General features: G+C 38.1%; 1 long non-coding RNA gene across 1 annotated transcript; it reads right to left on the bottom strand.

Moving 5' to 3' along the window:
• Positions 1–19479: 19479 nt before the first annotated feature.
• On the bottom strand, positions 19480–59204 carry LOC136168926 (uncharacterized). The gene is made up of 3 exons (XR_010663359.1): positions 59125–59204; positions 31358–32207; positions 19480–20001 (listed from the first exon to the last, which is right to left on the bottom strand). It is a non-coding gene; the product is annotated as an uncharacterized lncRNA (long non-coding RNA).
• Positions 59205–72089: the final 12885 nt, after the last annotated feature.

Here is a 72089-nt window from a genome sequence, read left to right as displayed (position 1 = left end):
TTTTTCCATTCTGAGGTAAGGTTTTACCATGTAATCGTAGAATTAGAAAAAACAGCAGATTAATTTTGGTGAAGTTTTAATTCTTAATAATAAATGTAAAGTTTATACAAGAATCTTCTTCAGTGGCCTGTTAAACACAGAGACTCTGGGGAATGGGTTTTGAATTAAAGGGAAGTTGGCAAAAAATTATGGATCCCTATTATTTCCAAATACGGAGAAGCTCTATACAGTCAGCAAAAACAAGACCGGGAGCTGACTGTGGCTCAGATCATGAACTCCTTATTGCCAAATTCAGACTTTAACTGAAGAAAGTAGGGAAAACCAGTAGACCATTCAGGTACGACCTAAATCAAATCCCTTATGATTATACAGTGGAAATGAGAAATAGATTTAAGGGACTAGATCTGATAGACAGAGTGCCTGATGAACTATGGACGGAGGTTCGTGACATTGTATAGGAGACAGGGATCAAGACCATCCCCAAGAAAAAGAAATGCAAAAAAGCAAAATGGTTGTCTGAGGAGGCCTTACAAATAGCTGTGAAAAGAAGAGAAGCGAAAAACAAAGGAGAAAAGGAAAGATATTCCCATTTGAATGCAGAGTTCCAAAAAATAGCAAAGAGAAATAAGAAAGCCCTCCTCAGTGATCAATGCAAAGAAATAGAGGAAAACAACAGAATGGGAAAGGCAGATCTATTCAAGAAAATTAGAGCTACCAAGGGAACATTTCGTGTAAAGATGGGCTGAATAAAGGATAGAAATGGTAGGGACCTAACAGAAGCAGAAGATATTAAGAAGAGGTGGCAAGAATACACAGAAGAACTGTTCAAAAAAGATCTTCATGACCCATATAATCCCGATGGTGTGATCACTCACCTAGAGCCAGACATCCTGGAATGTGAAGTCAAGTGGGCCTTCGGAAGCATCACTGCGAACAAAGCTAGTGGAGGTGATGGAATTCCAGTTGAGCTATTTCAAATCCTAAAAGATGATGCTGTGAAAGTGCTACACTCAATATGCCAGCAAATTTGGAAAACTCAGCAGTGGCCACAGGACTGGAAAAGGTCAGTTTTCATCCTAATCCCAAAGAAAGGCAATGCCAAAGAATGCTCAAACTAACGCACAATTACACTCATCTCACACACTAGTAAAGTGATGCTCAAAATTCTCCAAGCCAGGCTTTAGCAATGCGTGAACTGAGAACTTCCAGATGTTCAAGCTGGTTTTAGAAAAGGCAGAGGAACCAGAGATCAAATTGCCAACATCCGCTAGATCATTGGAAAAGCAAGAGAGTTCCAGAAAAACATCTATTTCTGCTTTATTGACTATGCCAAAGCCTTTGACTGTGTGAATCACAATAAACTGTGGAAAATTCTGAAAGAGATGGGAATACCAGACCACCTGACCTGCCTCTTGAGAAACCTGTATACAGGTCAGGAAGCAACAGTTAGACCTGGACATGGAACAAGAGACTGGTTCCAAATAGGAAAAGGCATATGTCAAGGCTGTATATTGTCACCCTGCTTATTTAACTTATATGCAGAGTACATCATGAGAAACACTGGGCTGGATGAAGCACAAGCTGGAATCAAGATTGCTGGGAGAACTATCAATAACCTCAGGTATGCAGATGACACCACCCTTATGGCAGAAAGTGAAGAAGAAATAAAGAATCTCTTGATGAAAGTGAAAGAGGAGAATGAAAAAGTTGACTTAAAGCTTAACATTCAGAAAACTAAGATCATGGCATCCGGTCCCATCACTTCTGGCAAATAGATGGGGAAACAGTGGAAACAGTGTCAGACTTTATTTTTTTGGGCTCCAAAATCACTGCAGATGGTGACTGCAGCCATGAAATTAAAAGACGCTTACTCCTTGGAAGGAAAGTTATGACCAACCTAGACAGCATATTAAAAAGCAGAAACGTTACTTTGCCAACAAAGGTTCATCTAGTCAAGGCTATGGTTTTTCCAGTAGTCATGTATGGATGTGAGAGTCAGACTGTGAAGAAAGCTGAGTGCCAAAGAATTGATGCTTTTGAACTGTGGTGTTGGAGAAGACTCTTGAGAGTCTGCTGAACTGCAAGGAGATCCAACCAGTCCATCCTAAAGGAGATCAGTCCTGGGTGTTCATTGGAAGGACTGTTGCTGAAGCTGAAACTCCAATACTTTGGCCACATGATGCGAAGAGTTGACTCATTGGAAAAGCCCCTGATGATGGGAGGAATTGGGAGCAGGAGGAGAAGGGGACAACAGAGGATGAGATGGTTGGATGGCATCACCGACTCGATGGACATGGGTTTGGGTAATCTCCAGGAGTTGGTGATGGACAGGGAGGCCTGGTGTGCTGCAATTCATGGGGTTGCAAAGAGTCGAATACGACTGAGCAACTGAACTGATTATCTCCCAATGACAAAGTGAATCAGTAGGAATTGTACTGTGATGCCATTCTTGTGTTGAACCATATATTGTAAAATGATATTGCAATTTTTAGTAAAAAAGGAAAGAGTTAGTAAATTTTAACTAAGGAAGGAATAGATACTGTTCAATCACAACACCTGTTAACAGTGGCTATGATAGAGCTCTATTCAAAGTGGATTTAAGTAGTAAGGATAAAACCCAAATAAACATATTTTCTGAAATAGGATTTTAACCATAAGATGGCAGGATATGTTAGTAAGCAAGGTTCTCTCTGAAAATGTATTGTATGTTAAACTACAATATTCTTCTTCCCCCCAAACAACACTGACTTTGCACTTTACAATAAACTATATGAACTCATGTATACACACACACACACAAAGATTTTCTGCAGATGTTTAAAATTTTTCCTTACTACCTTGAGGAGTTCCACTCTAGTCAATTATCTTTATAAACTAGCACATTATGAGTAGGTAAGTTCTCATATTAAGAGTGATGAAACAGTTAATAATTTCATATTAGATGCTATTGCTCTTTCAGACACATGTATTTCATCACCAATAACACAAAATCAAGAAACACATCGACATCAAGAACACATTTTATTCATATCTTCTAGGAAAAGAGATATAATTTCTTTTCCTGGAATGAACTTCTTAACTCACAGCTATAGTAACTTCCATTTTTCTTTCTCCAAACCTAATACAAATTCCACATGTACTATGGATCAGAACATAAGCTTTTTGAAAAACCTATATAAACCAGCTGTTTGCAAGGTTCCTTTTTTGTTTTATTGGTTAGCAGCAAATGGATTTTTACATAGACCCAGACATTCAGAGAGAACTCTGTAGCAACATCCTACACATGGTGTGGTATGATACTGGAAGAAGACTACCTATTGTTTGCAAGACTAGATTCTTTAAAGCAAATATGCTATACAATAATCTGATAATAAATACCCAAACAGAACTGTATGTTATCCAATCTTTGAACACTTTCTGCATTATGCATATCATACAAGTACTGTGTGCATTTTGAGATTATCCTGACCAGTGGATAATGATGTCAGCAGCACCACAGTATTAAAAGTATGAAAAAATATTCCCATTGCATTTACTTTCTTTTTGGAGATGCACTGCTAGTATCAGCTTGCAAATGGACCAGAATATATTGCCATAAGCAACCACTGTTGCTTAAGACACTAAAATATCAGCATGTATGTGTGTATGTATGGGCATATATGTTATATAGAGTTACATGCTGTTTATATCCTAAGTTTAACTCATACTTAACTACTTTTGCAAAGGATTTTTGAATTATAATGACAATTTCTTAGATTACACGCATGGTGATTTTTTTCCTGAGCCTGTTCTCAATCTTTATATCCTTAATCATACAAGCAGAATTGCATGTGATGCACAATAAAATATTAGCCATAAAATCTGAAACAATTCTTACATCTTGATAATACTGTAGTTTAACCCATTTCCTGAAAACTACAAAACTCTATCAGCCCTCTCTGTACTCCTGGAGGAAACAAGGTTGGTGATTTTAAAGAAGTATTCCAAAGTTCTAATAACATAATTGGAGGGATTCTGTGTGGAAAACAGAGAGGAACTTAATTTCTACAAAGTAAGTCCCTTGAATAATCATTAAACCAAAACTTATATATATCTGAATATGAACAAATAAGTAAGTAACCATAGTATCCTTGTACTTTATAACTATTGACCTGGAGTCAGATCACCTGAATATGAGTTCTAGGTGGAGAAGAGGGGAAAAGCGAGCTTATGGATGTTGACTGTCTGTGCTCTGTTCTATCCTAGGTGTTTGTATGTCTCATCCCACATCTCTGTAAGGTAGACACTATGTATTCCACTTAACAACTGAGCAAACAGAGGCTCAGTGATCTGATGCACCTTGCTTCTCAGTTACAGTGCTAGGACGGGCACCTGAAACTGCAGGCAAGATCCATCCTTGGTCCTTTACAGTATACTTAAAATTGAACTTGCTGAATATTTAGTTTCCTCAGGTGTGAAAGGAGGACAGAAAAGCTGCATTACCTATCTCCTAAGATATTTTAAGGATCAAATGCAATATGCAACAATTTTCTAAATTGTGGAACCTACAGAAATAAGAATGAGCAGAATAAACAGCAAGGTTTTATTAGCAATAAAGTCACAATCCATATTCCACAGCATTTCCTTCTCCCTCCCTCTTTCCATTTTTCCTTTTGACATCTCTCCTCTGATTCACCTCTTCCCTCCATGGTGAAAAAGTCTTTTTGGCAACTTAAAGTTGTTGTTGTTGTTCAGTCACTCAGTTGTGTTTGGCTCTTTGAGATCCCATGGACTGCAGCACACCAGGCCTCCCTGTCCTGCAACTTAAAGTTGCCCAGTAGGAATATTGAGTTTGGGCCCTAGAATGTACCCTTTTTCTCTCCTCTTGTTTAGTCTTCACCTCACTGTAATAGGATTTTGCCTCCTCCACTCCACTGAAACCACCAGTTTTTTCACAAGCACATATAGTGCCTTTGTCTCAATTAGGAAAAAAGGCATCTGCTCCTCTTTGGGATGATTTCATGAGCAGAATGAAGGCTGACATTCTGGTTCAGTCAACAACTTGTACAACTGTCTTTAGCCGATGAAGATTACTTTGGAAAGGTCATCAATGACCTCTTACTGGCAAAATCCAGTGGACTTGTTTCAAACTTCATCTTACTTAAGTTCTCTGTGATATTTAACACTGTGAATTCCCTCCAAGAACCAACCTCCTTCCAAGAGAATCTGATCCCAGTGTTTCCTGATTTTCCTCCTAAAGTTCTAGCAGTTTTAGTCTCCTTTTTTTCTTTTTAAATTAATTTTTATTGGAGTATAGTTGCTTTCTATCGTTGTGTTAGTTTCTAACTGTACAGCAAAATGAATCATCATACATATACATATATCCCCTTTCTTTTGGACTTCCTCCCCATTCAAGTCACCACAGTGCATTAGGTAGATTTCCCTGTGCTATACAGTACCTTCTCATTAATTATCTATATTGTATATATATTACTATATATATGTCAAACTTGATCTCCCAATTCCTCTGTCCCCACTTGGTATCCTTATATTTGTTCTCTAATTTTTGGAATACTACTCAGCCATAGAAAAAAATGAAATTGAGTCATAGAGATGTAAATGAACCTTGAGAGTATTATACAGAGTGAAGTTAAGTCAGAAAGAGAAAAATATCATATATTAGCACATGTATGTGAAACCTAGAAAATGGTAAAGATGATCTTAGCCTTCTGCATGGGCTTTTTTTTCTCTAGCTGCTTCTAGGTTCTGTCTTGAACCTCTTGTTTCTTATGCCACACCAAATAATGAGCTACCAAATGCAGTATAAGGTTTGGGCTAAGTTCTGCAGCAAGCAATGATCTTTGAATGTGAGGAATCATCTAACCCAGCCCTTGTTGGAAGAATCAGTGTGCTTTGAACAAGACATTAGGGTGGCCCCCATTTACATGGGTTCACCCCACCTTCCATGTATTACTCTGCCTACTACGTTCCTAGAGGATGTCCTATGGCCATAGTTTGGGGAGAACTGGTGGTGATGAGGGGCATCCCATTCATCTCCATAACTAGTACTTGTCACAAGGCCTGATACACAGTTTCGTTGACCTGAATGAATGATTCTAGCCATACCACTGGGAGGTGCTGAGTGACCTAGGAAAGGCCACTCCAAACACTCTGGACTTCAGATTCCTCATGTGTAAGATGGAGAAAATAGTAATGACAAGGCTTTCCTGGGGTCTGTGATTTTGAGAATGAACAAATATTTTGAACTTTGAAGTACTATGCAAATGGAAAGATTAGAAGATTAGAGAATTGCCTCTGTGTTGTTTGTTAGCAAATGTGCCTAGAGTGTAATCATTTAATGACTAAAAGAAATGGTTCAATTTTCTCATTGGCAATTTTTTGTTCAGTAAAGTGGATAGTCTAAATGATAGGAATTCATATTATTTTCTATGGAATTCGATTAAGTTACCTTCATTTTGAATCAAACAATGATAACCTTTTAACAGTTCTGTTTCCTGAATTCATCCTGAGGTTGAAAATGTGCCCACCTTTGCTCCATCATTTACCCAGGTGGCACGTGAATTGTGGCTTCTGCTTTCATCTCCATGCTGCTGACTGTAATTATTGCCATCTGGCTTTTGTTCCCACAAATTCTCAAAATTATTCTCATCAAGGTGACCCAAACTTCCGTTCTGCCAAATCCAGCGGACACCTTTAGGCAGCCCCTCCCTTGACCAGCTTAGCAACCTCTGACACAGTGGAACAGCCGTCTTCACTTAACCTTTGCTTAGCTTGGCACCTGTGACATTGCACCTCCTGATTTTCCTTCACATCTAAACAATCTTCCCCATTTCCTCTTCTCCATTAATTTTCTCTTGTGGTTATATCCTGGGTCTGTTTGTTTTTTTGTGATCACTCTACATTCACTACCCGTGCAGTCTCATGCATTTTTAAACTTTTACTCATGATCTACATTGGCTGTTCTCAAATTTCTTCTCCAGTCCAGGCCAGTCTTCAGGTTCACTGCCAAATAACTATCTTCTTGACCAAACGAGTTGTCCACAGACAGTTTAAAGTCAACATGTTCAAAATCGAACTGTGGATTTTTGATGTAATGAATGAGTCTGTGCAAAAGCTCATGTTCCTTGCAGGGAGACATTACCAGCCTATGTCTTCCCAGCAGAAGGGACAAAATTCAGAGTGTCTGCGCATGCTATTCCTTCCACCATGAATCCTTCTTCCATGCCCCATGCCCTGGCACCCTACCATCTGTGTTTTTTTCACTCCTGCTAATCCTAAAATTTCTAATTTCAATGAATCCTAGTCCTGAAAACATCCCTGATGCTCACAATCTGAGTATGACCTTTCCTGTGTGTTTTGTCAGAAATCAGTCATTGATATTTTTCTGCCGTAGGGGTTTGTGACATTTTATTATAATTATAAGCACACACGTCTCCCTCATTAGTTTTAAGCTCCATAAAGGCTGGGACCACATGAACTTCCCTGGTGGCTCAGTGCTAAGGAATCTGCCTGCCAATGCAGGAGATGCAAGTTTGATCCCTGGGTCTGGGAGATGGCCTGGAAAAGGACATGGCAATTATTCCAGTGTTCTTGCCTGGGGAATCCCAAGGACAGAGGAGCCTGTCGGGCTATAGTCCACACAAAAGGGTCTATAGGGTCACAAAAGACTTGGACGTGACTGAGTGACTAAACAACAACAAGAGGCTGGGACCTTACCTGTTATGCTTGTCTTTACAGCCACAGCTCCTAACACAATGCCTGATGTGGATAGTTCTCAGGAAAGGGGCATGGGCTAAACATTCACGCCAAAAGGCATCTTCTACACACCCTGAATCTACCCAAGCCACCATCATGTAGCTTAAAGCACTGTTTTGCACTTATTTTTTATGTATCTTTCTAACAGACTATATGTAGTTTGAGGGCAGAAAGACTATTCAATTTAGTTCAGTCACTCAGTTGTGTTCGACTCTGTGACCCCATGGACTGCAGCAGGCCAGGCCTCCGTGTCCATCACCAACTCCCGGAGCTTGCTCAAACTCATGTCCGTTGAGTCGGTGATGCCATCCAACCATCTCATCCTCTATTGTCCCCTTCTCCTCCTGCCGTCAATCTTTCCCAGCATCAGGGTCTTTTCCAATGAGTCCATTCTTTGCATCAGGTGGCCAAAGTATTGGAGTTTTAGCTTCAGCATCAGTCCCTCCGATTAATATTCAGAGAGACTATGACTGCTTCATATTTTTATGTCCCAGGGCCTAGGACAGCACCTCAGACAAATGAGTGCTCAGTAAATGTTCATTTAATGCATAAATAAAATGATAGAAAGGGGAAGAACTAGAGTAATCATCTAACCTATTGTTTCCTTATGTGTGTTCTAAGGATCACTAATCCTGTAGGTCATTTTGTATTAAAGCTTGGCAATTTTTTTCTGTAAAGAACCAAATAATAAATATTCCAGGCCTTGTAGGCCCTCTGTTGTTGATGTTTTTTCAACTCCCTAAGTTTGTAGAGGAAACCAGACCCAAGGAAAAAAATAATTTTCCCATCATCACAAAACTGTGCATTTCAGAAGGAGCACAGAATCTCCCAAATTCTGGACTCTCTCTGCAGTGTCTGTCCATATAAAAGCTTTCACCTTCATTATAGATGTCTCGCTTGCCCTTCAATGGCCAACATCAACACCTCCTTCTATGCGCATATGTCCAGGCCCTATCTATGCCCAGCAGACTGCCGTCTGGGTTTTATTCCCAGTTGCACTACTGCACTTCTCTCTAGCTAGAGGATGTTAAAGTAACTACTTGACTGTTGAAATGATTATTTATTTGTTGTTGTTGTTGAGTCACTAAAATGTGTCCTACTCTTTGTGACCCCATGGACTACAGCACACCAGGCTTCCCTGTCCCTCACCATCTCCCGGAGTTCACCCAAGTTCATGTCCATTGAATTGATGATGCCATCCAACCATTTATTTGCTCACTCATTAATTTTTCCTTTTAACAAAGGTATTTAGCTAGCACTAACAAACCAAATTTCCACCTCATATTTGTGAAATGTTCATTAAATCTTCGCATGTTACTATGTCTTTTCTTTTGAAAGAAATGTTAGAAATCTTTGATAGCAATATTGTCATCTTGCTGTAGACAAGCATCTGTTACTGTTTTAAATCCTGACAACCTGGGCCAAGGTGACCGTGTTCAGTTCCTAGTGGGGACATGTATCTTTTTCCTGGCAAGGATGTAAGAATGCACAATGGAGAAGGATTTCTAATTTCTCAGGCTGAGAACAACTTACTCTCCTAGCTACTCGTGACTTGCTCGAGCGTTGTCTGTGCTTTGATTCTGTTCCCAGCTATTGGCAATGGATTAAAGGAAGGCAGTAACACATTAGGATTAAGTGGCTTTTCACTGAGTTAAATTCTATGTAAAACATTACACCTACAAATTTCACTTTATACATGTTGTCAATATTTTTTTGCAAGGACAGAAGGAAATACGTGCCTCATGGTATTTTTCTAGCTTCCTAAACTTTGCTACTCACGTTGCCAACCTAAGTGTATCCTCCCCTTGGTTCCTTCTCCACATAACAAACCCAGAACCCCAAAGCCTGCTTTGCACACTCTCCAGTGATGGTTGAGGGCTGTTTCAGGGTAGGTTCTGTGGGGACCAGGTGGTCCTGCAGTGAAGGGAGAAGGAAGGGTCGCTCTCTTCAACCTCTCCAACAAATCGCTGTGTTTTCCACACCCAAGCCAGAACGCACTGTCAGAGTGCATTAATTTCTTTCCTTGTCTACCCAGAGCTACTGCCTCAGCTCCAAAAAGTTTTCTTTTTTTGAAATGGAGATGAATTATGCAAGTTACTGCTGACCTCTGAAGCTTTGCTTTTCCCATTACTACTAAAATTTTTAGAAATAAGATAGATGTAGTATTATTTCCATCTGCTTTTAATTTTAGTAGAGGTAAATTGTGTGTCCATCTATCTATCCATCTGTCTTCTCATGGTTAACAAGAGATAAGATTCAGAGTCAAACTTCTTAAGTTTAAATTCTTATCCCAGTAACTTCTGGGATTTTAAATTGGTTGTTCAACTTCTGTATTTCTCAGTTATCTCATCCTTAAAATGGAAATAATGTTAATGCTTTATATCTAGAGTTGTTATAGGATTAAATAAGATAACACACACAGAAAATTTGGACCAGTGTGTAATTTGTAGTAGCACTCAATAAGTGTTATTTATTTATATTATTGTTGTTATTTTGATTAGTGGTACTTTGTTATTATTCAAGAAGTAAGTTCTATATCTATTGTGAAAAAAAGAAGGAGATAAACTCTAGCAGAGGCAAAGGAAACAGTAGTAGGAAGAAAAAAGTAGGTCTATCTAAGTCACTAGGAAGCAAAACAAAAGGAAAAAGCTATAGACCACTTTTTTCCCTTCAATCAAACTGCAAGAGTCTGTAGCACATCCTTCAACCAAGGCCCATCTTTAGGTTTTCCCACACAAGGAAATTAGATTCTGTAGCTGGAGAAAACTCACTTGAAGAATCTTGCAGTTAAGAAGGCTTCTGAGGACTAATTTAATTGACTCACTCTTATGTTTAACATTATTTCTGTGGGGAAATGAATTCCACGCTATAAACAAAGCAACTAGAAAAAAACTTTTGAAGTGAGACAATCAGTAAACTAGGACAGCCAACAAACTATATTTCTGGTTGAGAAGTAGAAAGAAATGTTGGTGCCGTTTAGATGGTTGTTATGGTCTTGTCATTGTCATGCTAATGTTTTGGGGATTTTTTTGCTTTTTTTATAAAGAGGAAATCAACATGCATTTTAAATGTCAATTAAATTTCATACAAGAGTAGCAGTAATGTTTTTACGAAAAATTACTGTTATATTTGTCTTTCTGACAAAAATACTCTATTTGTCTTTCTAATGGAGTAATAAAAACTTTAAACTTTTATTTGGGTAAAATTTCTTAAAGTATATAGTGAATTTGGCATTATAATGAAAATCAAGAAATATTTCCAACTTTAAAGACATAAGGAAAGGAGCAAAATCAAAATGATGATTTTCAATCTGCAGAGTAATCTGAGGAAATAATTATTCCAAAAGTGTACAGTTGCAGCTGTGAATGCTGTACAATGTAATTGTTCCTCTTATTTTTTTCAAATTTTACTTTTAGAAAAGTTATAATTTAACTTTTCTTAGTTAATATATCTTGATATTTATATGATAGAAAAACAATATACTTAAGGAAAGATTTAGTTGAGATTTCAAAAGTTCAGTCTTTTCAATTATTTTCAATTTTATGCAGATAATAATATAATACTATGAAATATTGGGTAGACTGTTTAAGCTGACAGTAGCTCGTGAGGTATCTCAATCAGTCAATTTTTTAAATATATTTTTGAAATTTGTTTATTCAGTATGTTCCATTGGTTAGATGCAAATGGGATGATATAGACTGTGTTTCTAGAACAGGAACACTATCTCTACAAACAGCAAGGCCATTATAGCAGAATCACCTTTGGAGATACAATCCCAAGGTTACACCTTGCCAAGAGCTCTTCCACTGAGGTCCTCAGCCCCCAACATGGCCTTCAATGCCCCTTGTGTCCTGGTATTTACACCCTCATGTTAATTCCTCACATAATGAGTAGAGTTAACTTGTGTAGCAAATGGGATACAGGCAAACCTCAGATATATTGCAGGTTTGGTTCCAGGTCACAGTAATAAAGCAAATATATCAATAAAGTGAGTCACACAAATTTTTTGGTTTGTTCAGAACCACTTCTGAATGCCTGCTAAGTTTGAGGAAATCTGTACGTAGCAAGAGGTAATTAACATTCTCCATCTTCAGAACACCTGAGGGAACTCCCTGGTAGTTCAGTGGTTAGATCCCCATGCTCTCTCTGCCAAGGATCCAGGTTTGATCCCTGATTGGGGAACTAGGATCCTGCATGTCATGCAGTATGGCCAAAATAGCAAACACAAAAAATCAGCAAACACCCAAACTGTGGTCTGTCTTTGGCCATAGTTTCTTCTAGCTACTATTCATGCAATTAACAACATCTTCCAGGTTGCAGTGAAGTTTGCTCTTCATCATATCAAACGTCTTTCACCAATCCCTGTATGTTGACTTTTAGCCTCTATTTTCTCCATTTCCTTGAAGGTTTACATTTTAACATCTAGCCTGAAAGGGAGTTTCGGTAAAACCTCCTGATTAACCATTTGCAACATTTGATTTGTTATAATTAGTCAAAATTCTTCACCAGAAATAAATCAAAGGCAGAGCTAAAAACAACACAGGGACGTGCCGTTAAAGAAAACACAGAATGGCATGTGAATATTCACTGGCTGAAGTGTTAAAACAGACTCATCATGTGTATTGGCTGACTGGAAGTGAGAAAACACTGTATTTTTCTATATTTATATTTGTATCAGTCAGAATAGGTTAGATTTTTCTGTAATATAAGTAAAATCTAGAGATTTTATAAAACAAAGATTATTTCTTGCTCTATATTTCCATGGGTTGACTTGGAATTTTGCTCTATATCATCCTCACTTCAATTGAACAAAAAAGTAGGGGGAACATTTCTGTCACCATGGCAGAAGGAAAAAGCTATAACAATTTATATTCACTTATACTCAAATTCCATTGACCAAGTAGTTACATGGTCATGCCTAATTTCAAAGAAGAGGACATACAATCCTATTGTATCCACAAGGAGAATATTTTGTCAACAGCACATTTGCCACAGTATGTATAAATTAATATCAAATATTTCTGAGGTCACTATACTATAAAAGCAGTGCTACATGAGACATACTTATATTGTGACTTTTTTCAAGCAGAGGGAAGAAGGAGTGAAGTGGAGATAAAATGCAGTAGAGAGAGTACAAAAGAAACAAAAAAGGGTACAAAGACAGTTAACTGAATTTGTTATTTTGTGTTAAAGACCAAATGCCTTAGGGCAGAGGGAAAAGGAAAGGATGATAGTGACTAGATATTTAAACAATCACTGAATGAATGAATGAATGAATGAAGCCCTAGAATCTTGAATATTTTATTAACGGTCTCAGGTGGCTCCATAACCCTAGAGTTGACCCAGTGGCTCTAATGGTCTCTTTCACTGACTGGCCACCCTCTCTGGAGCACTCAGTACTAGCAGTGACTTCAGTCAGTCTGGAATCCTTGAACCCATGGAAAACTGTGTTTATTCAAGTTTGGATCATACTAACGTTGGTGAGTTTGGCCGTTTCTCAACTCTCTGAAGACCATCCCCTATGAGTTGTGGCATTTTCTTCCACTGCAAAATTCATGACAGCCATAACATAAGCCACATGGAATATCTACTCTTCACAGTTATGAAAGGAATATATTTTCTTTGTGTAGTCATTATATTGAGATAGATGGTAATTCTTTTCTCCTATCTTTTCTCACTTTGTTTCCAATTCTTTGACTTGTTCTGCTTTCTGAAACATATTCTTAATTTTATCTTTTTACTTTTCTTTTGAATTTTTAATTGACTATAAATATATTTTTCCTATTCAGAAGTTTTTATTGTTCCTTTTCCACAGCATTCTATTCTTGCTTTATGGACACAATTTTTTCTCATATATCTGAAGATACTGACTATAATAAGTTTGAATTTTTTTCTCTTTTCTTTGGGTCACTATCTTTCCCTCTGTCTTTAGAGTTTATTTCTAAATTTCACTTGGAAGACTTTACTTATCTGTCTGGTGATCCTTAATTGCCCAATTATATCTTTAAAATAGAATATTATAAAGCTGTGCAAAAGCTCTACATGTACAGTAAGAGCTTACTAATGACTAGACTTCACTGTGGGGGTAAACCAGCATTTTCTGAGGTGAACCCAAATTTCAGTTTGTATAGGTCTTTTCTTGGGGACCATTCACTTTCTCCAGAGAGCTCTCTTGAAGTCTCCTACCTAGGAAAGCATGTACCTGGCTACAAGTGATTTAAGAGCAGAGCTAGAGAAGGGGATAGAGTGTTATAATTTAGTATTAAACTTTGGTTTATTTCAGTCCTGCGTGTTAGCCTCAGCCTCTGCTATGCCAGGATCCTTGGAACGAGACCCAGTATAGTTCATTTTCTTTGGAGACTAACCCCTTCTCTCCTGCTGGAGAGAGAGTGAAGGGTAGTGTGTGTGTGTGTGTGTGTGTGTGTGTGTGTGTGTGTGTATGTGTGTTGAGTGTGAAGGGAGGGAGGAGATCTGGTGTTCTCTCTGCCTGTATTCAAGCTTTCCACCCCTCCTTTAGTATTTAGCCCTACACTCCACCCTCCTTTCTGCATTCAGGCTCTCAGGACTTTTTGACACACTCCTGGCTCTGTTCCTCTGATCTTCATGTACTTGTCTATCTGCTTTTCTTCTAAATAGTTACTGAAATCCCATGTTCACTATTTTTTTCTTTCTCATTTTCTTTTCTTAGAGGCAAATACCTTTGTTATTTTTTGCTATCATTTTGGTAGAGGTTGTGGAAGAAGAGATAAGTGCGTGTAGTTAATTCACCATTTTTAACCAAGAGCCCCTTAGGTTTTTTCTCTACAAGCATCGAGACAATCAGAACTTTTCACAAGAGCCCTTGATCCTTAAATTCTTTTCCCAACCATTTTGCAAAGTAGGAAAACAAATTTACTCTTTGACCTAGTAACATGGATGAAAAATCTAAATAAATAATTGTCCATGATGAAGGGCTTTTCTCTTCAACTATTTAATAGTACACCCTATGTACACCTACCACAATATTATTTTATGATTATACAGTTTAAGATTTTTGAAAGAAGCATAAAACATTGTCAAATAGGCTAAAATGCTATTAGCCTCTGAATAAATGTTATACTGTTTTGAACTTTTTCTTAATGGACCACCAAAAGATAAAAATAGAAGAGACTTCTGTAAGTCATTTAATTTTTTCCCCCAATCTTTTCCAATCTCTTTGGAATCATTTAAAACAATTAGTATTTCAAGATCTCAAATTTCAGTATTATATATATATATATATATATATATATATATACTTTTCCTTTAATAACTGCTCTAAGTTATTTGCTTTGCTTTGTTATTTTGCTTTATACCCAAGGTTAAAGCACTGCATGTATGTAAATATTGATTGCTCTATTGCTTGTTTTGTTATAGAAAGGAATTTCAGTAGAATGTTTAGGAATATTCCTGATGTGTATATAAATTGAGGCTATTTTCTGATCACAACTGCCAGACTGACATCCTTTCAAAGTCAGTAACTTATCTCTAAATACAAATTTCCCAATAGACACAGTCTCACAGTGTTCAGTGATTTATTGTTATTAATATCATTGCAAAATATTTATAGAACATATTCTAGAGCATAAGCAAGTTTTCATCTTAGGGAAATTATAGTTTGAAGTATGATCAGACAAATAAACATAAAACAAAATAAAGAATTGTTAGGATCAGGAATAGTTATTCTCCAAAAACACAACTAAAAGTCACCAAGTGAAGATGTGAAAAGGGGTTGACCAAACTGGCTGGCATTCCTCTTATAGATGAGACCATCACTTGAGAAAACACCAAGGATGAAAAGCTGACTATCTCCCATTTCAATAGTTGATCATTTCCCCCACCCTCTGTGTGACCCAGAAAAGCAAACTAGAGCAAAGAGGAAATTAAAAGGTGTGGGTTCTAATAGTGAGCCAAATTTACCTGAGCAAAGCACCTAGGCAAATTATCACTCATTTTTTAAAATATCATTTACTTTATCGTTCTCAGCACACCAGTAACAGTGATTAGTGTTGCATGAGTCAGGTAAAAGAAAACCTTAGCCAAAACAAAATGAAAATATTTGGAGGTTTAAAAAAAAAAAGCTTTTCATTTCAAATAAACCGAAGTTACTACAAAAGGACCAGATAGTGTTATCAGCATCCAGTTACATCACCTGTTATTCTAGAGTCTGGATTGAGCAAATCCAGAAAGTCCAGAGGTTCTTAGTTCAAGTTGCTTTAAATTTAACAATAAATAAGAGCTTCAAATATCAAGATGCTAACTAAAGAAAGTGTGTGATGTCATGAATGGCTGATTATAAGATTGGGGAAAGGAAAAGTTTGTTCTGTTTAGTAACTATTTCCACTCTTTGGATTTAATTTTAATCATAAAATGCTGGTATTTTGTAATATTTTACTTGAAGTTTTGCTTCCAAAGTTGTGATCAAGACCAAGACCATAGAATCATATGAGAATATAAAAGGAAACAAACCAAAGGATAACAAAAAGTGAAAATACAGTCAGCCAGTGTGAAAAGCAGTGTCTCCTCTCTAAACTGGTAATGCCATGAGTTTAGGATGCTAGGGGCAAGATAAATATATTCTGAGACTCCATGTCAGAATATATTGACAGGTTACACTGAAGTACAGAATTGGAGTTCAGAGGTGGAGTCCTCAGTCCATTCTCACCACAGAATTAGGCAACTACCTGACCACAGATTCACTTGCCTGCCACACTCACAGAGACATACACAAAGGAACACTTGGAAAGAGAGCAAGGCTGCCTTCCTCCCATAAAGACGATGGCAGATTTCCCAAGAATGGCACTTAGGGTTAGAGAAAACCAAGGATGAAGAACGCTTTAAAAAGAAAATCCACAAAGAGATATCTGACCCTCACCTCGGCTATGGGTGCTAGAGAGAAGAGAAACAAAGATCTCGTTATTCAGACAACATTAAAACAAACACATGTACAACATTGATAAGCATTTTGCTTAAAGGGAGAAAAGAACAGGAAGGGCTGAAAGTCTCCACACAGGCCAATCTGTTTGATGAAAACATATTTCCTTTTTTCTTCTGGCCTCCTCTGTAAGACAGTGTACAAAGTGCTCATTTATATTTTCTTTGTTTTCATCCCAAAGCTAGAAGATCAAAGAGTTAATAAAACCTCCTTGCTATAGAAGGTCATTACAAAACTAAATGCAGCAATTCAAAGTGGAAAATAGAATGAATGCCAAGGAGATGTTTAACGAAGTAACATTCTAGATGTATTCTTTGAAGAACATTTGCAGACTCGTTTGATTGCTTTAGAGCGCGGGACACAATGCATCCTGTGCGGAGCTGGCATTGGCTGACGGTTGCGTGCTGCGGCGGCCCGGCCAGGCCTCTTGGAATCACAAGTGTGTTTGATAGAGAACTACCTAATATGGTAGAAACGTTCATGAGTATTTTACATAGCAAAATGGTATTAAAAACTTCCGTCTTTTTTCCCTTAAGCCTAATTAAATGTCCAAACGCAAGACATGAATCGAATCATTTGAAAAATATTTTGAAACACTGTTTTTCCAAGAACTAAATTGGATGCCAAGATAAAAGATTAGCTTGATCTTTTCGATTCACTACTGAGATCCTTCTTCTTTTTCTTTATTTCTCCTTTTTTGTCCTTCTTCAGTTCTGACATGCTTAGAATGGGAGCAAATACAGAATATAGAGAGGTAGGCAGGAAAACTGTCAGTATGGCCATACTGATTTATTCAAAAGAGACAGGCTGGTATATTGGCTTTGCATTTCAATGTGGCATGTCAGAATTTGCCATTCACTGTAGCCCTTGAATCTCAGCATTAAGGCTCATTAGGTTTCTTCCTTAAAAAGAGGAGCAGAAAAGTCTAGAACGTTAGAAATGACCACGCTGCTTGTGGAGTCATGGCTCCATGGCAACATGGAGGCTAATGATTGGGGCTGGAATCTCTGACTGATACATAATCAAAAAATTATCTTTTCACTATCTAAAAACTTGGTACATACAGGTTGTTTTCAGTTTGAGGAGGAGGAAGGTCTTTCCCAAGATAATTTGGGGGTGGTGGAATAGAAAACTGGCCAAGCTAGATGTTCAGATAATGCTTCGACACAGAGGAGTATAATCAGATGACAACATAGGAACGCAAAGAGATGAGATTAAGTTTAAGCGATAAAAGTTTTTAATTATTTGGGGCAAATAATTGACCTATTTCATCATAAAATGAAACTGTTTGGAAGTACGGTTGAATCTGTGCCGAGGCCAATAGTATTTTTTTTTTTCTTTTTGCATCAGTGATGCATGTCACCTTCCTGCAAGGCAACCAGTTTGCAGATCTGGCCAGAGGGAAAATTACTGGACAACAAAATGAAAAGGAGGCGTAAGTCAGCCCAGATCTCTGAACCCTAGGAAAGGCAACTTCCCTCCCGCTCATGAAAGAGGACGATTGTGCTCAGTACCACTTATCTGGTGCCAACAATCTGGTAAGCTCTCTATTCAGCCCTGCACCAAGGCTACAGCAAGGTGACCTGGAGTTTGGGGCCGAGGTCAGGGAAAGGTCACTGCCTGAAAAATGAAACTAGTCAAATGGAAAGAATCCCAGGAATGAGTGAGGTTAGTCACCCACAAAAGTAGCCCAATCCAAGAAATGGCATAGAAAACTATTTCTTATGACTCCAAGGTTCTGACTCTTTTTAAATAATCTTGCTGCCCCTTGCAAACTGGTGCTAGGATGCTCTGAAGCATGGTCATAGGAATCCGCATTTTGTCACTAAAATTGCTATAGACTTCTTCCATTCCTTCAACTCTTCAGGTTTCCCAGTTCCCTCCTCCCTTCCCTTATTTCCACCACAACCCACAACCTCAAAACTAAAGACCAGACACCATCATCCTGTTGTCTGAAACTCTCTCTGCAAGCTGGTCCTTTCCCTTCCCCAGCATCTTCCTGGTGCCTCCCTGCAAAGGCAGAATGTTAATACACAGATTTGTTCGTGATAATGTTAGGTGGTCCTAGTATGCCATGACTGCCCATTTTAAATAAGCCTTTTAAGGTTAAAGCAACCTTAGTGCTTAGAATATTCGTTTGCCCTTTCATAGCTTTTCTTATCTCATGTGATGCATATGAGTCCTTATAAGGTACCTGTTAGGCTCAGGATTACTTATTTTCAGCCTTCCCCCCCCAAAAAAAAAATGACATTTCTTCCCTTGGATAGCAAGATGAAAACATTTCATTATATCACTTTATATATGTGAAAAGACTAGATGTACTTTGAAAAGGACTTTTAAATAGATACCTGGAATTTATATGTACAACTGATATGTTTACTATTCATCTGATTTCTTTTTCTAAGAAACCCCAAAATCATAAAGTTAGAAAGTGTTCAATTACTTCTCTTCAGTGTGTAAAATGATGAAGAGGGAGAGTTCAAGTTCTTTTTGTTTTATATTTGGTGTCAAGAATTCATATAATAAAGTCAATTTTATACAAAATAATTTCACAAAATTATTTTTAAGAGAATCAGTTTCCATAGATCAATTTCAGTAGGTCATATAATTCTTTTAATATGAGCTCCTTACTTTTATTAGTGCATTATAAATTATTTATCTTGGAAAAATACATTAAAAACAGAATTAGAGTGTCTTTGGTTTATATAGCTCGCAGCATTAAGTTAAAATAGTATAATACATGTTATACAGAGTGAAATGTAAATGTGGCCTAAAAGAATATTTTGAGTCAATTTCACATTAAACATTGAATAGAAAAGTTGACTTAAAATAAAGCAAGTCACTATATCACTCCGCTACAAGCAAACGTTTCGTTTGTAAATAAGGATGAACTGACAGTGCTTGAAAGTGTAGTTCATCAAAATCACAACAAGAAACCAAATATTATGAACATGTAAAATTCCATGTTTATTTAATATCCATTACATAGTCAGTTCATTGAAACCAGACTTTGTAAAGACAAATAACATTTCTGATGAACATAAACAATATCATATAGTTGAAATTCCTCCTGTATTTTCACATGAATAAAGATGTCATGATGCAAGAGTTCCAACAATAAAGCCCTTGCCGTGCACTGGCATGGCATCACTCAGCGCTTCAAGGCGGCACCAGCCCCATCAGCTTGAGAGGAGAGCTTGGCCGCTGTGTGTCAAGGGGCGCAGCTACCAGCACGTCTGCACTCAGCGTGGTCTGTGTCATGAGGACACATCCAGAGCTCAGGAAGGGAATTCCTAGGACAAAAAAATAACAAAACAAAGCCAGAAACTAAAGGCAATATGCAGATAACATAAAAAAGCTCATTCTAATCAAGGAGAAGTATGCGTATTATACTATTCAACATCAATTGTGTGTTTTTATAGTTGCTCATATTCCTTAAAGTTTTCTTTGTGCCAGGTGTAATGTTAAGCACTTTTTCTCTTTACCGTCTTATACAATACTTTAAGCACTATAAGAATACTTTAAAATAAGCACTGTAATTGCCTGTTTTATAAATAGTCAGGTAAGTTTGACAGAGGTTAGGAAACTTGAATGTGATTCACAGTAAGTAGTAGAACTAGAAAGTTCTTTGTGGCAACAAACACAATCCAGGAAAGGCCAGTTATCTTCCTGTCCCCAACACTGCGGATGGGCTGATAGCTTCCTCAAAGCCATTCACAGCCCTGTTCTGCCTTGCTTTTCTCTACCATGGAGGCTGGTAAAGTAAAAGTCTTAATGTTCTAAAAAGACCTCTTTCTGTCTGTGTGATATTTTTCTTTTTCCTCCAGTTTTTACAACCCAAACCACAGCACAGATTTCCTTGCTCCCTAGAGTAACCATGTAATAGATTTTGACCAAGGAGAAGGTGAACTTGGGAGCTGGAGCTTCCCAGAATTTTAAGAACAGACTCAGTTGTACAGTCGATCTCTACTTATGAGGGTAGGTCTCCTGTTAAGTGTTCTAACAGGAAGGAAGGAATAAAAGGAGAGAGGGAGGTAGGGAGGAAGAAAAAAGAGAAAAACATAAGGAGACAGACTCCTGGATTATCCTGGATTATCCATTCTCAGATTTATTGGTACATAAGAAAAAGTCCTATCTGCTAAGCTGTGTTAATTTGGTCCTTGTGTTGACTACACTGGTTATCTAAAACTATTTTTAAAGATTTGTGACTTATTGAGGGGGTGGGAGCAATAATCACTAGTATTTGTTAAATAAAAGGACAAGTGACTGTCATATATCTTAATTGTGGTATATTCTATACCATATTTCTACAGTAAAATTAATGTTGAGTGACTTTCCTTTCATAAATGCAAAACACTAGCACATTTGAAATAGCTATCAGTTCTTCTTAATGTAAGTATGCAGGTTAAAGAAATAAGTTAAACCCTTTGGGTAATGTGCATGTAAAAGACGACTATAGTCCTGATCATAGGGGTTCCAAAATCCAGAATTGAACTTATCCCTGGACCCAATAGAAAAGGAAAGGAGAAGAATCCAAGAGGGAAAATAAGAAATTTTTGCAGAAGGGTAAATGCTCAGGTTAAATTGTTTTTCTATTAAATTGAACAAGACCCACTTTCTAATCCACTCCCTGTGTTAGTGATTAAAATCCCATTTCCAGTATTGTTGGCTATATGATCTTAGATAAGTTAGTTTCACTTCTCTAAGTTGCCAACTGTTTTCAACCATGAAGTCCACATTTTGCAACCCATCTCATAGGTTTGCTTTAGGGTTAGCTAAAACAATGAGGTGAATCGCCTAGTACTGTGCCTGACAATAAAGTACAGTTAACAGACTTTAATCCTCCCTGCCACAGCCCCAACCCAGTTCCCATCACTCATCCCCTTGACAGAAGTTTGACTTCAATCTCTGAAAACATTTTTCTTTTTCTTACTTCACAGCCCAATCACCATACAAAGACCATATTTGACTGGACACAGATTTTAGTGAAAGAAATACCTCCTACTGAGATGTAAGCTTGCTGAAGGCAGAACTGTGTCTGATCAATGTTTACATTCCTCAGAATCTTGAGTTTCTAAAGAATTTCCAGTTTGGATGTCTGAACAGGAAAGAATGTCTGAGCCCGCTGTATTAACATTTGATGATTTATCAACCCACGTGACATCTTTTTAAGGTACGATCTTGTCAACCCTTACTATTCATTGAGCACAGTGCCTGAGGACCTTAAAGTCATTGTGAACGAAAGCAGCGCTACAGTATGGATGATAATATGAAGGCATAGAGAGCAAAAAGGAAAATGTCCTATGACATAGTAGCTGTTTATGGGAGCTGTTCACCATGCTAGGCACTGTCATACATTATCACTAATCTTCTCCACAACTCTGCAACATGGGTGTCATAAGCCCTGCATCACAGAAAGAAAAGCCAAGGGTCAGAGACTTGACTGATAAGTGAATTCAAAGTGCCTTACTCAGTTTGTTTTCAGACGTTTCATCTCTTAATGTCTGAGCCCTTTACACTTCATATACTACATCCCAGAAGATGTGCTGATTATGAATATCTGGCACAAAAAAAGTCAAAGCAGTCCTTTGTCTAGTTTAGCTTGGGATCTTAATTATTTAGCTGTATAACATCAAGATGATTTATTGCTAGTAAAAAACAATAACAATGTCTAATATTACTGTTGCAACCTACAGAGGTCTCGTTTAATCTACACAACATTTCTGTGAGGTACATATCATTACCTTCTCTTGTAAACAGATGTTCAAATTCAGGTAGAGAAATGGGCTTTCCCAAGTATCAGACCTGAAACCCATACCACGACCCCATCACCTCGTCCAGAGTTCTTTTTGCCATGCTGCCATACTTTGCTCTCCATGCTACTTTGCCTGAACTTCAGTGAATAAAGGTCAAAGGAAGGGATGAGGATGTGGTGTTATTACCATCTTTGGTCCTTCTTCTTTCTATTATCTAAAATGCTTTCTGCTGAACAAGGACTTTAAAAAAAAAAAAAAAAAACTAGGTCTCTTCTAAAAAGGCATTCTGATAAAGTATGAATTCAATAAAGCAAGTCTTCCCACTGAGCATGGTTGAGTCAGTGTTAGAGTGATTTTCTAAAGGTCCTTAGTTCAAGCTTGGTTTTAGGTGTGTTCTTTTTCTCTTCCTTGGCGTCTGTTTTCAAACCAATAGTGAGTAATCACTTTATGAGCTAGAATAGCTCTGGGGAATTTAACGGTGCTGGAACTCATGTCTAGGTCACCAGTTCAGATTCTAAGATATATGGTTCTGTCGTCTTCTAACCTATGACTTCAAGCAGTAAGAGCAGACCAATATCTTTAAACTAGTATATTGTATCAGAAGACCATTCTTCCCTATTTTGATTTAGAGGTGCTGGTGAGGAATCAAGTGGGATTGTTACTTCTGAGAACTGGCAGGGCAGTAAGCATCATTCAGTCCACTGACATATTTAATAGCATGCCTTTTATGCTGTTAGAAGCACGAGAGCTAGATATAAGCAACCTGATGAAGTGGGATAGTGTATATTCCTTTAAAAAAATTCATCTGTAGTTTGGGAGAAGAGAAATTAGGTTGAGCGACAGAAAGAGCAGCAAGGAGGAGTTGACAAAGAAAGACAATGATGATCCAAATTTTAACTAATCAGAAAGAATGATAAACTGAGTCAATAGCTAAACCTGGGAAGGAGAGAGAATCAAATGCCAGCTTGTCAACTCTGAAGACTAGGGAACCCTGGACAATAAAGCAGAAGGTCAGTTAATTCAGTACTCAATTATTCTTAGCTTTTTGATGATCTCTAAGTATTTAAAAACTTTGTTTTCAAGTATTACTAAGAAAGTGTTAATCACTCAGTCATGTCCGACTCTCTGTGACCTCAGGACTATAGCTCACCAGGTTCCTCCATCCATGGAATTCTCCTGGCAAGAATACTGGAATGGGTAGCCTTTCCCTCCTCACAGGCTTCCCTGGTAGCTCAGCTGGTAAAGAATCTGCCCACGGGAGACCTGGATTTGGATCCCTGGGTTGGGAACATCCCCTGGAGAAGGGAGTGGCTACCCACTCCAGTATTCTGGCCTGGAGAATTCCATGGACTGTATAGTCCATGGGGTCGCAAAGAGTCAGACACAACTGAACGACTTTCACTTTCACTTTTCCCTTCTTCAGGGGAGAGGTCTAGGAAGCTAGACTCATGCATTGCAGGCATATTCTTTACCATCTGAGCCACCAGGGCATGGCATCCCACCCCAGTTTCCGGCTTAGAGAATCCCATGGACAGAGGAGCCTGGCAGGCTACAGTCCATGGGGTTGCAGAGTTTGACACTACTAAAGCAACTTAGCATGCATGCATGCATTACTGAGGAAAGGTACATGAATCAGGAAGACTGAGTAATACTTAACAGATAGTATCCTGGTTCTTAGAGTGGACCAAAGATGTAAAGGTGTCCTTCACAGCCTCCCGCTTACAAAGGCTTCTTTTTGTTTGTGCCGTACCTTATATATTTTTTATTTCTTCTTGAACCTTTGTTTATGATTGTGAAATGCCATACTAGCAGGAGTAAACACTTTTATTTCATTATTCTCTCTAACAAATATTTACTCTTTAATCTTTGCAACAAGCCTCTGAGATAGGATCCATTATTAACCCCATTTTACAGGTGAGGACGCTGGCATAGAGAGATCTGAAACTCTCCAAGTTCATGGAGATAATTCATTAGTGAAGCAAGAATTCAAACTCAGGCAGTTTTCTCCAAGTCCTTGTTCTTAACCACTATACTCACTATATTTAAAGCAATTAAAATATTTTATAGTTTTCTAAATACAAAACTTTAGCTACAAACACAGCTATAGATGTGTTTCCAAATATTTAGTGGTTCTATAACTTTCCTGAAAAATAAAAAAGTTTTCTATGCAGAAGCTATGATTTAATTCCTAATCTGTTTAGGTATGCAAATATTATATTTTTAAAAATAAAAATGATAACATTATTTTTGTCTATATACTTATAACAATTATTTAAGAAATATGAAAATTTCATGAAGAACCTAAAAATTAAAATATTTTAACTGGCTTTGTTCAAAAGCTAAGTCAGAGCTAACAGGGCACTGCTTTGAGGTATGTCTAGTTTATAAATAACAAAAGACTCCTATATTCCTACCATCATTTCTGGGCACTGTAAACATTGTTTGTATTAATGAAAATGCTAGTTCAGTTGGTGGCATTTCAAACAAGGAAGCAGAGGCTCTACTTTGAAGCTGAACATAAACATAATTGGAAAAGGTGATGATGAACTAAACCATATTTACACAAGCATTTGAAATAATGGCTCATGAGTCCTGTAGGATATTTTTCCCCTTTAAAGACAATCACACACAGTACTCTATTGGTTCATTTCTTGGCATCTTATTCATGCTATAAATCTCCCTGCTGGATAGGAAATCTAGTCATATCACCATCATTTTTCAAATTAAGCTCATTTCCCTTGCTGAGCGCTTAGATGAAGTAAAATCTAAGGATTTCTCAATTTACTTCATTATTTTTTTGAAATCAGAATTTCAACCAGTGGTAAGTAGAATGAAAAACTTGTAAACTTTATATTATGGTAGGGGAGGATGTGATGGGAGTATGTGTGTGTGTTTGTGTGGTTCATTCATGTTCCCAACCACAGACTGTTGCAATGATGACAAAAATTTGGGATTAGAAACTGGTGAATATGCATTCTCTGAGAAAAATGCAAATTTAAAATGAGGTGGACTTTACCTCAATTGCATATTTATTCACCAAAGTCATAGAAAACCCAACCTCATTTCAGGTTTCTTGAAAAGTAAACCAAAAAATGATTAAGCATCTCTGATAAAAGTGTGCAGATATGAATAAAATGCTGAATGTTACAGATGAAAAAAAAAAGAAACTTCCTACACTTAAAAAAAAAATCAAAACTTATTTTAACCAAAATCATTTCTAGGCAATCTAGTGAGTAAATTTTGAACATCTCAACCTGAAGCTTTTTTGAAGTTTTTCTGAAAGTTGCACACTTGGAGTTTCTATCTCCAGCCTTACAAGAAGCACGAACTTCCTATCTGTATATCCAAGACATACACTCTCCAAGAAGACACTAGCATAAGGTACACTAGCGTAGTGGTTCTCAAAATGTGATCTAAGAACTCCTAGCGTTCCATGGAAATACTATATGTAGCCTATGGTGTAGGCTAGTCAGTGGTGATGGCCATCCTCTTTGTTTTGGTATAAGCTAATAATTACTTATGATCTATAGTAAAATTAGATGTTAGCTCCTATTGCTTCATCAAAGACAGCACTAATTCTGATTAACTACGTTAAAGGGTATGACTGAAGTAGAAGTAGGCAATGGATTTTTGGATTTATCCAAGTGGCCTGAAGATTGGAGTATTTTTCCAGTCATGTTCTGTAGATTTCCAGACTGCTAAAGATTTCCAGACTATTGTAGATATCCAGACAACTGTAGATTTCCAGACTACTGTGTTCTATGAGAAAAAGTTGACCCATTCTAAAGGAGGTAGGTTTCAAATGACTATATGGAGTGTAATTTCCGTTGGAATGGTTTCTCTTAATCTTGATCTTCCACCATTCCCGTTGCTGTGGTACTGCCCAAGGGCTCATGGTTCCTACAGTCTTCAGACTGCCTTTCAGCACATTAACATATTCTTCCCAATCTCACAGTGGTTGCACCTTAAGGGAAGGAGTTACGGCCTTTTTTTCTTTCCTTTCATCTTTTGTTGTGTGCCTAGCACCTAAGAGTCTGCTCCATAGAATCATCTTAAATGAATGCAGGGAGATAATTAAAGTAGATGATTTGCTGTAGAGTAATACTTGATTACCTAAATGAAAAATTATTATCTTAAAGAAAGTAAAAACCATAATCCATTAGAAATGTCCAACCACCTCACGCCATGCCAAAATATTTTCTGATATAAAGGGCACTTTTGTGACAACCTCTCCCCGCCCCCCCACATAATCATTTGCATAAGAACACTGGCCTCCACTTTCACATCCTTGTCTCCCTGCCTCAGATACATGATGCTTCATGACTCTAAAAACCTCCTGTCAACCCCAAGCTTTAGACCCACTAAGCTCAGGTGTCATTACCAATTGTATACCATTTTATAATAGCATCGAGACCAGAGTACTTAAGCGTCTTACAACATGCTTTTTCATGAGCACTCATGTTTTGGAGAAGGTGACCAGTCCGTCACTTCCAGGATCCCAGTGTTAGCTTACTTCTCTGCTGGCACCTTTCTGACCCACCAGAGGCTGTGGAGGAGGGGTACTGTGGAAAGACTACATAAGTCTGATGGATGAAGCAATTAAACAATGTGTCAAGTTAAAATGATACCACTGTCTTAACAAACTAGACTTCATATAGGACTGAAGGAGATCACATTGAATATGGTCCCAGAAAACTGAGTTTGCTGTCTTAGAGGGGCAAGAAGAACATTCCAGGGACCTCCCTGGTAGTCCAGTGGTTAAGAATTCACCCTGCAATGCAGAGGACACTGGTTCAATCCCTGGCCTGGGAAGATTCCACATGTCATGGAGCAACTAAGCCTGTGCACCACAGCTACTGGGCCAGCTCTCTAGATCCCAGGAACTGCAACTGCCGAAGCCCACACACCTAGAGTCTACACCAAAAGAGAAGCCACTGCAATGAGCCCGAGCACCACAATGAAGAGCAGCCTCCGCTTGTCAAAACCGGAGAAAGCCCGTGTACATCAGTGAAGAACCATCACAGCCAAAATAAATTTTTTAAATAAAAGAACAAAAATAAATAAATAAATAAAAGAACATTTCACAAAGAGGGAATAATTATGCGGATATCAGAAAGATGCAAGTTGGAAATTTTGAGGAGGTAAATAGTTCATAAATTCAAATCTGAAGTCAAAGTTTATCAAAATTTTTTCTCCCCTTCAGTCCTTTCAGAAGGATAATAGAGAACAAGAAAATCCTGTAATTGGTTAAAGGGCAAAGGTGTGTGTGCTCTTGACAGGTGGCAGGGGGCGGGCAGTGGTGGAAAAAAATCCTGCTGACTTCAATTCAACTAAGTGACCCTTACTTGCTGAGTAGAAGACCCAAGCAGTAGGCCAGTTAAGGAGGACTGGCATGAAAGGTGGGTGACTGCTGAGTCAGAAACCCTGGAGACAAAAGTGATTTTTTTTTTAATCAGGTTGGTGGTTGCAGAGGGTTAGACAATGTTGAAGTTGGCCTGGTTGACTCACGCAGACAATTTCTCTGTAGCATAAAAGGTTGTTTGATAGCATTTTCTCCACAGCAGAACTTCTTTCAAAACTGGAGTCAATCCTCTCAAACCCTGTCGCTGCTTTGTCAACTAAATTTATGTAATATTCTAAGTCCTTTGTTGTCATTTCAATAATCTTCACAGCATCTTCACCAGAAGTAGACTTTATCTACTTTCTTTGCTCATCCATAAGTAGTAACCCCTCACCTGCTAAAGTTTCATCATGAGGCTGCAGCAACTCAGTCTCATCTTTAGGCTCCATCCTAGTTCTCTTGCTATTTCTACCACATCTGTATCTTTTCCTCCACTGAGGTCTTGAACCTCTCAAAGTCATCCATGAGGGTTGGAGTCAACTTCTTCCAAACTCCTGTTAATGTTGATATTTTGACCTCTTCCCATGAATCATGAATGTTGTTAATGGCATCTAGAGTGGTGAGTTCTTTCCAGAAAAATTTCGATTTACTTTGCCCAGATCTATTAGAGGAATCACCATGTATGGCAGCAAATGTCTTCCAAAATGTATTTCCTTAATAAGATTTGAAAGTTTAAATTATTCCTTGATCCATGAGCTGTAGATAAGTGTTGTGTTGATAGTCATGAAAATAGCATTAATCTTGTACATCTTCCTCAGAGCTCTTAGGTGACCAGGTGCATTGTCTATGTGCAGTAATATTTTGAAAGGAATCTTGTTTTCTGAGCAGTAGGTCTCAACAATGGGCTTAAAATATTCAGTAAACTATGTTGTCAGAAGATTTGCTGTCATGCAGGCTTTGCTGTGCCATTTAGAGAGCACGGGCAAAGTAGATTTGGCCTAATTCTTGAGGCCCCTAGGGTTTTCAGAATGGTCAGTGAGCACTGTCTTCAAGCCACCAGCTGCATTACCCCTAATTAGAGAGTCGGCCTGTCCTTTGAAAGCTTTGAATCCAGACCTTGACTTCGCTCAAGCTATGGAAGTCCTAGACGGCATCTTCCTACAGAAGGCTGTATTTCATCTACCTTGAAAATGTGTTGTTTAGTGAAGTCACCTTCGTTAAATATCTTAGCCAGATCTTCTGAATGACCTGCGACAGCTTCTATACTAGCACCTGCTGCTTCACTTTGCCTTTCGGTGATATGGGGGTGCTATGGTTTCCTTCATCCTCGTGAACCAACCTCTGCTAGTTTCACACTTTTCTTCTGTCCTCACTCTCTCAGCTTTCACAGGGTTGAAGACAGTTAGGGCCTTGTTCTGGATTGTGCTTCAGCTTAAGGGAATATTGTGACTGTTTTCTTGTTTATTTTTTTAGTTCATTTTTAATTGGAGGATAATTGCTTTACACGTTGAGTTGGTTTCTGCTGCACAACACCGTGAATGTGCCGTAAGTCTACACATTCTGTGACCAGTTTGATCTTCTGTCCAGACCATTAAAGCTTTCTCCCTATCAGCAAGAAGACTGTTTCACTTTGTTATCGTTCATGTGTTCACTGGAGTAGCACTTTTAATTTCCTTCAAGAACTTTCCCTTTGCATTTAAAACTTAGTTAACTGTTTGGCACAAGAGGCCTAGCTTTTAGCCTATCTCAGCTTTCAACATGCCTTCCTCACTAAGCTTAATTATTTCTAGCTTTCGATTTAAAGTGAGAAGCATGTGACTCCTTCTTTCAATTGAACACTTAGAGGCCATTGTAGGGTTATTAACTGGCCTAATTTCAATTTGTTGTGTCTCAGGAAATAGAGAGCTCTGAGGGGAGGGAGAGAAAGGGAAGGGCGGGTCAGTGGAGCAGTCATAACACACACGGCATTTATCAATTAGATTTGCTGTCTCATTTGGGCATGGTTTGTGACACCTTGAAACAAATATAACAGGAACATCAGAGATCACTGATTTACAGATCACCATAACATATGTAATAATACTGAAAAAGTTTGAGTTATTGTGAGAATTATGGAACTGTGACACAGATACAAAGCGAGAAAATGCTGTTTGAAAAATGGTGCCGATCAACTTGTTCCACAGAAGGTTGCCACAACCATCAATCTGTAAAACCCGCAACAACAACAGCAAAAACCCTACACAGTATCAATGAAGTGCAGTAAAGCAAAGTGCACTAAAATGAGATAAGCCTGTAGGTACTTTACTCTCCTTGAGACTCAGCTGCCTCATCTGTAAATAGGACCACTGTGACCTCCTTCTCAAATGATGAGGATGGGTACATCTGAGACAGCAGTTCTTTCTGAACCTGGAAAGGGTGAACACTAAGAAAATGATGCCAGTGGGAGTTTCACTGTAGAAGAAACACCTGAATGGAGAGCTGAATATTTGAGTCTGTTCCAATTATGGTAAAACTATGGAATTACTTGGTATTGATAAATAAGTAGATAGGTCTTTGTGTCCGAATTCTCACTGATGAACCAGGGGAGATTTCAGGACATATAAAGCAGTTGAACCTCCTAAGCAAGACCAAAGATATAAAAGTCATTTGTGGGTCACAGGAACTAAACTGGCTCGTATTGACACGCATCACTAAAGAGGCATTGTGGAATCTTCACAGTAGTGTTCACAAATAGTGTTGCTTCTAGTCTACTCTCTTCTTTCTTTTCAAGAGAGAAAGGTTTATAAAGATTGGGCACCTGAGATGGAATCCTGCATGGTGTGAGGTGCTCCTGGATAAAGGGGCAATCTCAGGAGTGAGTCAAGGAGCGAGTCAAGGATTTCGTCAATTCTTAGAAGAAAATCTAAGAGGGTAGAGCAGAATCCTCTCCCGATGAGCTGTGTTCAGTGGCCTCCCTTTTATGGAGTCTGTGGTGTTCATGGAATAAGCCTCCTTGGAACTCCCCAGAGACAGAAACTTCTCTCATGGCTGTTCACCTCAGCCTTCAGAATCAGGAATGAAATGTCAGAGGGCCTGAAAATGGGAATCCTCCACATGGGAGAGTATTAGTTACTCGGAAAAAGAGTAGTGAATTTCCTTTGTCTCTAGTTTACAACCTGGATGCTATTTAGGCATTAAGAGAATCAGCCTATTTCTCACCTCAACACTTGGACTTAATACTTCATTACTAGCTCTTAGTTACTCCTTTGGACAACTCAGTGACATGGTGCCTATTAGTCCCATTGTTGGAATAAGAGACACTGAGACAGAGCAATGTGAAGGGATTGGTTCCCACCTGGCTGGAGTTTGTAAGCGTATTAAATACTTACTCTGTTTCACCTCTTTCCATATTCAGTATAGATCATAACTGAACAGCAACAATAGATCATAACACCCAGCTGACTGATGAGTCTGCTTGGCCATCTGCCCACCTTTTCTCTTCCTCCCCTCCCCTGATGAGAGAGACAGGCTTCAGTTAACAGAAATTAAGTGGAGAAGACAATAAGAGGAAACCTTTTTGTTGTTATACAGTTGCTCAGTCGTTGCGACCCCGTGGACTGCAGCACACCAGGCTTCCCTGTCCTTCACTGTCTCCTGGAGTTTGCTGAGACTCAGTGATAGCATCCAACCATCTCATCCAGTGTAGCCCCCTTCCTCTCCTGCCCTCAATCTTTCCCAGCATCAGGACCTTTTCCAATGAGGGGGAAAGCATCAGGGTCTTTTCTTTCTTTGTATCAGGTGACCAAAGTATTAAGAGCTTCAGCATCAGTCCTTCATCAATGAATAGAATATTTAGGGTTGATTCCTTTAGGATTGACTGATTTGATCTCCTTGCAGTCCAAGGGACTCCCAAGAGTCTTTTCTCCAGCACTATAGTTCAAAAGCATCAGGTCTTCAGTGCCCAGCTTTCTTTATGGTCCAACTCTCACATCCATCCATGACAGCTGGAAAAACCTTTTATTTATTTATTTTTAAAGCCAATAGTTCAGTGGCCACTGTCATTCTGAAATTTTGTTCCCTGTCCTTCAGAATATCTACTCAACTGAGAGATAAATACCTTTGGAGGCCTTGACTCTCTGTTAGAAGAAAGCTGCACTTACAGTCCTCTCAGATCTTGCAGAAATACTTTTTATAGAGAATCGTTGGATTTCACAGAAATGTCTAGATCTCTTTTTTCAGGCTACAAGTTTAATTATTATATTTGTAATATTTGCAGGACAAATAATTTCTTCTTAATTCAAATTTCCCCTTTTTCTAGTAACATTTTAGCTTTGTATTTCAATGAATGCTTGTACATGTTTTAAAAAATTACCGGCTGGAAAATTAGTCTTGCTATGTTTTCAAGTATTCCAGACTTGTAAATCTAAAACAAAATAAAACACATTTTATTTTCAAAACAGAAAAAACAACTTGTTTAGTTTTGAATATAATGTATAAATTTTTATATACCGGAGAATTTCCCTCCACTTTTCTTTTTAACTAATTCATGTCTCACAAATCTAGCTTAATTTTCCTAATATTTATAGTTCTTCTTCAATAACTTTACCTAGTCATGGAAATGAAGAAATATGTTTTCTTTTCAAGCTTACACTTAATGTGTATTGTTCACAAAGTGATGGAGAAAAGGCCACTTCATAGAAAATGATTCAAACTAGTCATTTTTTTAGAAGTGATTGAATTAAAGAGGTCACTTGTGAAGAGCTGACTCATTGAAAAAGACCCTGATTTGGGGAAAGACTGAAGGCAAAGGGAGAAGGGAGTGGGAGAAGATGAGATGGTTAGAGAGCATCACCAACTCAATAGATGTGAATTTGAACAAACTCCTGGAGATAAAAGAGGACAGAGGAGCCTGGCATGTTGCAATCCATTGGGTCACAGAGGCAGACAGAACTTGGCAACTGAACAACAGTAGAAATGATCACTTGTTGAGTAGCCTGTAGACTGCACTCCTGACTTCGGGATTTTCTGTCCCCTCAAAACTTTGGATCTCCCACCTGTCCTGTGAGTGAGTTGGTCTCCAGCCCCAACAAAGCTTCATGATTTTTGCCATATAAGTGATCCCAGCCTTTATTTAATATTTGGGCTACTGTGTAAATATCACTGCAGTAATTTTCACTTAGTTTTTATCTTTAACTTATTTTATCTTAAACTTAGATAAATGTGTTTTGAAAGGAAGCTTTGTTTCTATGCCATGAATAGATGATGACCTGGAAAAATTAATTTAATGAAAACTATATAGTGTTTTTAAGCTCTGGCTCCACATAGCTGCCTGCTGGAGACTGAGCCTGAGGCTTGCCTTCTATTTCTTCAAAAGGAAGGGAAAACTGTTAGATAGTTCTTTGTCAGCACCAGTCTTAGACTTTCTTCTTGATATAATTAGAAAGTCTTGAAAAACCTGAAATGTAGTACATTTTCTCATTGTAACATCCAATATTGATATGCCTCCTAAAATTATCCTGTACATACTAATGCTATACATCCCTCCACCTGGGAAACACTGGGTTGTATGTTGTCCAAGACTTGTGCCAGTTTTAACAATTTATTGTACTGCAAATCCATAATTTTAATTTACAGACATACAAAAGACACAGGGGTACATTCCTCTTCCGATGTTTTGAAAAGCTAAGATGCAAACATTTTGTAGGAAGAGCTGACTTTTCTCTAACTCCGTGACTCTGAGTAACTTGTTCAGACACGAAAAGGTAATGAGGAAGTGTGAATAAGAAGTGGTCAACTTGATTTAGTTGTTGCAAAAGATCTTTATCTAACAATCAAATTGGAAAATATCATTAAATCAGTCAAACTATTTTTGGTAACACTGAAAGGCAAATGATCAGTTTAACAAAATAGCTGTATTTTGGTAGAGAACTGACGCAGTTTGATAATACTACAAAACTTACTGAAGCATCTTTAATGTGTTCTAACTGCCCAGTGACCATTTACATAATGAAAGTGAATGTCTTTAAACTGAAATGAAGAGCTATTTCCATTTATAATTTTCTTGTGTGTTTGTTTTTTGATATATGCTTATATGTGCGTGCTTACTTGTGTCTAACTCTTTGTGACCCCCTCGGACTATAGCCTGCCAGGCTCCTCTCTCCATGGAATTTTCCAGGCAAGAATTCTGGAGTGGGTTGCCATTTCCTTCTCCAGGGGAGCTTCCCAACCCAGGGATTGATCCTACATCTCCTATAGCTCCGACATTGGCAGGCAGATTTCTTTACCATGAGCCACCTGTAAGCTTGTACAGACAGAGTAACTACCTCAGTTCAAAAACTTTACACTCTCATTTGTAGAGTGCTACTAGGGTTACGCAAGCTTATTATCCAACATGAGCAATTAGAGCTGACTCACATAGAAAGTGGCAATGGAAATGAGTGGGGAGGTTCATTGTAGTTTTTTACTTCTACTGCTAACATAAAACATTATACTGACAATTGAGATATCAGTATTTTTCAATAACCCATTTTACTTGGCAGGCACCCCAAAGAGTTCCATCCATCTGCCTGGGACTAGGAGGTGATACTTTTCATAAGATTAAAGTTGGTGCTAGTCACTTCAGATACTTCTGAGTGAGTGAGAGGTAAATCGCCTTCACCAGTAACAGCCTCAGAAAGTCCCCGTGGCACCTGTCACTGTGAGATTGCATTTTCAGTTAGTGCAAGCTTCTGCTGCTCCCTTATGCCTTCATCTGCACCGTTTCTACTTCACTGTGCTTAGAAAACAAGGCGCACATGCCAGGCCCACAAGTGCCAAGGCAAATTACCCACCGTATCTGCAAAACCAGACCCTGGGGTGGGATCTTGAAATTCAGTAGCTCGGTGTTTTGGAGCGCAAAGGCCTGGGAACCACATCTGGGTTCCATGACTAAGTGTGTGATGTTGAGTGACTCAGTTGTCTTCGATTTTTGTGTTCCTTTCTCTAAAGGAAAGGGTGAGAAGGGGTCTTGATAGCTGTTTTTTAGTTTAACATCTGATGATTCTGTCTACTTCCAATGGTTATTACTTTGATATCTAGCATTAAAAATATTGTTTAATATTAAAAATATTGTTTAATAATCTAAGACTTTAAAGGAGAATCCAGTCTGGCAGAAAGTTTTAACAAGAATAGGCAGCACAAACTTTCATCAAGTCATTCACCGTATTAAGGAATTAATCATAGACTTACAATTAGACAGATATTATGTCTCTGATTTGCTGGTTAACTCATTGACTCTGCTATATATTGACATTCAGAAAGCTAAAGAATGATAGATATCGACCTAGCCATTAAGTAATTGATCTGCAAACATACCTGCATTAATATTTTATTGATTGCATTTCATTTTAATTGTAGTGTGGTTAAAATTCCAATGAGATAAGTATCTTCCTTTAATGTGAACAACCCCAGAGAACAGTAGCTCTGAAACATTTATCATAAAAATAAACATAGACTATTACCCAACAATTATGTTTAAAGATGTCTGTGAGTGACTAGACTAATATAGGCCTTCATGTAAAACCAGTGATTTGCATGGCACTTTGCTGGGAGAGCATGTTTCCACAGATAAGCATCATGTTCCTAACTCAGAGGGCTATCTGGGAAAATATACCTAAACTATGATTTACTTTTCCACAACAGCTCCGTCCTACCCCCCATTACTCAAAGCCAAAGACTATGTTTTCCAAACAGTTTGTCAAAACCAACGGAATGTATTTATTTCATATTTGAACCAAAATGTGATAATTTGTAACCACACAATTTTAAACTCTGATATTCTTCTTTTTATCCAAGAGCGGAAATCTGATTTTTAGAAAGGTAGTCGGGAATAGTAATTTCAATCAGCTAACATCTGTTGAAATCTGGCTTTTCCTTAAAAAAAAAAAAAAAAAAAAAAGTGATATAAACTTCAGTAGAGGTTTGACTCAGTTTTTTATTAAAGTGGCTCTAGAAAAAATGATCTTCAGTTGGAGTTTCCTTCCCCTGGTCCTTCAGCACACTAATGAAAGCCTGTTTGTGTCAGGCACATAGTAATATTCTCATGTGCATTCCTTATCCCACTATCTTCCCAATGGAATCAAATATAAAGCATCTAGTGACTCAAGCTTAGGACCATATTTCAGAGGCCAAATATCAACCCACTCATGCAACTAGAAAAGAAAAGGAAGTCGGAGCTAATAACCATGGAAAAATATTCTGTCAGAGATCCCAAGACCTCCTTCAGCTCTGCCATCACTTTCCTGAATTCTCTACGTTCCACACCTGATTTTCTTTAGGAGGAGCAGGCCGACTTGCAAAGAGAAGAATGCTGCCTCTATGGCCAGACAGATTTGCTTTTGAAGCCTCACTTCTCCATTAACCAGATGTGGAACCCAGCAAGTTGTTAAAACCTCTTTAAGCCTAAGTTCCTTCTCTAAGTTGGAAATAATAATATCCTACTCAAGGTTGCTGCAGGGATAAGATGAGATAATGTGAGTAAAGCTCTTAGTACTGCATTTGCAAATGATAAGCACTCAGGAGAGTGTAGCTTCAATTTAATCTTGTCATTAGCAGAGCATAGAGCTGACAGATGAACTAAGATTTATTAAGTTCCTAGCACTCCTTGGGCAAAAAGAGGTTCTGGAAATTACCCTCTCCCTACCCCCGACCTCACCCCACTTTCGTCTTTATGAATTTGAGAGCTAATTCTCTAGCTTGTGTACCATCTTTCCCTTCATCTCCTCTTTCTAATTCTTCATAGTTCATTTTAGAAATATCATTGTACATCAGCATAACCACCAGCAGAGGAAAACAGCAAAAGAAAAAGTAAAATTTCAAATTATTAGCTAAAAGTTATTTAGTAGTAGTTATTTCTGGGTGGTGGAATTAATGATAATTTTTATCTTCTTGACTTATTTTTTATGTTTTCCAAGCTTCTACATTGACATAAGAAAATTAAAAAGTGTGTGTGTGTGTTTCACTGAGGGAAGTTGCTTTTAAAGCTCAGTAAAGATATGTTTGTAGGGGATTGTCTGAAATAACTGGAGCATGCATGAGTATTATTTTATTTTAGCCAAAAGCCCAGGACTTAGGGTTAAAGACACTGATTTCAATGCTAGTACAATGATTTAGTGGAAGTATGACCTTATTCACTTAACATTTCTAAGCCTCATCTCTCTCGTCCATAAAATGGGGTAGTAATATCACTCTCCAATAATTCTTTGAAGATTAAGCAATGTTGCATGTGAAAAATATATGATATATGGCAGAGAGATAGAACTCAAATATATTAGTTGACCTGTAACTTGAAGAGTACCTAAATGCTTTTCTAAAAATTTACCAGAAAATTTAGACAAAACTCCTACAGTCATTAAAATTATCTTATACGTTTGAATGTCCCATCCATACCTGAAGTGTGACATGGTAAAAGTAAAGATTTTCCCACATGGTTCTTTCCCACAATCCTCCCTTTCTAGTATTTATTAGCATTGGTGGTGAAAAGATCCGCTTTACAGTTTCTCAAGCTAATGACGTCAGTTCATTCCAACTTCTGATTTTGAATATTCAATCTGTGTCTTGTTCCAACTGAGATTTCCTCTGAAATATTGGTTTGATTTCATTCTTCCCTCCTTGAGGTTTTCTCGACCTCAGCGCTAATTGATATTTTGGGCTGGATTATTTTTGTTGTGGGGGTCTGTTCTGTGCAGTGCAGGATATTTAGCAGCATCCTTGACCTTTTTATTATGGACCATCCTGGATCACATATTTTGTGACCACCAAAAATATCCCTAGATGTTGCCAAGGCAAATTCACCCCCAGTTGAGAACCACTGTTCTTCTTGGCTCACATCCCATGACAATAGTATTCTCAACTTATACCATAGGTCCACATAATACTACTGTAGTAATAGCAGCTCTTAAAAGCACTTACCCCCAATATAGTGTTTGAATCTGTTTGTGATAATGAATCTCCATATTATTTCCAGAGAGTGTGCAAGAGCATGCAGAATATGTTGCTTTCACATCTCAGATATTCTCTGAATAGGAGAGCACTTTGTGTTTGTCTGGTTTGAAGGTGTTATGCATTATTAAGTGAAAACATCTCCCGCATCACTAAACCTCACTCTGGAAAGTAACCATTTTTTAAAAAATGGCCTCATTTGCTTATTTTATTTTGTTAATTGCATTCAATATGTATTTTTACATACTATCTTATTTATTTACATTAGGACAACTATTAATCACAGTTTAGAATGAAAATGCATTATGTACCTCATACTATCTGCGCTCCGCACCAACACATTCACTAATGTGTTCATTAAGTGTTAAGTAAGCAAGTATTATGTGTTTTTTATAATGCATTAATCCTTAGTAGGTTTTTATGTAGATGTTTAAGAATGTTTTAATGATATTTAGAGGAAGTGGTTGGGTTTTTTAGACGTACTAAGGATGCATTATTATTATTCTCATTTAACATAATTAAATATTTACTTTTGCTGCAAACACATTTGCCTTCCCACATGTTTTCAGAAGTAGCTTACATTCAGTAATTAGGAGTGCCTGTAGTTATATTCCTGGAGCATTTAGTATGTTGGCCTTTGTGCCAAGTATTTTGTATACATTGTCTCTTTAAAATTAGCTTCCTCAGCAGAGATACCTAGAAGGTAGAGAATAGATGTGAAAGAGAAGTAAAAGACTTCATTTAAATTTTTTTAGAAAATATGTTAGCAATTCTGATTCTTAATCCTGACTGAGATAAAAATCCAGCTGCCCTCATTGTAAGGATAAGACATTCCTGTCCCTCACCTTCCGTTTACTCCTTGTCCTCCAGATTTTGGCTTATATTCCATCATTTAATTAAAACTCTACCAGCCATATTCGTCAATAGCCTCTGTGGTAAACCCAGTTGGTTTCAGTCCTCATCCTAGTGATTTCTTGATTTTTTTCTTTTAAACTCCTTTGATCGTTTAGTCTTTTAAAAATACTCTATTCTCAGATATGTATTCTCAAGCTAGATTTTTTGCCTTATCTGCAGACCTTAAATTTATCTGCACTCTGGACATCACAACTTAGATGTCTTACAATCATGCTTATAGTTCGGTTATTAGGAACCGAATTCATCACATCTCACTACTCCAAATCTGCTTTTTCTCCTGTGTTTCCCATTTCAATAAAGGTGTTCATGATTACCTCCGTTTCTTGAGCCAGAATTAAGGCATGATCCATGGCTTTTCACTCTGCCCTAACTCTATTATTCAATCAGTCACCAAATCCTGATAATTCTATCTCTCTGGTAGTTCTTAAATTCACCTTGTTTCCTTCTACCATCTTAGTTCTGAATCTCATAATATTTTGACTGTTTTATGCAGCAGTTTCCAAAATGACCTTCCAGGTGGACAAGTACATCTTAAAATAAACTGTTTATTTCCCAGAATTAACCAGGTACATATGCTTACTCAGATAAAAGAAGACACTTGACATAGCTGTCAGACCACGCACAACATGGGCTGGTACAGCAAAACTGCAGGAAAAAGACAGTGAGAGTACCTCTAAAGAGCAAGCGGACACTAGGTTCAGGTGGGTGGTGGAGGGCAGCTAAATATAATCACCAGGAGCCATACAGGAAATGCCAAATACTGAGGTGAGAACAAGAACCAAGGATCAGCAACTATTGAGGCAAACCATAGTGACAGGCAGGATTTATAGGGTTCTGCAGAATATCTTATTTATTACACAGGCTGTTTTTAATGGACGATCAGGTGCATACTTGCTGATTCTTGTACGATGGCATCTTAGAAGATGTTTGTAGTATCTTTCTTGAGATATATGGTCTTAAGAAGTGGGTGTTAAACATTTACTGTGATCAAAGTAGGAGTTTAGTGACCTGAGCCATAAATAGTCAGTAGAAGAGCATTAACTGAGTTACTTATTTGGGGGTAAAGGTAACATTTATGTTTAATTATATGTCTTCTGTATCTCTACCTCACCTTCATTCTAGGATTTCTTAAGGCAAAGAATTTTGCCTTTAATCCATGTCTGTCTGTTTCTGCGTATAATACCTGCTTGGGCTTCCTATGTAACTTAACAGGTAAAGAATTCACCTGCAATGCAGAAGACCCCAGTTCGATTCCTGGGTCGGGAAGATCCCCTGGAGAAGGGATAGGCTACCCATTCCAGTATTCTTGGACTTCCCTGGTGGCTCAGCTGGTAAAGATTCTGCCTGCAATGTGGGAGAAATCCGCCTGCAGTGTGGAAGACCTGGGTTTAATTCCTGGGTTGGGAAGATCCTCTGGAGAAGGAAACAGCTAGGCTACCCGCTCCAGTATTCTGGCCTGGAGAATTCCATGGACTATACAGTCCCTGGGGTCACAACGAGTCAGACAAAAGTGAGTGCCTTTCACTTTCACTTTCAGGGCACATTAGGGTTCTCCACAGTGTAATTTTGCTTATTTTGAAAGAGGACTCTATACAGTTTTTTCTTGCCACTTGTCATTATATTACAGAAATTGTTGACATGATATGTTGATCTTTGGATAGAACAGTAAACAAGCTGCAAAAATAATTACTTATAGGTAAATAATGTATATAGCAAACTATCATTTTAGGTAAAATAGATACACGGAATTTGGAATTTTCTAAAATGGTCCAATAACTTTCTTTGGATATAGATTACTTTCTTGCAAATAGTTCTCATGCTCTGGCTTAAAAAAATTAACGTCTCTTAGTTTTGTATTTTGCAAAAATTTTAGTGAAAGTAGATAAAATTGTCTATTGTCTTTCCAAATGTTACAGATCTATATATTAATAGATAATAATTTGAGATCATTTTCCTTGGTAGTTGATTAATAAAAGCAATGAACAAAGCATAGTTTGGAAATTGTATTGGTCTTTCCAATTTAATGAAATTTAATCTAATGCAGGTAAAATAAACATGGGAGATTTGCAAGATCTATTTAGCTCTTCATTTTAAAGTGCTAAATATTTTTATTTCTGTTTTCTAACTATAGCCTCTGACTGATTTTGTGGGTTCTATTGTCCTCAGGGGTAGCTCTGAATGTTACCTTTCTAAAGATGAAGAGTTATGGAATGGATTATATGAAATGCTGTATAGTGAAAAGTAATTAATAATGATTATAAGAGCTGTTAATTAATAAACCCATTCTAGTTGTAATTACTTATAATAGTGAATTAGAAAGTGACTTTATATTAATGGATCAATAAGAAAAAAAGGATTTTTAAGTTTGCAAGAAAGTGGGTATGTGGGAAGTTAATAGAGGATAGAGCTTGATAAAGGTATCATCTAAATGGCTTGTCCACATACATTTTTCACATATCTTTGGGGAAGAAAAGTTTCTTTTTTTCTGATGAGACTCCCCATGTCCAAGTAGCTCAGTACTGAAAAACTCTCACAATATTTCCTCTAGATTACATGGCAAAACATCTCAAGGAGCAGCTAGCTGACCCTACCTGATGATCTGATTTTCTGTGAATTTTAAAAGGAGGATCTGCATGAGCAAAGTGGTTGTGTCAGAACCTAAAAAGAAAACTGAAGGGTCTGAATTAACCAGGATGTCTCTGGCTGATACTATTCTACCATATCAGTTTCTACTGTTCTGTTGTCTCCAGCAAAACTGTCTTATATTTTTATCATACTTCATGTGTATTATAACATTGGGCCCTGAAGAAAATCCAATGAGATGGATAGGATAGATTTTGGCCGAGATACACAGATAAAAACCTAGACACCTGGAAGTATTATAAATGTGATGCCAAGTTAAATCTCCCTTCAGTAAGGAATATGGAAGGGATGAGATGTTGACTGGACATTTCAACCATAGGAAGTCACAGCTGAGATGATTCTACAAAGAGAAATCAGCTTTTTCAATGATCATCATCTCAATATCAAAATGTCCTTTGTGATTTTCCAGCAAGAGTCCCCAGTTCCAGGAACTAAGGTATGAGTTTGCTCTACATGTATTGGCTTCTAAACAGCTTGAAGGAGAAGGAGGTATATTCATCTCATTAGATTACATGGAACATGAGAAATCGGATGGAGGGAGGCTGTGGTCTTACAAACCTTTTCAAGTCCTTTATTATTGCACTGGTCCTGGTTAAAGCTAACATTTTATACAGAAAAAAGTGAAAGTGTTAGTTGCTTAGTCATGTCTGACTCTTTGCAACCCCATGGACTGCAGCCCACCAGGCTCCTCTGTCCATGGGGTTTCCCAGGCAAGAATACTGGAGTGGGTTGCCATTCCCTTTTCTAGTGGATCTTCCCTAGCCAGGGATCAAACCCACGTCTCCTGCATTGCAGGTGGATTCTTTACTGTCTGAGCCACCAGGGAAACCCCTAAGAGGTAACAAAAGAAAACAATCTCACAGACACTGTAGAAGGAGAGATTGTTAATGTTGTATCTAAAGAAGTCTTTTAACCCTAAACACAGTCAAGAAATAGTGAGGGGACTTGCCTAAAGCAACTGCATCTTCAGGGTTAACACAGTGTCTTGGTCACTGACTGTCAGGAGAAATAGCAGAATAAAATCACTGGCTAAATAATGAAGTGAGAGGAGAAAAGGAAGGTGGGAGGAAAGAATACACAAAAAAGAAAAATAGGAGACATGGACAGAGTACAAAGTTGAACTTTACTTTTTTCCCATTTTGAAAAAGCACTCAGAAAAAGATCACAAAAATAGCTATTATATATAGGTTTAAAACTCAGGAGTTAGTTACAAACCAATATAAGTTATAAATTTATGCCCAAGATCAACGACACATTTTTCTGAGAATCTTATTTCGGAAATCTAGCTTTGTGGCATGAGGATTGACCCTGGCAAAAAGATGGATGTTGTTAAAAACTAAAATGTGTGTAAGACTATAAATAGAAATGTCTTGATTAACACATTTTTAATATTGCATCTCTAAAATCAGAATAATAAATCATAATATTACAAGATGGAAAAATGTTTGCATTTCAGGTCACATAAAACACGTGTATTTCTGCATTCAGTAATGCATTCTACTTGCTGAATAGCTTTCAATTTCACTGACATCTGTTTGATAAACCTAAAATTTTAAGCATGTTCTTTTAGTAAAATGTCAATTTGCACATATATTCAATTTGCTTCCAGTCTTTTTTCCCATATGTTTATTGACTTTTAGCTCAGTCCCTGAGGTTCTTAAAAAATATGTAGGGCTATTTTTCCTTCATCGCTGAGATGGGCACTGATCTAACTCAAGTTATGCACCTAAAATTTTAGTCGGAAGTATATAAACACAATATTCACTATCATAAAAACAGAACAGTAAAAATAACAATCTCGGTCTTTACTCTCTGTAACACAAGGCACCTTGGCAGGTGACTCAGTAATCCTTCATTCCAGAAGAGAGTTACAATATAGTGATTTTGCACCTTATTGTGGACTTTCATAAATTTTTTGTATTAAAGCACATTGAGGTCAATCAGCTCACATAGTGAGATCTACATGAGACAAATACATTCAGGTAATTTAGTTATTTTGCTAACAATATCTCCCCATTCACCTCCTTGCTCCATTTTTATCACACATGGTAATAAAGAAAGGGAAGAGAAAGATCTTTGGAAATGTTATGATAAAACCTACAATTGTAAAATGGAAATGCTTGCTGGATGGATCCTATTTTCTTTGGAAAGAAGTGTCTTTCCGTTTACCTCCACTTTGAGCAGTGTCTGGAAGTTTTCTGACATTGGTTTAGTCACCTGCCTTAAGTCACATGGTTTGTAGCACTAGTAGAGACAAAATCTAAAACTCGTGCTCACCTCTTTCAGGACTGTAATGGTTTTTAATAGGAAAAAAAATGGAAGATGATTTTTAATTAAACCAGGGATCATAAACATTAGCAAGGAGATGAAGAGGACATTCTCAGTCCCCAGAATCTTTATGGCCATCTACAAATGGTCCCAGTTACCTAGAGAATTCTGAAGCCTGCTTTCTGAATTATTTTTGTTAATGGCTAGCATCCCTCCTGATCGGTTCCTATATCCATTCTAATTGGCCCATTTTTGTTGTTGTTGTTGTTGTTGTTAACAGCTTTAGTGAGGTAAAATTGATATGTAACACACTGCTCATATTTAGCTGTATAATTTTTTAAGTTTTCTCTTATGTATTCACCTGTGAAAACCATTACCACAATCAAGGCAGCAAGCATATCCGTCACCCCCAAAAGCTTCCTCATGCTTCTGTAATTCCTGCCTAGTGATCCTTCCACTAGGCGACTACTGGTCTGTTTTCTGTCACTATACATTAGTTTGAATTTCCTAGACTATTATATAAATGATTTGTACTCTTTTATTTTTTGGTCTTGCTTCTTTCACTCAGCATTATTTTGTTGAGATTCTTCCATGTTGTAAGATGTACCAGTGGCTCATTGTTTTGCTGAGTAATATTCTGTTATTCCATATTCCATTTGAATATGCTACAGTTTGTTTATCCATCCATCTGTTGATGTACAATTGTCTAAATTTTTAGGGTTATTAAGAGCTGTGTGGGTTTGGGCTTTAGATAGGTGTGCAGTTATGATTACGTTTTGTCAATTTTTCTAAGCCTAGTTAGCAGTTCATCACAGTGTAACTTTTGAAAGAAGTATTTTTGTTTCACAAATGACAAAACATCAACATCTCAGGACTGGTAAGCTATTACACTTCTTTTGTTTCATTCAGCCTGGTCTATACATTTTTAAAAATTGGTTATCTCCATCAGTCAACAAGGTGTTTGATTGACCTGAGTAATCAAATTAGTGAAAATAGCTGATCTGAGAGCTTTGAGAATAAATATAACTTTCTGCTGAGCTTCATGATTATTTCCCTGCTTGTTCCATTGTTTCAAGTTATTGGAGGTAATTATGTAAAACTTAAGCAATGTTAAAATTTTTAATAAAAGTTAATTACAGCCTTATATCTATAACAAAGTCAAGAGTAAGAAGTATACCTCATTGAGGGGGGAAAAATTTCCATTTTTATTTTATAATTTTAAGAAGTATTTAAAAAAAACTAAGAATGGAATTTTAGGAAATTTGAAAAATCCATTGAAGTTATTTTTCAATTGGTTGAAGGGTGTAGGACAAAGGTGGGGTGGTATACTAATTTCATTGACTGGCAGTACAGGAATATACTAATATTTCACAGGTATACCATTATTAATGCCCAATCCTGCAGCCCTTTTCATGCAGAACTCCCACTGGGAGTACCACATGAGAAAGAAGTGTAGGATGAAACCCGATTATTATAATTCACAAGACTAATTATGACTTTGAGTTTTCCTGGATAAGCTAATTCCTCCTGCACCCTGGGATCAGTAAGCACGAAAGTAGTCTCACAAGGATTTTGCTGCATTTAACATTACATATATTTATAAATAAATCCAGAGACATTAAACAGTACTTCAGCTCTGCTCTTTGTGTTTTGCTTTTAAAGTTATAAAAATTTTAATAAGAGCGTGCCACAGGTGTAATTTTACTAAAAAACAAAAATAAAATAAAGCACACACCAATCACGTATTTTTTTGGCATTGACTCATTTGCTTTAAATAGACTGTTTATTTTTATTGGCATCACTGGTGAATAAGACTAAAGAGGGACATGGGAAAGCAAGGATTAAAGACAACTTGAAAGAAAGGAACACCCAGACAAATAAGAGTTGGAAGGAAAAGAGAGAAAGAGGAGGACTGCTGTAAGATAAAAGAAGACTGGCAGGAGGGGCTCTGCTTAATTTTCTTTCTTTTTATTTTTTTGTGGAGAGCTTTGTGAGTGACAGAAAATGATTAGATATTCTTGAATTATTTGAAATCTGTGTTTGATTTTTTGGTGTGACAAATCTCACAAACACTGATTCCAGAGTTTTTTCTGATGCCACTATAAACAAATCCCTCCAACTGCCTTTTTTATTCAGGCACCTATTGTACATCTATCTGAGAGGGAGTTTCTTTGTGTACTGAGTAATTTCCATGTTGTGAGGTTTCTTGTCTTCAGTTACCTCCAGTTTTATGCCTCAGTCAGAAAACTCACATAGCATTCAAAAAGAAAAACTCAAAGCAATATAGACTTTTTGTGCCTTTTACAAAGAATTAGAGCTGTGTGCCCCTACCAGTATAGCAATATATTATATAAGGTCAATACTCCTTTTCACATGCCTCTAATACAGATGCATTTTATGAGGTAGAACAGCAAACATTGAATCACTCTAGTAGAGATACACAAAACAAGTAATTATCGCTAGTTGCAGAAAAATAATTATGCAGTTGTGTGATGAAAACCAGTTTTTAACTGGGAGGAGAAATTCTACCAAAAAAAAAAAAAGCCTGTGGAAAGGCTGAGTGTTGTGCTCTGGAAAAATAAGCCATTCTATAAAACTTCCTAATGCAGCTGTATCATCCAGTAGAGGTACCATACTTTTTTTACAACAGCACATTGCACGCTGGGTGTGATACACTGCTCGTATACAAGGCACTTATAATTACTGCTGTTTTCTGTTGACTTTTCTGTCAAAATGACTATTTTCTCTATTATCACTTCATCTAATAGTTTAGCAAGAATATCCTTTATTGTCACTTAATGCTTACCAGGTAGTCCTTGACTATGATTCAATAGACACCTACGATCACTAGCAGTTCTTATTTGGAGTCCGCTATTACTATCATAAATGTTACTGCATATTCTCTGTGTCTAAGATATTAAAAAATAACGTTTAGTTAAGGCAAAAAAAAAAAAGGTAACAGGGCTTTGTGTGTGATGCAGCACACTTTTCTCCTTACATTATATAGGACACCAAGGTAATGTGTACATTTCTACAGAAGATATTTATCTCAAGTATCTACAGTGAGTTTGCTCTGCTCTGACATAGACCTAGCCCCCACTGAAGCCAAGAGGATTTTGTTTCCTTCCTGTTAAGCATGGCTGTTCTGGGCCCTTTAACTAAATCCACCACCATGAATGAACTTAAAGCAGAAACAGCAAGTACAGCTACATTTAGGCTTATATCAGCATTTCTGTTTAATACACTTTAAAACTATATTTAAGTAATGTGGAGGTTATGACATGAAGTGACAAAACCCAAGCATGTGAGCTGGATGAAACTATCTTTAGTCAGGATTCCTAGGCCAATGTAATGAAGTATATGGGCTAAAGAAAGAGGCTCAGCTTTGCCTCTGAATTTTCAGGAGTATGAAGGCTCTCTAAAAGTCTTAATATTAAATATGTCTTATCTATGCACCTTAATGGCATCTGTGACAAGCAAACAAGCCTGTGAAGCTTGAGGAAGTTTCCATCCTAATCCTTTTCAATTGCTTCTTGCTGCTTCTTCTGCTATGCCCAGCCCCACAGTTGCAAACTGGGCTCTGTACCACGACAAATGAAAGGAACAAACAAACAGCACTTCCTTTGGGGCAATTTCTAGGGTTGGGTTCAAGTGAAATATAACTTTTCTGAGCAAAGCTCTGAAATTGGTTTAGTAATTTGGGGTTAGAAAAGATTTGGTCAAGAGAGAAGCCTTCAAACTCCGTTTTATAAGATCACCAATACAAACAAGTGACAAGTATAATCTACATCTAGCATATCTGTATACATATAACTGTGTACTCTTATAAAATATAGAAACCTTGCTGTTGTAATATCTTTGGGCACTATTAATTGTAAATCTGTCTTTACCTCCTCATTTCCTAATCCATTCTAGAGCTTGATAGTAAATACCCTTATGTTAACGCGATATGCTTTACTACTGTTAACAATAAATTCTTGTATACCACATTTTAAATGTTTTGGTAGACTAACAGTTTCCCTCAACGATGCTAATGATGCAGCAAAACCATAAATTCTCAAATTGTGTATATTGGGTTTTTAATATACATTAAACATTATTAAATATTTTCCTATTTTACAAATTATTTTATTTTAAACTTGGAAAAATAAATATTTGTTGCTAATCTCATATACTTATTTCGGCTTAGAGTATACTAGTGATTATTCTGGCTATTTAATATTAATAATTGTTCTTTTTAAAAGGTTGATTTCTCATGTGGGGATTGAGTTTTTAATGTAATGTTAAGATTAATATGATGAAGTACTTTGAATTCTTAAATATTCATTTTAATCACTTCTAACAATATCTAAGTTGAATGCTTTTAAAAGTTCTTCTAAAACCATTGTCGGTTTTATTTTGTAAAATCTGCTTCAAAAATTAGTCTACCACTGTGAATGAATTGCTTTTAATAGAGAGATGGGAAGAGGGGGGGAGGGGAGATTCAGGAGGAGAAAAATGTCAAGTGAATCAATATGATTAATTAAATTAAATGTGGATTCATAAAACTCATATTCACAGATTTACACACTATATTCACAGTGACATTTAAAATGTTTTGAAAATCCCTAAAGTCCCATGTACATGAACATATTTTCCTTCTTTAAGAAATTTTTTAAAAAACCTAACGACAAAACAGAATCATAAACTTTACTGCCAACTACTATACATTTCCAATATTTTTTTTTACAGAAAAACAGGAACAATTTTAATATGTAAAAGTTTTAAAGGAAATTAGATCTATTTTTGCTACTTTCAGAGATGTTTATGCTTAAGCCAACAGATAATCTTGACTACTAATGTAACATAGTTTTCCTTGTTTTAAATGCGTACCAAGGTCATTTTCATGTTAAGCCATTAAGCTTACAACTTTATGCTGTTCTACTGGATAACTAAATTGCTGTACTTAGCAGGTCAAATATTTATTTTAAAAAAGTTTATTTTCACTTTTGTTTTTTTAAAAAAAAGTTGTGACATATGATGTAGAAGACACTGATTCTTAGATTTCTGAAATATATTGTTTTTTAAAATTCAGATAGTACAAAAATATAATACCTGAAATCTATATGTAGAACTAACGTCTATCTATGAATGATAAAAATGACAACAGGGTCTTTAACATAGCACAACACTTAAGAGATTTGGAGAGAATTTTCAGGTTCAGACAGTACTTAATGCCATGAATTGTTTGTAAGTTAATTTAAGAAAATCAGGAGTCTTTAGATATTAATTCTGAGTTGTTTATGATTACTTCCTCTCCAAAGTCTATTAATGTTAGTGAGTTTCTCCCCCAACCCTGTGTGTTTCAAATTAGTATAAAGCCTTCCATTTCTGCTTTCGTGAGGAGTATATTTTATTGCTTTCACAAAAATCCAGTATAGCTTAAGCTATTTTAACAAACGACAGTCTTTTTCCCTGTAAAAAAAGGTTCCAAGATAAAGATTTTACATCACAGAGAAAATGGAAGAAAATTGAGAGAATACTTTATTTCCTTTAGTAGCCTGCTATTGATGATGAAAAACCAGGCAACAAATGTAATTGGTAAAACAAACCCCAAAGGAAGTTTCAAGTGTCTCTAATAGGGGAATATTCTTAGTTGTAAATAGCTCAATTTTATCTCTAGAACCTAAAATATGTATCCCTGCTCCCCCCCACCCAATCTTGCTTCCAATTTCAATACTTCAGCCTTATCAAAGTAAACAAGCTATTGTTAGAACAGAAAATCCAGCTAGGTTGGAGGGCTGCTGCCACTTCCCTCTCTCCCTAGCACAATTCGGTGCCAATAGCTTTTGGAAGAGGGAAGAAAGAAAGGTCCGCTACTGTGCTGTGTGGAAGTAAAGGGGCAGAGGGGCATCACTTCAATCTCTTGGCTCTGGTTCTTTCTCCAGAGAAAAGAGATGCTCTTCATTCACAAAACAAAACAAGAAAATCTCTATAATTATTTTTGGCTCAGCTCCATTGAAATTCATTCTCCTGGAAGCATCTCTGTTTTAGATTAAAACAATGCTTGGAATATTCATTCTCTGCTCTCCCTCTTTCTCACTCACCACTCCTGCGTGCCACCTACCCCCAGCCACCGCTCCCTGCACTGCCCCCCACCCCACACCATTTTTCTCTTGCTTTCTTATTTCTCAGTCTTGGTTTCTCTTGCTCTCCGTCCCTGTCTGGTTGAATTTTTTCTCAGTTGTGCCAAAGCTATGTCTCAGAGGTTTTTAACATCACTGCCTACAAGTGCCTACTCAAGATCCTCATGTTTAACGTCAGTTGTTCAAACCTCATACCTTCTTCCAACCAGGAAATTTCTCCAACCCTATATCCAGAGCCTATCTTGTGGTTGTTGATTTGTGATCTGATGTTTCAAGCCAAAAAAGAGATGTTCTAGTCTAATCCTGCTCAGTAAAATTGGGAACAAAATTTACTTTCTCTTTCCTCCAGCCTTCTTTTCAATACCCAATCTTCAAAAAATGGACAAAGTCTTCATTGTCCATAGGAGGTGGTAGTTACTGAATTCCAGTGGTAAAGCATAGGAAATTATTATTTTAAAAATCCATTAGTTAGTTACTGGCAAAATTTAGTGCCCCAAACCATTTAACTATCAAAAATATTTTTTCTGTCACTAACTTTAACTTTGATTTTATTTTCTTTAAGGACAAAAAAAAAATTTACCATTTTCCTTTTTGTTAAGGCAAAATTTTTTTTTTCATCACATGGAAAGTAGAATTCCTGCTCCAAATAGTTTGTATGTACATATTAATAAAATTTATTAATGTTCTGTGAAACATGGGATTCTCTTTCCTGAAACAGTGGATTCATTTGTGCTTCTACTGCAAGGCAAGAATTTTATTTATGGTGTCTTACATTTTGTGGAATTCCAATTTCTTACACCTTTTCATTCTTGGTGACAAAAATTATTGATAAACCTTTCATAGAAAGAGGTAGCTCTGATACCTATTTTCATTAGCATTAATGTGTCTTTCTACTTCTCACTCTCTAATTTGAATAATTAATTTGTGTTCATTTTAAATTCTTGGTTGTTAGCAAAGGCATCCAACCCTAGTACCCATCACCCGGCGAGTGTGCATCCCATTTAGGGGTGCATTTCTGCTCCTTTGAACAATGAATATTTTGTGTGGATACTGTAGTCACATATAACTAAGTCCTAGCCTTCCTACACTGTCTTGACAAGCAAAACAAAATCCTGACCGTAGCCCAGGAGAGAAATGTCTCTGGGATTTCCTCTCTCTCCAGTAACAGTACAGCAATCTTATAAGCATTTATTTAAAAGAGTTTGAGAATCTATTCCTAAGGCCTCACAAGAACCCTGATTACTGAATTCTATTTGGTTTACCAAATACAAAGAAGGAAAAGAAGAAAAAAAAAAAGGAAAACCACACACACTGCCATTAATTATACTGTAAACATTTAATAAATATTATTTCTTTCTATTCTTTACCCTTTTCAAAAGGAAAGGTGGTAATTTACATGTATTTTGCCTCTTTCCACTCATTGTTTTATTTCTTTTCTTTCTGGCTTTCTTTCACTTCTGTAGAAAGAGGTGGACATGTTTGAGAAGATAGAAATGTTTACTTAGTACATTTTTTTTTCATATAAAAAAAACAGCCTAGGCACTTTCTACTGTGTCTTATGACCTTTGTTAAACCTCTAATTCTGGAAGCTGCATTTTAATTACAAAATGTTGTAAAGGGAATACAGTAGAAATATACAACCCTTGATTCTCAGCCAAATGAGAGAATTTAACAGCAATGTATGGTTGCTGGAATGGTTATGTTTGGGATCCATATGCATGTTCAACTCACACATTCAGGCAGTGCAATAAAGCAGGGAAAAAACAGCTGATACACAAAAGGGACCGTCTAGACAGTACCCCATCAGTCTGGCTAAATTTGGTGCTGGCATTCCCAATGGGATTGTAATATAATTGTTCTGGTGTCTGCGTTCATTCCCCCTGTCAAACACCATTCCAAATATACATCCTTCTCCCCCCAACCCTATTTCTTCCATAAATATGAAGCCCAAACTGTGCCATGCTAGAGAGGGTGTTGTTAGATGGCCCAACAGTTAAGAAAATGTTATAAATTAGCAAAATCATGTTATTTAATTCCTTTTCAAAAATCCTCCTATTACTTTCTAGCTCCAAATAGAATTAATTTTTGGCCAATTTAAATAATTTAAATTAGAACATGAAAAAAATTTTAATGCAAATACAAATAATCTTGAAATACTGAGCACTTTAGATGAAAGCAAATAGGCCTTTTTACCCCTTTGTATTTATTAACCTCTGTTAGAAAATTTAACAGAAATCAGAGATGTGAAAGTGTAATGATGGACATGGATCATAAATTCTAATGAATAAAAAGCTAATGAAAAAAATGTTAAACAAAAGCACTGAAAAAGTGCAAATTGTATATTTTTTCTTTCTTGGGTTTAAAAGCCATAATATTTTTTTCTCTCTAAACATCTTTTGAAAGTTAAATTTCTGTTAACTTATATAGGAATTATTTAATATGTTTGATTTTTTAAAAAGAGAAACCAGAAATATTTATCCACTGATTTGTAGTAACTATCAATTACTATCAATTTGTAGTAACTATCAACCAGAAATATTCTGGTTTAAGACATCAGAAAGATGAAAATCACTATTTCCAAAATAAAATAAAAAAGCCCAACATTAAAATGAAAATGCACAGATCAATGGCAAAGATGCTTATAATTGAAAAACTTTGACAGCACTGAAATTAAAGCTATGAGAATCCCTTTTTTTGGTAAGAAAAATGCAGATTTTAAGATTGTCATATAATAGCCAAATATACTTATTTTATTTTCTAAAATGTCACCTCTGGGTATTGTTTAGATGTTAAAATTGACCAAGAAATCTTTTTTTAAAACCTTTTTTTCTTTCAACTCCACAAAAAATTATCTCGGGAAAGAGGTTGGGCTGTTTGTTTTGTTATGTTTTTTAAATTGTGGGCTTATATTTGTACTTCTGTTTTGGAGGTTAATAATCCTTTCCTGATCCTGTAAACAGAAATTTGTCTCCCATCTTAGTGATTCTGAGATGCCAGATTACAGTCCCAAGTGAGTGAAGAAAGTCTCCCCACCCCCACCAGGGACCAATCTAACTAGAGCAAATTCAAAGCAAATACTTCAGGCAGTAGATCCTGGCTTTATCCAACTTCAGGAGCTGAGGCAAGCCCACCAACCAAAACAAGAAATGGCTGTTCCAGGAAGAAGCAAGACACAGGGCCTCAACTCGCACAAAGACAGAGCACAATCGCACAGAAAATCACCACCAAAGGGATCGGGAAATACCCAGATACATTTTACAGAGATGTCTTCAAATTCTCATGTGGGAAATGGAAGATTAAAGATTATAAATATCTTAAAATTTTCATGTGGAAAAATGAGATGAAGAGATTGTATCCTTACATTTTTAATTTTAAAAAAATTAGTGACTTCATATTTTTTTTCCTTCTCTTGTATGAAATTCTTCTGACTTTGCACATGGGCACAAGAATGAAGTGAACTGAACAAGAAACACAGGCATTAAAAAAAAGACAACACAGTGATGATATGTGAGCAGTGTCTGCCTGAAGCTGGGTGGTTTGCTTGTGACTGTTTTTTATTCACTTTATTTATTTATTTTTTACAATATGTACTGGTAGAAAGTGAAAGAAAGGCACACCATAGGCCTCTTTGAGATGAAACAGTGTAGCCAAATCTGAGTTTTAGACTTGGTTTTCAAACTATGGAAGAATATCCTATGAGACCTCTTGGGTCTTAACTGGATTAAAATGAATATATTTGTGCTCTGGCTCTTTTCAGCTAACTAATGTGCATGTGAATTGATAGTGTGCGAGTGAGCGGGTGAGAGCAAGTGTATGTGACACGGGGAGAGGCTGCGGGCTCCGGGCGGAGGGTGACTGTGAAGGAGCGCGCAGGCCGGTGTGGGCTGCCTCCAAAGAGGGAGGGAAATGAAAATGAGCAGGCCTTGGGCTCGGTGCGTTTTGTCTTGACGGCAGCCAGAAGAGAAGCTTGGCTGGGAGACGAGGAGGAAGGCGAGGGGTGGGGGTAGAGAGAGGGTGGAGAAGGGGGTGTGGCGTGTGTGTGTGTATGTGTGTGTGTGTGAGCTGAGGTTTCAGTTATGGCTGAGCTTTGGGGTTTCATTTTGTCGGTTCCTGGCATAAACAGACTGGAATTTCAGGTTCAGGTTGGAGTGCGTGCAGAGGGATGCTTGTGGAAGTTTCTTTTTCTGGCCCTTCACTAGGGTTGCTGCTCAGAACATTACTGCTGCTACAGAGGGGGTTTGGGGGGAGCAGCCAGCGATGCCGGTCTGTCTGCAGCTGCCCCTCTCACACTTGAATAAAAGAACTTTTTTTTTTCCAGGGGTAGGGGAGCTGTGAATACCTTTCCCAATAAGAGATGAGGCATATTGAAAACTATATTAAATTACCCTGATTAACAATTTAGCCACGAACAGGGGAGCTTTGGGAGATCTCTATAGGCAGGACTGGGGGCTATTCATGCCAGCAGCTAAGAGGTCGAAAGGTTTCTGAAGTTCACAGGCTCAGAGCCTTTGTTATGCTAACAGACAATCTCAAATCAGCTGCCTAGTGGAGTGTGAAATATAAATGATTCCTTGAGAACTTCCAATAAGTTGTCACTCTTGCTCTCCAAATACCAGGACAGGCTGCTAATTTCTAGCAGGCCCTTTTGCAACATGGCTAGCCCTAAATGAATGCCTTTGTAGTTCAAATAATCTTTTCAAGGGAGCTGTCCTATCTTCATAGCCCAATGCATCTTGGTTTTGACTATTAAATGAAAATCAGGGCTCAGCAGTGCTTGACTTTTCCAATCGCCCGACGTTTGGGAAGGGTGGTGGCAGCTCTCCTGCACAACAAGTTAGCACCCACTGCAGGAGGCTAGGGCGTTAATAACAGCCGAGACCCCAGGAGCTTCCCCAACTCTCACCCCCGACTCCCTACCGGGAACAATGCTCCGGGAGAGATTTACGTGGTTTCCCTCAGGCTGGACTACCTTCTTCTTTCAACCACACCAACATTTCTCTGATTTATGAACCCTCTGTCCAAGAGGATGGCCAGCTGACCTGCCAGCATCTGACTGGTCACTTCGAAGCATCAACTTTGGAGAGGGAGGTATTCATTCTTCAGGGCGGGAGAGGCCAAGGGGAAGATGGCAAGGTGTATGTCCAGGACATGCCCCTCGTATCAGATGCGTATGGATATTATTTTATCATTTGCCCATAAGAAGGATATAAACATAGCTTATGATCTTGGGTGTGACCTTTGAGCATGTCCAGATGAATTAAAAAAAAAAAAAAAAAAAAAGGCCCTGGCACTCTGAGTCTGAATTACAAAGCTTTTTAAGTAAGGAAAACTACTCCCCAGACAAGTTGGGGGGAGTGAGACTGAGAATCTATGTGGGAGAGTGTGCCCAAATCAAACATTCTAGTAAGAAAGGACAAAGCTAATTTATACAAATAAAGGAAACATGAAAGAAAGAGGATAGAGACCAAAGGAAATGAGAAATCCATCTGCATCAGTCTTCACAGAGGAAGGGATAAAACCTTTACCTTGATAATTACCTTGAGTAATACCTTGAGTCCTAAAAATTTGGGTATTTCTGATTCCATGTCCTCGACTTCTTTACTGAAATGCAAAAAACTCCATGATATCACAGAAGTGTCTGCTTTTTTCCAAACAGAGCAGGTTTGATTTTTGGCAAGGAGTGTGAAAAAAAAAATCAAATGGACTGTATTTCTTAATATATTCTTAGGGTAAGTTTATAAACATGTAAATACATAGACACAATATGCTTTAATACACCCTTAGGTAACTTTATAAAGCTTGATGATATAGCTGTACAGAAAATCAAGGACATTGATCACCCTTCATCATCTTCTTCCTCTCACTACAATGATTTACAAGTATTACTAACCACAATGATTTTAAAATATTACTTCAAAAATGATTGGGGAGTTCATTCTGATTGGAATAGAAACTGATTTAAGTAAATACTTTTTCTGCCTTAGGTATAGTTAGATTTACAACTATATATTAAAACATTAATTAAATAGAAATAAATGATGGTGTAATGTGTTCCAGTTTTGAAATCATCTAGCTTATGTGTTTAAATCTTGTTTGTTTGTTTTTTAAAAGCCAGAATACAGCACACAATGGTAAAAGACTCTGGGATTCGACTTAGAGAATTTAGCCATCAGAATAGGAGAGCGTTTAGGATTCAGATTTTTATTTGTTTCAGACCCTTATGTGTTTTGCCCAGTAAACCAATCTGCAAATACTATTGACTAGAAAAATGAGTTCAGATTACTGACACTAAACAAGTAAAAGTTTGTGGTTTCTTCTGCCAAATGCCAGAATTAGACAATAATTCGTTATTGATCTACTCACACCCTTTTCAGAGGGACTTAGGATCCTGGTTACCCTTATTTCAGAGACAGCAGAATGACTGGCTTCAGGGGCACATCTCATTACACAAAAATGAAGGCAACCCAGAGGAAAAGTTCAATGGAGGCAACATAACTTGATTAAATTTAACTTTTCACCCCCTTTTCATTTTTAAAGTTAATTAATATTAAACTGTAAGTATCTAAGTTATTGACACATGCTGGACATTCAAAGGAGAAACACCTTCCCTGTGCTTCCAAATACTTATTTCTACCACTTCCAAGGGTCCTCTCTCTTTCTGTCTTTAACACATCAAAACAGGGAAAAAAGCGCTTTTGTGCTATAACTACAGAGAAAACATTTGAGACTGTGTCAGTGCTGTGAATACCAGCACCAGTTTGGGGGTTGGTTTGTTTTTCCCCCTGCCGGGGTATTTCTTTTCCCTTCGCTTTTGAGTCTTTAAACTCTGGCCACTTTGAGAAAAAGCAACGGCTGAAATGAAAAGTTAGGACAAATTGCGTTAAACCTGTGTGTTGCCAGAATATGAGCATGACGAAAGCAGTATTGGGACATGGCAGAGCTGAGCAGCTCTGCACACACAGAAAATTAAAATAAAATAACAGATAGAAGCTGGTCTTTTAATTCTTACTGAAATACTTCAGATCTAAGAGAAAGGGAATTCCTGCTTAAAAAAGCAAGTTTCTAGGGTTGCCACCGCTGCATAGGGGGGTGTCTGAATGTGTGTGTTTGTGTGTGCGCATGTGAGTGTGTGTTTGGGGAGAAAGAATGGGGAGGAGGAAGGGCAGATAACTTTACTGACATATTAATTCTTTAGATAGCAGTAAATGAATGGTCCAAATAGACATTTGTTTCCCTTAATAGGTTTTGTACAGGTCTCTTACAAGCTGTGGCATATGCTTCATTTATATGTATATTTATTTAGAAGGAGAGAGAATAATAGGTGTAGTTTGTCTATAGTCGCAGTTATTATTTAAAGTCCAAAGAGGTTACAACTTTTTTCTACTCCAAACATGGATACAAAGGTCTCTTGTACATGCCTCCTGCATTATGTTGAAGGCCAATTAAAAATGAAGATAATATTCTAACTATCGAGCCTTGGGAAGAGGAAGAAGGAGGCTAAAAGGCAAAAGGACTCCAAGATGGCTGCCTCTTCCTTCTTCCCCTCCTCTCTGCCTGTTTTCCACACAGAAATTAATATAATATTTTGTTTAGAAATCACACTGTGGGTCACTTGTAAATGAGGCAGTCTCGGAAGCACCATCATCTGCCTAGAATACTCTCATGATGCCATCGAGGTGTGGAGAGAGCTTAAAGTGCAAACATTCAAATGCATTTAGATTTGTATATAGAGACTGGACTCACACACATACACACTTGAACATGTGAACAACACACACAGCTGCAAAAGGAATAAAAGGCCGAAATCCTTCTTAATTCTTAGGACAGAAGGGCAAAGGAGGGCGCCAGGCCGCCACCCTCCTCCCCAAAGGATCAAAAATGCACTGTTCATGGTCTGGATTCGATTTTTAAAAAAAGATATATCTTAGTGATGACTCTCTCATTAGGCGGACTTCTGAAGTCTGTGGAGACAAGATTTCCATAAATTATCTCTCTAACTCATCTCATGCTGGTGCAAAATGTGAAGCTAAAATTGTTTTTCTTTTAATTCTTTTTACATTAAAAAAAAAAGAAGTGTACCATGCTAACCAGCTTTCTGACTAACATGTTAAAGGCTTAAGAGCACTGGTAATTACTGCTATTAATTATAATAAATACATATTCTCAATCATCAAATCCCACCCGTAAAGCTAAACTAAAATAATGTCGGGAATAAATAAAAGTATATTTGGAGCTTTATAACAGATTTATAGCAGGTTACTGTGTAGACTGGAATGCACTAGGCATAGAACAAAGCAAATGGTTTAGTTCCTATAGGAAATATATTAAAAAGAAAAAAACCCACAACCCTTTATCTAAAAGCCATCAGGGACAAGCACTCAATACAAGTTAACAAGCAGGAACTGATAAGATAACATTTATATGAGGTCAGAAGTCAAATGCCAGTCAAAGGCTTTTAACCTCTTGGGTCATAAACAGGAATAGTTAAAAGTGAGAGGTAGTTATTTATCGGATTTTAAGGGTACCTGACCATTTGCCAGAGAATCACCGATGATGAAACTAATTAGGATTTATAGAAAAAGAACTTTGTAGCTGTTCAAAGAAAATTAACCTAGAAACCCATAATTCTTCAACTGGTAGGGAGAAAAACAAACAAACAAACAAAAATCCTTCTTTTTGAGGGGAAAATAAATCTAGCAATTTAAACAGATTTGGTAACAAAATCTCTCTCAGAAACAATAATTTATAACTAATGCACATATTGATTAATATATGGTGAATAATATAACTTACAAGTTCTGTATTAACCATCCAACAACAAAAATAAGCGTTACATAATTTATTTCCAATTTTTGATCTTTTTCTTTCACTCCCCTCGCAGAGCTCCTAAATTAGACAGAATATAACTCTGATACCACAGTCCTTCTTGCTCTCAGAATGCCATCATTTATAAATTGAAAATATATATATATATTTTAATAGCAATCATTTTAAAGCATCAAAATATCAAAACTACCTAAATTTTTATCTTAATCTACCCAGAGAAACAGATGTCTCTTCTTTATTTGCGGTCAGAATGTTTTCCTTTGTTTTGATTTTTGTCCTTTTTTGTCTTTTCTTAGGCTTATATTCCAAACTCCCAAACAGTTCCTGGTCCCAGAGTCCAGGCTGGCTTCTATTTTCAAAGCATACCACCCCCCATTTTTTCTCTTTTGCGATAAAAGACAGCAGATCTAGATATTTCTTTCTAGAGAGAAATAGAGGGATTGTTGTTAGGCCCTGCTAAGGCCCACTGTTTCTTTAAACAGAGTCCACAATACACTAGGCGAACATTGTGGATTTAAAATGCTTTTAAATATTTATCAGAAGTATTTTATCATCATATTCAAATGACACCTGGAGTGCACTCACCTTTATTGACAATCTCTGTTCTGAAAGTCCATTTGCTTCCTTAAAGCCCCCCAAGCAGAACAAGGACTACCCGTTTTCATTCAGTTAATGTTTAGTAAAAAACCAAGCAACCTTAATCAGCATGCTGATTGCATCGTCAACTAACAAATAATTTACTACTCTGAGCATTGCATTCCATTAAAAGCTCATTAAATTTTCTGTTCTCCAATGGGAGGTTTAGCTTTTGAACTGCATGCTTTTGCTTCGAATGATCATTTATTCAATTTTTGCAAAATGTTGTGTTTTTTTTTTTTTTTTTTTCCTAAAGTATAGGTGAGCATTTCAATACCTATAGACTGCAGACACATGGAAACACAGCCCAGGGCTGAGAAGGTTCCATTTGATTTATAAACTCTGTTTCATAAAAATTCAACATAATCTCTTGCACTTTTAGGAAATCCTGAGATCACTGGGTGTGTCTGTGCTGTTGTGTGACCCAAAGATAGTCTCAGAAATATTAATACAGAATATAAAATAGTAAATCCCTCTTTAAAGCTTAAATTTCCCTTTTCAACATGTTAGAGTTATTGCTGTTTTTATTATTTTTAGCCTTATAAGTAGCTGTTTTCTACTGATTCAAAAAGGATCATGACACCACAAAGCCCTTACCGTATTTGATGCCAAACTTTATACCTCGGGTGTGTGTATGTGGGGGTGGGGGTGGGGGTGGGGGCTGAGGAATCCACATTTTCAGGGGTTTACCCTTTTTTTACAAACTCAGAATCCCCTGCATTATTTTCATGCCCAGACTCGTCTAGAAAAGAGTATGTTTATTATTTTTAATTTAGGGAAATGTAGGAAAATCTCCAGCCCCCCAATTAACATGCATCTTTGGGTTGCTAATTGTGCTCATTGCAAATTTGGGTCATTTTGCATGAGTGACTCTAATGTAGGGCTGAGATTGCCACGCAGCACAGTGGATTCCTGATTCCCCGCGCTAATCCTGGCTCGGTGATTGTGTCAGGTGCAGTTCTGTATGCTCTAGCAGCTGGCTCATCCTCATCAATGCAAATAAGGCAACTCCTACAATCAGAGCCGCGAGTGTGAGGCCTGATTGCTGAGGGCAGGCTAAAGCACTACACAGACTCACTTTCAAATCACGCTAAGTGACAAGACAACCGCAGTGTCCCTCCAGTTCAAAATCAACCTTTGGAAAACAAAACAGGAAGAAGAGGATGGCTACAAAGAAGAGGCAAACCCCAGTGTTTGGGAAATGGACTTGTTTAGATGGGCTTTATTTAGGTACAGAGATAATGCATTTCAACAAATAATTCTTTAACTCCTATTCTGGGCAAGATACTTGGTTATAAGGACTGCAGGGGGTGCAAAGCTGAGGGAGACACAGGCCCTGCCTTTGGGGAACCCTACCATTTGATGGCAGAAAATTGGAAAAAATTAAGACAATAGCAATTATTATTAAAGTGCAGTCACCAAACTCTTAGATGAAAAGACCACAGAACGGATTTTTCCAGGAACTACTTAGAGGTGCCACTATGGCATAGATGTGAAGAGCAAGATGTTGGAAGCTTAGGGTTCAGATCCCAGCTTTGTCACTTACGTGCTCACCTTTCTACCACCTTCATGGCATCTTCTGCAAAATTCCGGTGACACATGCACCTCGTAGGGATCCTAGAGGAAGGAACTGAGATGACGCATCTGAGCACGTTTGCCATAGCGCTTGGCACATAGTAAGTGCTCAATAATGTCAGCTGCGATTATTACTATTTCTTCCTTAACCTACAAAGAAGGCGGGAGGAGGGAATCCAGAAATAGCAATGTGCCACAGTTTGAAGGCATTTATTTGATCTGGTTCTAAATTCCCATTTTACATGTAGCACTTACCCTGTGGAAGTGAAAATACTGTGAATGCGAAAAAGCCCTGCGCCTCTCAGTGGTGTGTGGACAGCCCTGGCCACTGGGAACATGAAGGAGAGAACAAGAAATCCCTGAGCCGTGCCTTTTCTTCTTCTCCAAACACGTGTGCAGACTTCCCCTGCATTTCAGCCCCACCCTCTTTATTTTACTGCCTAATCTATAAAGGAGGATTAACAGCAACATGCTGCTTTGGCATAGAGCAGATTCTGGGTGAGGACCTGTAGGTAGGTTTAATGAATACAATTTTCTGGGACTGTGAGTGCATATTTTTAGCAACACGCTGGGACCCAGTGCTGGCTCTTGAGACAGATGAACAGACCCTTTGATCAGACTTGGGTGTTACTCCAAGAAGAACCTTTTTCGGAAAGTACTTGGGGGAAAAAATGTCTTCTGTTGCCCCTACTTTTCGTCAGCAGTCGATAGATTTGGATCCCAGATAACTGGTCCCCATCAGCGGCATGGTGATACTGAGATGCACCGTTGTGGGAAGCGTGGGGACTTCTGGGCCGGGACCAATCCGGTTGCTTGCTAAAGGAAACGGTGTTGAAGTGTGCCTCACCGTCTTTTCCCCTTGGAGAGTAGGCCAGAGGTAGTTAACCTTCCCGGGGGAGGCTCGGCCTCGACAACATCATAGACACCATATACCCCCTGGGGTTACCACACAATAAAACCGCTTCCTTTGCCAAACACAAAGAATGGTCTGGAGTTGGATATTAGCAAACAGCAAACCATATAAAAGAAGAGAGGGATGGGGGGAGGGACAAGGGAGAAAAGGAGAACTGGAAGGAAAGAAGGAAAATGACACGAAGAGAAAGCGTAAAATAAGATCTCTTTCCTGCTTTCGTTTGCCAGGGAGAGGGCAGCCCGTCCAGTGTTGTCTTGATTTCAGCCAGTGCCATGGTGAGGCTGGGGGAGGCTGCAGAAGAAGGGATTTTGAAGTGATGCCGAGCAGGACAGGGATGAGGCTCCGGGTCTTGTGGCAATAGCTGCGACTTGAAGACCTTGGCCTGGGGACAGCGTGATCAAGATGGTGAAGTGATTCGATCTCTTGCATTCCCTGCTCAGGACCCTCTCCTTCTCTTTCTAATAGGATTAACAGATATTTTCCTAAGCAGAAATCAAAATGTGTCAAATCATCTGAGACAGTCAATTTGTTCACAATGCCCACATTCTTGCAGTAGGGATGCAGCACTATTCAGAAACAGTTTCATTTCAAGAGATACAATGCCGGGGAGAGGTAAACATTTATCTTCATAATCTTACACTCCTTTCAGACTGCTTAATTTTTCCCAGTGATTTTCCCCTCCTCTTTCACTCCACCCCCAAGCTCAGCTTCAAAACACGTTGTACCAGGAAAAAAAAAAAAGACATGACTTCCCCAGAGGATTCGGGTCTCAGTGATCCTGATGATGTAACGTGTGCTCTCCATTATTCCTGGGAGCTCCCCGAGTGTGTTCCTGCATCCTGCCTCACAGCTTCCCTCGTCTGCATCACTTACACATCCTCCTCCAGCACCTGCAGAGGTTGCCTCCGCCCCTTCCTCCCTCCTCATCCCAAGTTATCAGGACTCCTGCGCACCTCACCCCACCCCCACTCTTTCTTCTTTTCTTGTTATTATTGCTATTATCCTTCCCTCCACCAGCACGGCCCTCTGCTGCCTCTCCTTAGGGAGGCATTAGGTCGCCTGCCTTTGTGCTACCTTAACGCTGCTGGTCCTCCTCCAGCTTCCTTTGAACACGCGGACCAGGGTCACCTTTGGAACAATGAATGAACGTACCTAAGAGTGGGGTTCCAGCTTCACACTGTTGGCATTCCTGAGACTCTCTTGTATCTTCATTCCCCCCTCCTCCTTCCTTCTCATTGAGACCCCATAAGATAGCAGCAATTAGAAGCACTGAGATGAACAGAAACAATAGCTACTGGTATGTTTTATTCTTGAGATCTGAATAATAGACATTTAGCAAGTGGAGTAAAATCTCATCCCCCTCGCCCCCCCTTTTTTTTTGCCATTTGTATATTCAGTGTACATGTGTAGTTTATTTTTAAGTGGATTGCTGACAGTATTTTCTGTAATAACATGTTTTCCATTGATGTATTTTAGGTGTCTATTTAATGACCATGCTCCATGTGATCATGGTGTCAAAATATAATGAATGGGTCCACTCTACCTAGAAAGCCCTCTCCACCATCTTCCCTTCCCGCCTGTTAAAATCCTACCCACCAGTAGGATCCAGCTTACAGTGAAATCTTCTCTGGGCAGTTGTCCCAGATCCTCCCAGGAGAATTCTTCTCTCTCCCTTGTGACTCCCATTGGGAGTATTGATGCCTCTGCTCTGACTGGAGTGTGCTTTGAAATTCAGCTATTGTTGATACATGTCTACAAAGCTGGATTATGAGGCGGAGGACAGAGAACTCACGCCCTCCTTTTCTGACCCTCTGCCACTCCTAGGAGGGCATCTGGCACAGCAGAGGGGCTCTGTCACCTGAGGATGAAGTGTGGGTGACTGCCTGACTTTTGAGCCTGGGAAAAGTCCACCCATTTGCGGTCCCTCTGGATCGGGGGTACACTGGACCACTCCTGGCCCACTTCTCCCACCCCATTTCCACTTACACTTGACAGTGATCTTGAGGCTTTCCTACATTAGAATTTTTAATATTTTTTCATCTAAATGCTCATCTTTAGTAAATATATAACTAGATGGATTGTGAAGTGAGAGAATTAAAAAGTGCTATCTTATATCTGAACGAATAAATCATTTATATTAGCTCTTCTGTTTCTAGGCTGGTCTGGTGTTGGCAACAAATACCAGGGCATCAGTGCTCTTTGATATGGTGGATTCATTAATTTATTATTTTTTTAGTGCTCTGACAAGTTGTTTACTGTAAGCCAAATGTCAATTAGCATTGGCCCAAAAAGGAGTTGCTGTGCTACACGTGTTTGTATTTAGCTTTCAAGTCATCCTGATTATTTTGGCTTTTATTTGCTCAACATATTTATCTTCAAAGACTCACCACCGCCGCCACCACCACACACACACATACACACACAAATCCTACTTAAAATTTTAACATTTTCTTAAAACCAAACCTTGTTGGCAACCCTATCATTTTAGTATTGAATTTTTTTCTCCTGATAAGGCAAATGACACTTTAGCCTTAGTTAATGTAAAGCAGGAAGGTGTTAATCTCATTTTCAACATGTCAGCTCTCCCAGGTAGGGTATTAATACGCAAGATCCCCTGCTGGCAGACTCAACAGAATCTTTCTGGCTGTGAAGTGAAGTCCAAACCTGGTAATTTTTGCTTTCTATTATTGTATGTGCTCAGGTCTATTTCATTCATTGAAAAAGATATATCAGTAGCTAAATGCATATAAAGAAGCAAAGAGATGTTTGCAAACTATTGACTGAACTCTGTACTCAGACACTATGATAGGTTTGTTTTAAAATACTCACACACTACAGATACTGGAAAAGACTGAGGGCAGGAGGAGAAGGGTGTAACTGAGGATGAGATGGTTGGATGGCATCACCGATTCAAGGGACATGAATTTGAGCAAACTCTGGGAAATAGTGAAGGATAGGGAAGCCAGGTGTGCTGCAGTCCGTGGGGTCGCAGAGTCGGACACGACTTAGCAACTCAACAACGGACTTTTAGGTATGTTTGATGATAAATAGCAATCAGATAAGGCATACTTAAAAGACTTATGTCTTACTTAAGTAAGGCATACCTAAAAGTTCTATGATTTTACATCAGAGGACTCCAGCCCAATGTCACCCTTTGCTTAGTTTACTTTGCACTTTTTATTTTATTTTTTTTTACTTTGCACTCTTTAAAACAATAATTGTAAAGAATTAAACAAGGAAAAGTATAAACTATGTTGTAGGAGTTGTTATATAATTCAATGTCCCACAGGAAAAATGCATATTCTTGAAGTAATATGGGAATCGAACTTTTTATTGACTTTTTGGTCAGGGTGTATATATGAAAGAAAACAAAGTCTTTCATGATATTGAATTGGTACAGTGTTAAGAAAATTTGTTTCCCACAGAAATTATTAGGAATTTGGGGGGTTTGTCCTACTTACTCTATTCTTATAAACACTAAAGGGAGTTTTTAAAGGAAAGTTTCACAAGAAGTCAGAGACAGAAAAAAACTGTAGTGAATATAAAAGAAATTTAAAATTAAGATTTCTTATTTGTAAATATGATTAATAGGTCTTAAAGAAAATGTCACATGGTTCCAATTAGAATTGGCATTTTAAGCTCACATAGGAATGAGATTTTATGTGGTTTCTTTAAAAGTTGTAAATAAATAGATTACAGATATTGATGAATTATTAGTTCACTTGATCTGAAAATATGAAAGAAGAAGAAAGACTAAAACCCGTTGATGCCATAGGCAAAAAAAAAAAAAAAATCATTTTACAAGGGTGGTCTAGTAAGAGTTGTGGCTGTGGATGAAAAGGCAGGGGACCAGGCAACGCACAACCAAGGCTTCCAGCAAGTTAGAGAGAGATTGGAGAGGAGGAAGTGATGATGACACTGAAGAGGTTAACTTTGGCACACGTCCTCCTGCTCGGGAGCCACAGGTTCCTGTTTTGTGGCTGGGACAAGTGTTATTCTGCCCACTTTCCAGGGGTAGAAACACAAGTGCCAGAAACAGACTCCGCTGAGTCATGCCGAGTTGTGAGCAAGCCGCAGCCCCTGGTCCTGTGATTCTTCTTCCTCCTCCTCCTTGTTTTTTTTTTTTAGTTTGAGTTGGGGGCTTAAAAGCTGTGGGAGGAATGGAAGAAAGATGAACCAAGAAGGTGTGAAATAAAGACGAGAGCATCACGGAGCAATTCAGAGCTGTCAAATGTATCCAGAAAAATAAGGCGGAGAAAAAGTGAGATTTTTTTTTTCTTTTACTCCTGTCCAAGCTAATAACATGCACAGTGACTCTTTTTATGCATCTCCTGTCTGTACATATTTTCCCACACAGCATTCTATAGTTATATAATTCATTTCCTTGCCCACTGGGTCAATACTTTATCACTTTACCAGTTTCTTTTTGTAATAGCTTTTTATACTCCTTGCCAGTGAAGGTGTACCCCCAGAAGAAGAGGATGACAAAAGGAAGGAGAAGGTGGGCAAGAGAGGCCTGGTAAGCAGGATCGCTGTTACAGCTGCATCTCGATTGTTCCATTTCCCCAGTGGGCATGATTATGCATTTCCCCTTAAGCATGAGCCCATGCTATTTTCTGTGTTTAGCTTTTACCTGGAACATGGATGAACTCACTTAAAAGTAAAACAGGATTATACTCTAGCATTGTTCATTGCAACCACGTAGCTCATATTTTATATATTGCACCTTACATCTCCTTCTGCAAATGTAACACAGTTATAACCTGTATAATTTGTATCATTGTTGACATTTTGATTTTGTTTGAAAACAGTTCAGTACAATGTTCACTGAAGATCTTAAACCTCACAGATTAGCAGTCTTAGAGTAAGATGAGGAAATTGTGGGAGAAAATAAATCATCAAAGCAATTAAGTGACTTGCACGGGATCACACAACTGTCTGAGTCTAAATTAGAAACCTGGACTTTTACTCTAGGCTCTGCATCCTACACATTCCTTCCCAGATTCAGTTCAGTCAGTGCTAAGTGCCACAGAGGTTTGCATAGGAATTCCCTGCTCATGGGCTTATTCTTTTAGTAGGGCATGTTCCAAACAGTTCTGGGCTTCCCTCATGGCTCCATGGTAAAGAATTCACCTGCCAATACAGGAGCCGCAGGTTTGATCCCTAGGTCAGGAAGATCCCCTCGAGAAGGGATCGGCAACCCACTCCACTTTTCTTTTGTGGGAAATCCCAGGAACAGAGGAGCCTGGCGGGCTACAGTCCATGGGATCACAGAAGAGTCAGACATGATTGAGTAACTGAACAACAACAACAATGAACAATTCCAGAAAGAAGAATTTAAAACATCTTTGGAGGGGAGAGAAATTCTAAGTCAAAACGCCCCAAATCCCAAACCATCTGTTTGTTAGGCTCAAGCAATCTTTATAAGTAATGAAGAAAAGACAAAACTGGAAAACATTGGCCTTATTTTTCTGCCTGTCAAAATAAGTAAAGACAGAGACAGTCGGAGAAAAACATGGGCACTAAAATGGTTTCCTTACTCAAAGCCGCTGTCTCCTAATATTTTCCCGGTCAGCAAATGCTGAGTGCTCATTTCCTGTTAGGCCCTGTGGCAGAGTCCCGTGAGGGAACAAAACAGACATAATCCCCACCCTAATGAATAAGCTCATTTGGATAATTGTTCTACTAGCAAAATATAAGCAATTGACTTATCAGCCATTCCTATTTCAGTATGAATTACTTCAGATGAAGAATTAGTTTTCTTGATTCTGGGTTCTAGGAGGATGCTAATTAACAGTGTATCGGTTTTATTGTTTATGGAAAGGATTCAGGGCAGTGAGCGGAGGGGGAATAATGAAAAGTGGGAGACAATTTTAGACCATCGAGAAATTTGGGAGGGTGGACCAAAATGTGATGCCGTGGTAGCAAGTATGTGGTTCTGGGGCCCATATTTTCCACCAGCCTTCTGGGTCAAAAAACTCAGCATGGCCCATGGGGCAGGTGTAGGAAGGAATCCTTGCCAGCCAGTTCCCTTATGAGCTGTTGATAAAGTTTTGCCATCCAAAACTTCTTCCTCTTCTACCAGACATAGCAGGCTAGGTGTGAGACAGTAGTGAGCACAGAGAATTTGATCCAACTCTGCCATTATCTAGGTTCCCCATCCCCTCGATATTTATTGAGTAGGTGGCAGACATGGTTTGAGAGTCAGGGGATGTAAGAATGAAGACAGAAGACAAGCTTGTGGTATTAGGCTGAATACTGGCCCCCAAAGATGTCCACGCCCTACTTTCCCAGAACCTGTGACTAGGTTACCTGACCTGGCAAAAGGGATTTTGCAGGTTGATTAAAATTAGGGACCTACAGGTGGGAGACTCAGCCAGATTATCCAGGTGGGCCATAATCTCGAGTCCTTAAAAAACCTGAGAAACTTTCAGGCTGTGAGTCAGATGAGACAGAGGAAGAAAGACTGGTTCAAAATGTATGAGGGACTCAGCTGCTATTGCTGGCTCTGAAGATGGAGGAAGAGGACATGAGTCAGAGAATACAGATGGTTTCTAAAAGCTGGAAAAGGCAAGAAAATACCCCAGAGCCTCCAGAAAGGACTATAGCTCTGCTGACACCTTGATATTAACCCAATGAAACCTGTCAGATTTCTGATCTCCAGAATGGTAAGATAACACATTTAGCTTTGTTTAAAGCCAGTAAGTCTATGACAATTTGTCACAGCAGCAATAAGAAGCAAATATAACCCCTATCTTCTTTGTGCTTGTATTCTAGTAATGCGACAGAATAAATAAAATACAATAAAAATGTGCATGCAATAGGTCGTTTTGCCTAGTAAATCAGTCATGTCCAACTCTTTGTGACCCCATGGACTATAGCCCATGAGGCTCCTCTGTCCATGGGATTCTCTAGGCAAGAATACTGGAGTGGGTTGTCATTGCCTTCTCCAAACAGGTCATTTAGATGTTCTAATAAGGTTGTGATGGAAATGAAGTAATATGATAGAGACGGTAATCGTCACGACTGAAAAAGTTTCAGTGCTCATTCAGCGCTTTGAGAATGTGCCTCTGTGTGCGTTTTGGTGTTAGGGAAAGAGTGACTCCCCACATAGGAGTTTTTTAATGTCTTCTTGCATGTAAACTGAAGCACAGGCATATCACTTAGGTTCTGCTAATTAGATACAACTATGATGGATTGAAAAAGACCCTGATGCTGAGAAAGATTGAGGGCAAGAGGAGAAGGGGGTGACAGAGGATGAGATGGTTAGGTAGCATCACTGACTCAATGGACATGAATTTGAGCAAACTCCAGGAGATGGTGAAGGACAAGGAGGCCTGATGTGCTGCAGTCCATGTGGTCACAAAGAGTCAGACATTACTTAGTGACTGCCCGAAAACAGTAATGCTGTAATTTGAATCAGGTGCTGTGATGCAAAAAAGGGACTGGGAAATTTCTCCTCATCTCACCTCTCCATCTTTCCCTCCCCACTTCCCTACCCTCCTTTAATAGCAGCCGAGGGGACAGGGTAATACTTGGTCCAAGAGAGCCAACATGTCCTTAGCAGCTAGAGTTATTCCTTTATCAAATCAGTTTGACAACATAGTTTTGGATGCTAGTATAGGGGAAGAATTTTTTCCTTTACCTTTCTAGATTCTTTTGGCTGGTCTATGAATTAAATCGACATAAGATTGACAGGAGAAAAACAAATTTAATTACATACCTATGGGAACCCTGCAAAGACAATGAGACGCTCCCTGACAGTTAGGCAGTTGAGGCTTATATGCCATTCTGAGTCAAGAAGGAGGTCTAGGGCTTCAAAGAAAAGGAAGACAATTCACAGGAAGATGCAAGAGCAAGTGTTTGGCACATAAATGTTTGCCACGCCATGCAGAGACAATGGGACTCAGAGAGGACTTTGAACAAATAAGCTCTGCGGGTTTCCCCAGGTTACCACTCCTTGCTCCTAAGTTAGCTCTGGAGATAGTTCTCTTCCTGGACCAGGCCCTCTATCTGAATTCTCTCAGGCAGTTATCAGGGAGGTAAAAAAATTCTTCCTGCATCATCTGAGCTCAAAGAAATCCGTATTCCAAAGTGGCCCATTTGGGGGAGGCTTGTTCTAATCCCTTCAGTAGTCTGGAAACTTAGCTCAAGCCTAGCTCTCCAGCCCTTTCAACAATTCAGTAAGCCACAAAATATCCTTTTATTAAACTCCTTTTCTGCTTAACCAACCAGAGTCACCTTTGATTGCTTGCGACTGTAAGCCCTGATGGAAAAAGAGTAATTAGAAGAGACCAACATGGGACATAGGGTCCGGGAAGCCTCTCTGCAAAGGTGATATTTGAACTGGGGCAGGAAGGATGTGAGGGAGCAAGTAATATGAACAGCTGGGGAAAAACGAGCTGAAGAAGGAAGTGCAAAGGCCACTGTGAGGAGCCAGGGTCCTTGGAGAACAGGACAATCAAGGCCCCTGCTTTGGTGGAATTTACCTCTGGTGGGAGTATTTAGATGGTTTAAAGTAGGCAAATAATGAGTAACATAATTTCAGGTGGTGATGTTATAAATAAAATGAAAGAGAGAGTTACAGGCTGCAGGCAGAGGACGATTTTGGATGGGGGGGAGGGGGGCAAGAAAGACTTTTCTGAAGAGGGGACATTACTCACAGATATAGGCGATTTATAACTTAGAGAAAAATACCTTGAGTACACTGTTGGGACACGTTGCTTAAAGAAGTTAATTTCATAAGGGTCCTCAAAAACAAATATCGCAGGGCTGTCTCGGCCATGGTTAGAGATGTTGGGAGAATCAAACAGATGCTGCCCGGAGAGATGTTCTTAAATGCCAGTTGATTTCATCTTTTTGCTGATGTTCTTAAAACTTGCCAAATACATAGGACCACATTTTTGGAGAGAAAATTCCTTACATTATGAACATTTTTCTCCAAGTACAGTTTGGCTTAACTTTTGTTTTGGATAGCTGCTACGTGAACAAGTACTAAGAACAAAAGACAAAGGCAGTGTTGGTTCTTGATCACTTGGTCAGCAACTCTTCTGGTTTGATGGACTAGGCTGTCAACAATGGAATAAAGGCAACACTAACAGAAAGAAACCTCAGCTTCAAGTGATAGTGTTCCAAATAATCTGTCTGCAGGTGGAAGATGCTGGTTTTATGTGAGCATGAAAAATTAATTATCAATGAAAAGACATTTACTTCTTTCAGAGTCCATATATTTATTGACACGTAAATGTTCTTTATCTCCCCAGAAGAAAGAACTCTTCTCTATAATTGTTTAATCAATTTAATGACATGAGTCAAGGCTTTGTGGGGGAAAAAAAGAGCAAACATATTTTCTCAGATAGATCTCAGAAAAGATAAGGCAGGTGGATCTCTGATATGTTTATTTTTCAGTAGAGTAGTTGTCTGGAATAACTTTTCCCCACAAAACCATAAAATTTTTTCCAGAAAAATGAAAAATAAACTTTCTGGTAAATATGGCAAAATGAATAAAGAAATCGACTTTTACTTTCTTCCCAAATCCTAGAAACTGCAGTAAGGGATATTTTTAGGAAGCACAGGCAACAGGGACAGACAGGATGGAAGAGCAGGACAAATAAAGAAGCAAGCAAACAACCTAGAGGTGGAAGGCAAGTGAATGAGTGGTGGAGAGAACTTAGTGGCCCTGAGAATACAGAGCCTGAGCCAGCAAAGAGGAAGCCTGTGGACTCCCTCAATTTTACAGCAAAAAAAATGTGGCAGTGCTAGATGTTTCTGGAAGTGAGACTGAAGAGGGATAGGGAGGTAGGTAAAGTAGAAAAATCTGCTGAATGTCTGAAAAGCAGCCAGATCTCTCAACCACGGCCCCAGTTCCCAGCGTCTAGGCAACCATCACCCCCACCCCAACCCCACAATCCTGTCAGAGGACCGGAGATCTCGTCTCTGGGGAAGGCAAGACACAGGGGCTCTTGCCTGGGTGAGGGTTAAAGGTGAGGCTAGGATACAAAAGCAGGGAAAATAAATAGAAACAGGCATGCTAAATGCTGAAAAGCTTAACCTTCTTGACCTACCCACCTTCCAGAATATTATTCTGGACTTTTATTATTATTATTCTGGCAGACTTTTATTACCCTCAGGCAGGAGATTAGAAGATCTTTACCTGCACAGTCTGATCAGCTCAAAAGAAAAAGTTTAAATATACTAACATTCTATGCCTCCCAACTAAACAATCAAACCAGGTCACCCTAAAGTAAAACTGTTGGATAAGCCACTTCCTTATGTCCAGCTCAACACCACTACACATACACCCATACATATAAATACACACAGATACCTATTGTCTTTATCATTGGAGAGAAATATTTAATTTGAAGTGCACCAAAATAAAGCAACAAATAACAGCATCTTGGAGGAAACATATGCTCTGCATGAA

Source organism: Muntiacus reevesi, chromosome 1 (assembly GCF_963930625.1).
Source record: "Muntiacus reevesi chromosome 1, mMunRee1.1, whole genome shotgun sequence".
Taxonomy (NCBI): domain Eukaryota; kingdom Metazoa; phylum Chordata; class Mammalia; order Artiodactyla; family Cervidae; genus Muntiacus; species Muntiacus reevesi.
The sequence above is the reverse complement of the archived record's forward strand: the minus strand, read 5'-3'. Positions and strand labels throughout refer to the sequence as shown.